Source organism: Lampris incognitus, chromosome 5 (genome assembly GCF_029633865.1).
Source record: "Lampris incognitus isolate fLamInc1 chromosome 5, fLamInc1.hap2, whole genome shotgun sequence".
Lineage (NCBI taxonomy): Eukaryota > Metazoa > Chordata > Actinopteri > Lampriformes > Lampridae > Lampris > Lampris incognitus.
In genome coordinates, this window is record NC_079215.1 from 21,654,148 (window position 1) to 21,726,236 (window position 72,089).

Below are 72,089 nucleotides of genomic sequence, written 5' to 3' on the forward strand. Positions count from 1 at the left end.
AAGCTATACGAGGCGAATTACACAAAATTAAACCAGGAAATTTAGAAGAGACTTGGAGAGATGGTCAATTACTAATTTGGACTTCAGCGCTAGGATAGAGACAATCAAGATGAATATATTACCAAGGTTTCTATATTTGTATCAATCCTTGCCGGTGATGATCCCACAAAAACAATTTGTAGAATGGGATAAGTGGATATCGAGGTTTATATGGTGTGGGAAGAAACCTCACATTAGATATGAGACTCTGCAGCCCCCCAAAGACCGAGGAGGTTTGGCTTTACCAAGCCTTAAGGAATGTTTCTTTGCTGCACAAATTAGACCTTTGACATACTGGTGTAATGAAGAGTACATTGCTAAATGGAAGGGTATAAAAATAGGGATGAAAGACTACAAAATCTAATAGCACACAAAGAACTATACAACAAATTAAAAAAAAACAATTGGATCCGATCACCAAAACTACAGTTGAAACATGGAACATGATAGTTCAAAAATATAAACTGGAAAAAGAAAAGATTCTGAGTTGGTTTGCAGTTGATCCAAGGTTCACACCCAGAACTAATGATAAGGGATTTAAGCAATGGATGAACAAGGGCATTACTGCAGTGTGTACAAGGTCGAAAAGGGGGGGGGGGATGCAGAGTTTTGAAAAGTTAAGGAATAAATTTGGTTTGGATGAATATGAAAAATATCGGTATCTACAAAAGGATTATTACGAGAAGGAGGTAAAAACAGACACAACAAATGAAGTTACTGAGGTATTTACGAATGCCTACAGAAGAAAAACATGTAGGGTAATTTCAGCCCTGTGCAAAGGTCTGATGTCATGTAAAAAGAACTCTTCTTTGTATATCAAAGACAAGTGGGAAAGAGAGCTCAGGGAAAAAAATAACTGACAAGGAATGGTACAATATGTGTAAAACAGTGCACGGCCACTAGCTCCAGGATCTGGAGAATATTTTGCTGGAAGAACATAATTAGATTTTTCATAACGCCAAAGATTAGAGGGAAATTGGTATCTAGCCAGCAACAGTGCTGGAGGTTTTGTGGACACATGGATGTAGACCATTCACATATATTTTGGTCTTTTCAAAAGATGGAAGGATACTGGGATAAAATATGGTTGGGGCTGAATAGGCTATGAGATACCCAAATCAGGCAATATACTTTATTTAGGAAATCTGACACAGAACACTGTAAACAAAGAAGATGAGTATCTTGTCAAAGTACTGCTATCAGCTAGCAAAAAAGCTATAACAAGATTATGGTACAAAGCGGAACCTCCGACCGTGGAGCAGTGGATGTTCATTGTGGAAGAAGAGTTCCTAATGGAAAGACTTACATATATATTAAGGGTACAAGAGGCACAATTCAACGAAAAGTGGGAAAAATGGAACTGACTTCAGGATGCAAGAAGATGACACCACCAACAACACTGGACTACAAGGACACCGATACAATGAGAATCGTAAAATAAATGTTATACCGTGACACTGTAACGGCAAAAAGAAAATCTTAATAAAATATAAGTTTAAAAAAAACTGCCAACCACAGAACAGGAAGCCTGCACCAACCACAACATCAGTTCAATGTCAAGCTGCATCCTCAATTTCTCCATATAAAACCTCAAAGCAATTCATGAAACATTCACCGCAGAATGTAATTCTCCAATTCCGTTGACTCACATAACACACAAAAATATGAGGTGGGTAAATTTTCAGAGTTAAAATGGAAATAAGTCCACGATTTCACTCTAGCCATAATCTTACATCATAACATTATTCACCCACATTTATACCTAGCAACTTGGCACCTTTACACATTGGCTCTAAAAGCCAATTTACAGGTAGGTGTGAATCACAAAAATTCAGTGTTCTGGAAAAGTTATTAATCACTGGTAATCCAATACGGGAGAAAACCTCAATTTAGCTGTATAACTCCTTTCATAACTTACATGTTCTCGTAAATAATTCCAACTCACAATATCATGTTATGTTTGGAATTTTAATGAAATTAATTTACAAAAAAAAAAAAAGTAAATCAGAAAAGAAAATCAGAGTGCAGTCTATCCATCCATCCATTCATTATCCAAACCACTTATCCTGCGGTCAGGATCACGGGATGCTGGAGCCTATCCTAGCAGTCACTGGGCGGCAGGCGGGGAGATACCCTGGACAGGCCACCAGGCTATCACAGGGCCCACAAACACACACACACACACACACACACACACACACACACACACACACACACACACACACACACACACACACACACACACACACACACACACACACACACACACACACACACCTAGGGACAATTTAGTACGGCCGAGTGCAGATCATAAATAGCTCTTTATCTTCTAGCTCTGGCAATGCCATAACAGGAGGAAAGACATCAGGAGATGTGGCATAGTGTCAGACGGAAGTACGAGGGTCTCAATTGGAAAGAGATGATCAGCCTCTGTGCCACCTGCCCCTTCTGAAATGGTGTCAGGAAGGTTAACTTTGCCACAGCCCTGAGGCAGGAATGTCATCGGGCGGTGGCATGTCCCTGTCTAACGACTCTTCCACCACTTATGCATTGTGTGACACCGTGGGAGGCATGAGCCAATGATGGAGAGAATGGAGAGGCTGTCAAAATTGCGCAGCACAAATCTGACGTAGCAAAAATAGCCAAATCTTCAGACATAACTAAAGCATTTTGTAATCACACTCTCAACGTTTGAATTTATGATTGAAGATTGTTTTCTGAAAAGAAAAGAAAAAAAACCCAAATTCCAGTAATAACGTGCTGATGTTTTTCAATACCTGCTCACTTTTTTTGGCACACAGCAACGGATGAATTCCACATCATCAACATTGTGTAGTACTTGTCTGTATTTGCCCTCCGTCTGTCCTCTTAAGTCAGAGGTTCTCAAACTTTTTGGGGCCTGGGACCCCATGCAGGGGAGATTTTCCAAGGACTCCCCTCATAATCGTAAACATATGCTTACTACCATTTGTACTCTTAGATGCCATTGAAACTATTTGTATTCTGAAACTTCCCAAATACTTCAGACCTGTTTCGTAGTGATAAACAGAAACACATTTCAATCGGGCTCCACTGCGATTCTAAAAATAGATCAGGCTTGAGCGCGCATTGAATCATGGGATTGATTTACGGACAAACTGCTCTTAGTTTCGTAGTGATGCGAAAGTGATCTTGCAGAAGATTTGTGTTTACGATGGCTGGTAACATTGTCATAGAAGGAGCCAAACAATCTAGAAAAGGTGCCACAAAGCATTGCTGCTGGGGAACTTGTAGATCGGATTCACGATATAAAGAAAGGCTGCCTGAAGGAACAGAATTTTCTAGCTTCACAAAGCCAGGAACCGTGAAAGATGACCCTCCCGGGGGGGGGGCAGAAAAAGCAAAGAGGTGGCTTTATGCATGTGGAAGGAAAGACTTCTGTCGTCTTTCGGACACTAAGAAGGACACTTACATATGCAGTTTACATTTTTTCGGGGACAAGGGTTCTAGGGAGGACCATCCTGACCCTATTCTTGCCACTCTTACCCAGAAAGAAATGGAGGGTCGTGCTCTCCGTGCAACAAAACGATTAAGAACGAAGCAAGCCAGAGAAAGCCGCATTGTGGCCCTTCTAGAGTCAAAAGGAGCGAATTGAGCCTGAAGTAAGTGCTACTGGCCGTGTTTCAACAGAAGGATTGCAAATTGAGGAATCTAATTCCATGTTAGTCGGGGCTGACGATGGTGAGGACGATGCCTTCTATCCCTTTCAGGATTTAAGTCTACACAGGCCATCTATTGCAAGTATACTCTTCAAGCCAAAGTTGAAAGTATGGTATACAGAAATCAGTTCATAACAGAAGGAACAAACGCGAAATCCTCTAGTTCCAGCAGAGATAATTTGATGTCGTGTGATCGCATAAATTGCAGATGTCAAGAAATGTAAATATTTTACTGGACTTGATTCCTTACAATTTCATGCACTGTTCAGTTTCCTTGGACAGGCCAAGTATGAACTGAATTACCGGAATGGAAAAGAAAATGGCGACAAAGACAGGGAAGGATTTGGTGCCCCACAAAATATATCAGCTAAGGAGCAGCTATTCATCACCCTGATAAGGCTGCGGAGGGGCTTCAACGTTAAAACCATTGCCTGCATGTATGACTTAAGTGAGAGCTCTTGTATTTATAGAAAACTTCCAATTTGCTAAAATAAACCACTCACGGGATTAAAACGACGAAAATCTCCTAGTTCCTCAATTCTTGTGTTGAAACTGTGAAAGCAACGCGTGTTGCGCGTGGTTGTTTGTCCGCTTTTCAATCCCAAACTGCATTGCGCAAAAATTTCGTGACGTAGCTAGCTAGGTGGGATTAGTGGACACAGCATGCTTGTTTTATTGACGCAAATGCTGTACATAGATAGATAGATAGATAGATAGATAGATAGATAGATAGATAGATAGTTTTATTAGCCACTCGACCAAGGCCGGTTGATTGTTTTTTGGTACAATAATAATAATAGTAATAGATTACATTTATATAGCGCTTTATCTAGACACTCAAAGTGCTTCACTTCAACCACGACCAATGTGTAGCACCCACCTGGGTGATGCACGGCAGCCATTTTGCACCAGAACGCTCACCACACATCAGTTTGAGGTGGAGAGGGAGGAATTATAGAGCCAATTACATGGGGGGGGGGGGTGATTAGGTGGCCAGATGGAGAGAGCCAGATTGGAAATTTTGCCCGGACACCGGGGAACCCCCTACTCTTTGCGATAAGTGCCATGATCTTTAATGACCACAGTGAGTCAGGACCTCGGTTAAACATCTCATCCGAAGGACGGCATCTCCTAAAGCACTGTGCCCCCCTCACTACACTGGGGCATTGGGATTTTTTTCCTTTTTAAATTAGGGTCAGTGGGATGACTGCCCCCTGCTGGCCCACTAACATCACTTCCAGCAGCAACTCAGTTTTCCCAGGAGGTCTGCAATCCAAGTACTAGCCAAACCCATACCTGCTTAGCTTTTGTCATGCAGCAGAGCCAGGGTACATGTTGGTATGGCTGCACTTCTTTAATGATGCAGCACAATTTTATAGTTTATAGCAAATTATTTTGGAGACCACCTGGCTATGGACTGCAGGCCCTCCACCTTGAGAACCACTACTCTATGCATGGATGACAGTGGCATGACCAGTAACAGCAATGAAGTGTATTTCCTTTTATGATGCTCACTGCTCCCAACACACGCCTTATACAATACAAAACATTGTTTTGAGCCCACAATGAAAAAGGCATCTTGCTTGACATTTTTGTCGTCATCTCAGCTCACCTCTGCAACTCCATGGTCGCTGGCAAATGCCGTGTGTTCTTCTAACAAAGCAACTCCCAATGATGTGTGGAATTAGAAAGGTCATAAATAGCATTATCAAGAGCTGACCAGCCGATACAGTTGCCCCTTTGCACAATTAGAAACACCACGAAGCCAACTCGAGTTTGTTCCAGTGTTTTATTGCGTGTTCCTCAAAACAAGTAGCTGGGAGACACAGACAGATAATCTCTATATAGCTGTTGTAGCATTGGTTTACCAGGCATGGTTCTTCGGGGTAATCCAACCACATACACTGTACATCAAGTCTGGACAATTGCAACATCCTATAGCATCTTAGAAGATGCTTGCAGACCTCCACCATAACAAAACCCATTAATTAGTACTCAGGATCAATTTCACAGTCTTTTTTGGTACAGATAAACTTCACTATAAATACTGGGGATCTCGCCGATGATATTCAAGTTGTAATTGCTAATTAATTGAAGGCCCTGTGTGTGTTTTTTTTCAATGTGCAAAGAAAGAAATGAAAACTGAATAATGCATCAAAAGAGGACAGCAAAAAAACGAAACAAAAACAAAACTGAGAGGTTCAGAGACAAAGTGGACATTTTTAGATATGAGTGACTTATATTGTAAAATATTTATCATTGCGTGAAAGGAGAGCAGGGCAGTTTGCATACATTTCTGTGTCAAACTGTCCACACCGTCCTAAAGAGTGCTCGCCTTGAATAAATTTGCATGTGGGGTCTGTATGTAGTGTCAAAATTATTTTCTGTCTAAATTTATGAAAAGCAAAACAAAATGTCAACCCTCTAGACACTTGGTACATAGTTGTCACCGATTTTTGTTTAAAAAATAATTTCCCAGTGTATGGATTGGCTCCATTGTGATTAAAGTACACATTGAGTCAATGAATTATGTTGTAACAGGCACTTTTTAAATATATTCCTTCAAAAAGCAGGATGAGGGAGAAAGTCAAGAAATTATAAACCAGCTAAACACTGAATAAAGGTCATATTATTGTCTAACTGACATTATTAGATCTGCACCAGGGATCCCAATGAGCAGTTCTTAGATATCCTTACATTAAATATCATATAGAGAGTTTATGATGTAGAGTTACCGTTATGTTTCCACACACACAGCTTTGAGATAAATCGGCCATCAACGAGAAGAAGCTGATGTACTGCCAGCTGGGACAAGTATTTGTAGAAACAGTTTCAAGGGCGACAAAATGATGAATATAACTCAGATAACTAGAGAAGATTCTGCAACGTAGGAGATTACAGATACTCCCCTGTTATGACGGCGTTATTACATGTTAATACCACTCACTACCACTGGGTGGGAGTAATGGACACAACATGCTTGTTTTATTGACGCAAATGCTGTACATATAATAATAATAATAATAATAATGATGATGATGATTACACATACTATACACACATCAATTAAAAACTTTATTGGTTGCCACTGGAGTAACGTACAATGTTGATTTACTCTTAGGGTTTCCATATACAGGTATACAGGTCTACTTGTTACTAAACGAGCTGGCTGACTGAATGAGCAAAGTAATCTTGAACTCTTAACTCTAACCAACTAATATATATACTTCTTGTTTAATTCTGTGATCTAACTGTATGACGCCCTTATGATTACTGATAATATGGATGAGCCCCCTACTTCACGTCTTTGCTGATACTAAGAACTACATGTTGGCTAATACAACGAGGTGCAGGTACATAGCTGGGATGGATGTGCAATTAGACACTAGAAGGCGGTAATATCTATATATATATGTGTGTGTGTGTGTGTGTGTGAATACAGAGGAGAGGCTAGGCAGGGAGACACATGGACACGCACACACGCACGCATACATATACAAGGAGAGCAGCACAGTCTTTCACATCTCCATCTTGCTGAAACACGTTCACTCATCTTTCTGTCACACACCTCAAAAAGGTGGCCGAGGCTAATGAGCACCAGCCGGCTGATCCACAGATTGACTGTCAGCCTGTGTCTCCAGCGAGCCTTGTGCCGTGTTGTTTGAGAGGCTGATGTCAGCCTGGGGGTCCAGGGCGGGGTTCACAGAGACAGGATCTGTGGAGTTTGATGAGGGGTCCGCCAAACTCGGGGTAGAGGTGGAGGAATTGCTAAAAGAGGCTTCAGATGGTAAGTGGGATGGAGTGCTGGAGGGCAGGTTGGATGGAGCGAGAGAGGGCACGTGGGACGGAGGCTGAGAGGGGGCATCTGATGGTGGTTGTGGGGAAGAACTGGTCAGCGTATATGCGGACAGCTTGGAGGTTGTGAGATCGGGAGAGTTGGAAAGCGTGTGCGCGGAAAAGTTGGCTGGTGTGTCGGTGGGTGAGTGAGACAGTGTCTGTGTGGGTGTGGGTGTAGGTGTGTGCACGGGGGTGGGTTCCTGTGGATCCGTGCACACGGGCTCCCCTTCGGCCACGTACCAAACCTCGTTGTGCCTGTTCAACAGTTTTAGGGGACTAAACAGAAATACACAAGCATGCATGCATACACATACACACACACACGCACACACACACAGCAAGTCAAATCAATCTTTGCCCTTTTTTATGTGTGTATGTGTGATCATTTCATCTATAAAAATCATGATGTAATTCTAAATTTTAAAATATCTTTTGGTATATTGAGAACTTCGAGTGGTTCATGTTGATTGTTTGTCTGAAAAAGTTGAGCATCTAATGTCCGTATGTATGTAGGTGTCTGTGCTGTGTGTCTGTGAGAATGTGTATGACGTGCATGTATTTTGTATGTACGTGCGTCTGCTTTTATATGCGTACCTGTCATAGCCGACACCATAGTGGTAGGTGTGGTTATAGAGAGCCTTTACTCTGTCCAGTTCTTTAGTCAGCAGGTGGGCGTGTAGCCTGGAGGTGACGGACAGCATCCAGCCTCCATAACTCCTCACATACACATCCATATCTGGCATCTCTGTGAAATACAGCTGTGTAGGAGAGACGGACGGTGCATTAGGAGTTAAACAGTCATATCCTGCACCATAATAGCCACTGCAGAGAGAAACATCAAATCCAGAAAATGGGCATCCTCCGTCTGGTTGCATAAAAAAAATCTGGCACTGGACTACTTTACTGGTAAATTGATAGTTAGCCAGAATTTATTGTCACATAGCATTTGAGTCTGGATTTAAATAAAAATGTGCGGCCAGAGGAGTAATGAGAGTGATCTTCATAATGCCAACATTTATCTCAGCAGGCCTTATGCTGACTGCAAAGCTGCTGAGTATGGGTACCAATGGCATGAGCTGCACTATGTAATGTATACCTGTCAGTGCTCTTGATTGACCGAAAGCACTAAGCGAGGATTAAATGACTAAACTTCCAATAATAATTCACCTTGACATCTGCAGCCCAAAGTATGTGACCTTGTGACGAGTGGAAAAAGACACCCCTCCAACTCGATCAAATTTTCAGCTGAATCACCCTCAACCCACTCATTCTCCAACTCAATATCTCTCTGTCCTTCATTTCTCTCTTGTAGCCCCCGTCTATCCTTTCTCCTCGCTCTGCCGCAGCCTGGTGGGACTGTGCTGAGGACAGGGCAGGGCTCACCTTGTCATTGGTGGGTGTGGGTGGTTTGTCCTGATAAGCTGCTGGGAGAGGGAAGTTCAGAGTGTAAATGGCGGGCTCCCACATTTTGGTCTCCTCTGGGATCTTGACCAGGACGGGGGCAGTCATCTCCATTTGGATGCCTACCAAAAGCCCGTGAACACAGATGCACAGGAATGAACAGGTGCATGTGCGCACACACACACACGCACACACACACCACACTGAGTAGTACAGTGCGGTCCACAAATGTTTAATCGTTCGTCACAAAACAAATCTGCTTGACTGATCCTGTATCCACCCACCCATCCTGCCCCCATCTCCACCCTTACCTGCTTCATTGGCACCAGTGATGTACTGGAAGAGTCTCCTGAATGCCATGGCTGCACCTACCCCCATAAAGTAGGCTTCAGCATCTGTTGACACCCAGCGGGTAGGACTGTAGTGTCGCACCTGGACACACACACACACACACACATTAGAGGACAATGGATGAAAGTTTTGATTAGTGGCCATTCATGTAGTGTGTTGGGAAGGTTTACTTAGAGTGATAACTCACCTCATATTCATCTGTTTTGCAGATCAGCTCATACTCCAAACACTCCTTTGACTCGGAACAAAAGCTGCTGTTGGTACTTGGTCTGAAACAGTGTTGATAAAATTACCTTTCCTATTCAAATTCACCCTCTATGAATTCCTCATATCCTGTGGCAAATGCAAAGACGAACTTACCCTACGCTACCTTCAGTTGAAACCATCAGGGCTAGCCCCACCAAGACTGGGAAAAACTCCCTGAGAGGATAGAGGCACACATGCTGTAAGTTATATATATATATATCACACAGTAATCTTAGCCAATAGATTAGTCAGGGCTGACCGCTCAAATGTTATTTGTGTGCATTCACAGAGAAGGAGGGAGTAGTCAATACAGCTGGGAGAGGTGCAGGAGCATCTTGCATCTGTATCTCTCCCCTCAGATGAGATCAGCTCCATTTATACAAAGTAACACAATAGCGCATTCATGCAGGGGGAAGGGTGACTGAAGGGTGCATGGAAAAGTACCAGAACGAACAACCTACAAAATCCTGTATATTAGAAGTTCCAGTATTGGTTGATTTATTAGTAGTTGATTTGCTTGGAAATCCTGTCCTTTAAGATTTGATCAGCAGCTATCGCTCTCTCCTTGCATGACAACAGGTCACTCGAGGCGAGGAATCATTGAGACCCATATCTGCCCGAGCACACAGCTTCCTCATATAACCCAGCTTTAACACATGTCATGTAGTTCACCTGGTGATGACGCACACCTCCTGACATGAGGAGAGGAATGGGGGGGACACATGAAGGAAAAGAGGGCCATTATAGGGTCTGGCCATATGCACCGATCTAAACACACGCATATGCACACTGCTTCATTTAAAGGGTGTGTAAAGGTGTTGAGCGAAAACAACGAAGAACAAATAGCAGCGGATAAAAGGAAACAGAAACAAGACGCATCGTGGATTTTTAAACCTGATTCTGATCCCGGTGGTTTTTCGTCTCATGTGAGAGGAAGATGCTGTTCTAAATCTGACAGTGTGGCTTAACCGGCCAGGAAACTGGTTCAGGAGAGACGGGGTCTGGATGTTTAAGTGTGATGAACACAGATTGGAGACGAAGCCCTCAGATCAGTTTTACATACAAGTAGCGCATCGAACGCTTCTAAAGGGCGCGCGACGGCAGGCTCTTCTCATTTCTAATACAGCATCAACCGCAGTGTCCCGTGACATGGCGCGTGCCCGCACAGTTTAGACAGATCGGACGATTCGCAGATTTTAAATGCGCACCTGCGTTGCGCATCCAAGCGTGCCACTGCTGCGGTGGGGTGAGACAGGTTATCGCATCCCTCCCGTTATAACGTCGGGAGGGATAAGCGACATTTTGCTGCATCGTCATCGCGCTTTACCTTAACGCAAAGCAAAGGCGTTTTAAGGTCACGAAGAAACAGCCGTCCACAGCAACTAACAGCCAACCACGCCGTTTACTTTTCACCACGGTCACCCACCTTTCCGCGCCCGAAGCAAACCCGCTGCCCGACTTCGGCCCAAATGTGAAATGAATTAGGACCAGAAGGGTCGTTTACAAATACAACATTTTAACCTCAAATCTGTCAAAACACGCTAAAGCGCCCGATGCACGGACATCGTCGCCAAAGCCATCAACTAATTATCGTGGGTCCCATGCAGAATAGTCGCCTCTAACAGCCAATCCAGAAAAGAAGAAAACGACTTACGCACCGTGATGTTATCTCAGATAACTACAGCAGCAGTCGTGTATAGAGCAAGTTTCGCAGTGAGACAAGCGCATACTCACATCGTCGTCCCGCGTTTGTGTCCGTATGCAACGTGCAAAGCGACCTCAGGCTGGACAGACAGGCTGGACAGACTGCAGTGTGCTCGCTGCAGACCGGTGGATTTGCTGCAGACTGCAGAGGGGTAGGGAGGGGGCAGAGAGGGAGGGAGAGAGAGAGAGAGAGAGAGAGAGAGAGAGAGAGAGAGAGAGAGAGAGAGAGAGAGAGAGAGAGAGAGAGAGAGAGAGAGAGAGAGAGAGAGAGAGAGAGAGAGAGTGAGAGAGAGAGAGAGCACGTAACTCTTATTAAGGGGTGTGGCTGCATGCTGCGACCAGAGGTACATGTATACGCAGCGTATGGTCTTTATTCTGCGGGATTCGTTAAGGACAGCCGTGTTGAACAAGCCCTACATCTCAGAATACAAGCGGAGGGATGGCAGGCATCACTGTAGACAGATGTTAGAACAGATAGTTGCACGGCTTATATACCTGTGTGTGTGTGTGTGTGTGTGTATATTAGAGCGAAACTGACCTACAATATTCATAGTTCGATATGAAAATGTGCCACCATGTCTTCGTAATAAGTCTCAGCAACGGTCTTCAAATTAGATTGTTTCTCTCTGTATACGGCTTCAACTCATTAACAAGCACATCAAGACAAACTGAATGACGGCCTTAAACCAACTGCGGAATCTGCAGCACAGTGTGAGGCCTTCATCCACTGGGTAAAAGAAGCTTTAAAGGGCCAATCGGTTTTTTTTTAAAAAAACATGAAATTGGGCATATTTACATTCATAATTGAGGAATTTTGATTATAGACTGAAGGTAAACAGTTCCCGTCTTTCTCAATCCACCAGAGCTGAAAATACGGGCCTGGCCGATGTAAACGCACAAGTTATTTTTTTGTCTCCACAAGTTTCCAAAATTGGCAAGCACATCCTCACAGACGTCGCACTTTCCTCGAGAACCTTGGCATGCAGCTGCTGAGACCACATCTGGAGAAAAGAAAGCAGGTGTCAACACTTCCGAAAGCAACGCAGGGGTGCCCTCAAAAATCCGCGGCCTTGCCAGAGAAAGACCCGCCGAAGAAGCAGAACGACCCCGAAAGGGCCGAAGAAGTCACATGTGCCCATCCACGCTTGGCCGCAGAACAGTGGCTCGCTGCGCGCAGCACCGTGCTGCAATGACCACAACACACCGACTGTGATTTGTGATTACTGTGCTGCTGACTAATTTGGGGTCCATCTGTGTTTGGTAAGCACCCAATGAGACGTCATTGAACAAATATAGCCTACATGTAATTTGTGTAAATTAACAATTGACGCAAAGGGTTTCGTTAATGATTCAGTGTAGCTTTTTTGAATAATAAATAACATCTCGCTAGGCCTATTTGTATTTTTTTAAGACACTGGGCAGGGGTTAGCCAGGGGGATTGTGGGTACAGATACGACGTCGAGGTTTTAATATTGTGAACTGTTTAGTTAGTTGGAGGAAATAAACGACCCCCACGGCTGTGTGGTCAAAAAGGAGAAGTGGTCTCGTCTCCTTTTTTTCATCCTCCACAAGGTCATATTCATGCAGAAATATAGACATTTCTAAAGAGTTCACAAACTTTCAAGCACCACTGTAGGTTATAGCAGCCTCCAACCCCGAGTCTTGTATTTTGGTAGCGGGGCTATCCTTTGAATTCAGGATTGTACCTTTAAAAAAACAACCTAAGAGGTCGTAAGGCATTTAGGGACGAGGGCTAGGTTTCAGTGGTTCCTTTGTTGCTGGCAACAGGCTGGATGAACATGACCATCTCTTCGTTACCTAGGCTAGGCACTTATTAACTAGAACTGACCAAATACGGCAAAGAACAGACAACAGTTTCATCTCAGACCCTTTCAAAACGGTTTTTATTGGAGGAGTTCAAACAGACAAAACAAACCAACCCTCTAACATGCGACTCATCTCCACTTCTTGACCAGACGTCTACCTGAGCCCTGTGGGCTGCAGGAAAACCCCACAGAGATCATCATATCATGCCCTGTGGACACCGCTCATACCTGCAGAGGGGGGTCTGTGATTACAATCTCAGTAGTCGTTTCTTGGTTCCTCCCCTTCCCTAGAAACCAAGTTGGATTTCATGTTGGGAGGAGGGAAGCAACCAGGAAAACATAACTGAAATTGAAGCTGTGTCACACCTTCTAAAGCACTTTATAAAATCTCTATGCAATGCTCAAAGTACTGTTAGCCCCGCGTTTATCATGTCTGTTTTAATTATTTACAAATGCTTGTCTGCCTGGTTGCACACCTTGCAACATTTCATAACCACTGAATCATTAATAATGAATAAAATAGGTTTAACATCAACAGCAAAAGGTAAAACAAACCAGAAAAGTGTAAATATTATCAGTTAGATCAGTTCATTTCTGAAACAACTTAGCAGACCAGGGCTAAATAGCCATCATTGGCAACACCTCCATTAAGGGCTACACCATCACTCTGATGACTCAGATTGATCCAACTTTTTCACTCCATTGCTCATAAGAGGCCCACACAACAGTCTGAACTGAAGTACACAATTCTGATCCAAATTCAAAAGGATGAAGGTGACCTCGACCACAAAAAGCGCTAAATAAATTACAGCAGTGGTTCTTGTGACAGGCTGGAAGGAACGCTTGTGCATCTGACACACATATCATTAATACTGAAATTTCACATTTCAATATGGAAATGAATGAATTGAAATATGTAACTTCAAACATATTTCAATTTACAAGTCAACTATGTAAGAAATAGAGCAAAAGAATATGTGACAATGTGGTCATATAAATAAGATAAACACTGGGGTCATTATTTACCTATGAAGGGGAAACAATGAACAAGACTGTTGTTTTGATCCCACATAAAAAGTGATTAGCCTGTTAACTGAATTATCGGCTATTTTTTGACCACTCCTTGGGAAAACAGTTGGTCAAATCTTGAGTCGTCTCCCTGTCAAAAAAACAAAACAAAACACAAACATATATTCACACCACACTCAAAAAGTTACAGCTAAGTAGCATGAAGAGGTACCGTTTAAATAGCCAATATACACACCCAAAGTAACTCGTCTAAAATCATTATCATCTTTGGAAGGAAGGGAAAGGGAGAAAGAGAAGAGAGAGATCAAAATGAGATATATCAAGAACAAGAGATTTCCCCTCCATTCTATTCCTGGAGTGTTCCATTTATCCATGCAGTGGGAGTCTCTCTCTTCCTGAAATAAACCCTTCAGTGTCTCTGGATTAAGTTTTCCAAAAACCTGACCGCATCCGACAAGTCCTTTTTTTTGCATAGCCGGACAGTGAGTGCCACCATGGCAACCACTTACAGAGTTTTTCAAAGGCAATCTATTACTGGAGGGGAGCATTGGTCCGTTTTCCCCCCATTAGACCAGTTGGTCTGGGGATTTACAGTGGGTCCCTCCCAAAAGATACCGCTTCATGTTCACAAGGTGGATTCTCTCTGACGCTCGCGCCCATTAGAAGTCTTCTTCACTTTAGATATCCCCTCCAAAGCACCTGACTCAGTCACCCTGAACCGCATGAGATGGGAACGGAAAGCAAAAGTGAAATGGTAGGTTTGTTTTGATATAACAGAAAACTGCAGACACAAAATACAATGTGTGCTTACACTTCATCCATCTCTACATCCTCCTCATCCAGGGGGAGTTGCAAGTAGGGGTTGTTGGATGCTGGGCGAAACTTGTAGCCCGTTAGCACAAAGAAGATCAGAGTGGACACCTCCACTAGAAACTGAAGAGGAAGAGAGAATTGTAGGTTAAATTGGGTAAAGCTGGAATGAGGGGAGAAAAATGGGGCATTTGCATCAATAACCAAAGTGAATGGCACTTAGAATACGCATTACTGGCTCTTAGCAACTGTGTCACCATTAATGAACATGAACTGCCTGCTACAGAATAGAAATCTGGGGGAACAAACACTCCCATCTCTGATGTCAGGAAATATGACCTGATGGTACCGAACTTAACCCGGTCATCTGCAAGAGACTCATGCTGTTCATTCATAGAATGACTGACTTAAGATTTATATGCAAATAAGTCACATGTTAGCGCTAACAGCTTCAGAAATAAATTGAAATATATCTCTAAAAAATAATCCTAGATTCATGTGCTGGTTCAACTTCTCAATTAAATGCAAGTAATAAAAATAAATAAATAAAAACAAAATTTGGAACAACTCGAAATAGGGATCAAATCTTTAGTGTCACTGATAAACTACTGCTTATGGAATACAAGCACAGAACCCGATTTCATCAAAAAGTACTAAAACCCTTCCACGATGGTGTTATAACCTTGCTATAACCTTCTTGAAACTTGCTCTGATTTAGATTTAAAGGCAATGGAGGTAAAATCTTTCAAACTCACTTTACCATAGTAGACAGTGAAATTTCCACACCGTGCATCATCATTGTTGAAAAATACTTGATTATTCTGTCACAGTTGTGTTGGTCGTATACCATAATCTTCCCTTTTCATAAAGTTGCATTGACGTTCTAAAATCAGTATGTTATGTCCCAACATTAGCTGACATCTTACCTCATAGCACCACTGCCACTGGAAGGGCATAGTCACCTTGAGCAGAATCACTATAATCCTCGTAAAGTAGATATAACACACAATCTGTAAGAATGAAGAAAACAAACAAACAACAAAAAAAAAAAGCAAAAGGTTACAATACCATCAGTTGGATGCATGAAGCAATACTAGAGGAGTGCACTCAGTAAAGATCGCCAGGTGTATGCATCTCCCCTTCCCCGGTGTTTGAACTTGGCGACAAACCACCCCTTTTTCCGTCTATCAGGAGAAGGGAAATACACACACACACGGACAGAAAACCCAGTGTTTTTCCTGCCATTCTAAGACTTTTGCGCAGCGCCCAAGTCGATTAATCGGGGGGGGGGGGGGTTGTTAATAGGCAGCACTCAAATTAAAAAAAAATGTAAGTAATAAAAACGTTTTGTCTGTTCAGTCTGTGGCTGTGCAGCTTCCTAGGCAGACCCTCGCACAAAAGCAACCAAGTCTGTAATGACAGAGATCAGACTATCATAATTTCAAAGCACTTATTAAAAGACTTCAAATGTGTTTAACCTTTGCAGTTTTCATGATATAAAAAGAATGAAGGTGAATGGCTGTCCTGCTGATTGACTTTCATTCATTGTAAAGCAATAAAACAACGGTAAGAAAAGACTTTGAATGTGTTTAACCATCACAGTTTTCATGATATGAAATGAATCAAAGCGAATGGCTGCTCTGCTGATTGACTTATATTCATAAAACAACGGTAAGAAAACATAGCTAGGCCATGAGAACTGTTTTCTTGAAGCTACTGGGATGTTTTCCAGCTGTGACTGATTAATCCTACTGTTGAAATTTGTATTTTTGTGGCAGTTTTAACATTGCACACTGTGGCACTTCCTCATGGTGGCGGGGTGAATAAGGCAAACTATTTTTGGTTCATCCAGTGTTCCTCTAGTTCTCCTCTGCGGAGATCAGCAGTGAATGATTTGGTGGCTTGCGAAATACGATCGACTTCTCGTTTACTTTCAAGATGCCTACCCGAATACATAACGTTTCTGTTTTGACACAGTCACTGCCCAATCTTACCCAATCGTAGATGTGAGTCGTGCATGCGCATGGTTGACTTAGTTGGTTGACTTAGTAGCATGGTTGACATTGGGCAGCAATGACGAGCAGCATTGGTTGAGTGAGCTCGAGAGTGAAGAGTCTGTGAATGTTCTCATTCATCCAGGTCATGGTTATCCAAAGGAGTTGAATCAAGTGTATATACCAAGTCCAGTTGCACTTGATTCAACTCCTTTGGATACTCGAGAGTGAACGAAGAGGAGTGGTGATAGTGAGAACAAACATTTTTCGAAGGTTTTGAATCACCAAAACCAAAAGGTTCTTCATGATACAATTTACAATTTAATTCATCCAGCCTCCCCCCTGAACAGACGCTTCGACCGACCAGAGGAGGCGCTAGTGCAGCGACCAGGACACATACATCCGGCTTCCCACACGCAGACAAAGCCAATTGTGTCTGTAGGGACACCCGACCAAGCTGGAGGTAACATGGGGATTCGAACTAGCAATCCCAGTGTTAGTAGGCAACGGAATAGACTGCTATGCTACCCGAGCGCCCCCATATAGTCAAGTTCTGTCTAGATTCAGCCTTTCTCACAATACCCAGAATTCATTGTGAACGTTGCAGCCTTATGATACACTCACAGCTACACAACATTTTGTTTAGGCTGATAGGCCCAGTAGTTTGCGAGATCTGCCGCAGAAACCCACACACGCGAGTGACCAAATGCATAAGCCCCTCCAGGCTATGGCCTAGCGGAGATAATAATGTTTTGTCCAGGATAAATCTGTGCCTTATTTTTGAGGCTGACAAGGCTAACCAGCACTGGCCTGCTGAATCCTACCACTGTTGAAATGCCAAATGTTGCATGAGATTAAATCCTCCCTTTGATCACAATAACATCAGAATAAAAGTGTGCAAACATAAAAGAATAAATATTCTAGTTTTGAAAAATGATTTTGCAGTCATAATTATGCACTCAATCCAAAATGGTCAGTGAAGCAATTCTGTAAAAATGTGGCAGGTATTGTTTGAATAGAGGAATTTTGCTGTCTTTATTGTGTGTTGTATATGTTGTATATACCTCAAATGTTACTTGACTGTATAAAAGCATAAATAACTAAATAAATAAAAATAAAACACCCTATGTTGACCGAAATTTTATTTTTTCTGCTCATAGTGAAGTTCTGACTAGAGTCAGCCTTTCCCACAATACCCAGAATTCATTGTGAATGCTGCAGCTTTATGTATGGCTGAAAAAAAAAAGTGGCTGATAGATTACTTAAATTTCACATAATCATTAATGCAAAACATAAATGATCCTAATACAAATCACATAATTACACCCAAATATGCATTAAAAAGCAAATGAAAACTTTTCCTTTCTTGATCATGAACTACAAATTTTGCCATTTTTGTTCCTCTTTTTCTTAGTGATGTTATCGGTGCTCAGGTCGTATAAACTTGAGTTATGAAATGATACCCGAATAGTTGACCTGTAATTTCAAGTGTGACCACCATTAATTTCAATTATAAGTAGGATATTGTTCATTTTTAGTTCAGAGTTGTCTTGAGCACAGTATGAGAGCCAAATCCCTGTCGCTACTTTTCACATTACTCTTCTTCAGTGTACTCCTGGTCATATAAGTATGGTTGTACAGTGGACTCTGCAAAAATATCATGCAATATATCTTCATCCTTTATCATGTCCTCTATAGTTACATCTTGTTTGGCTATTTCTTGCTTTTCGTATTCTACTTTTTAACATTACGACAACCTAAATGAAGGAGTCTGTAGGCAAATGTGTATTGTTAAATCTTCCTAGTTAAGTTGGACTCTTGCATGCTGTACCTTGATCCCTTCCTGTGGAAGCAGGAAGGGAAGGGGCTTGCATTTCTCAAGAGTCTGAAATTCCCACTGACAACATTATCGGCAAGCAAAATTCTAACCTATCCACAATGCCTCCCAGGGATGCAGTGTAGACAGAAATGGTGCCATCCTATAATAAGCATTACTGAGGATGGATGTGTGGAAATAAAGTTGAAAAACGGCAAATTTTCCCCTTAACTTAGAGTGTAAATGGCACAATAGGGATCAGATACTGTGGATAGATGGATGCATAGGTGGATAGATGGGTGGGTTTAGGCTCAACCAAAGAACAACAGTTGAACCCATCATTGTCTCACCATAACATAGTAATGCCGGAAGAGCTTGAGTTTCTCCAGGTTCATGGCAGCTGAAAGAGACAATACCAAAGGAAAAACATAAAAAAAAAAAAAATCAACAACCATAGCCTTTGTATATTATAAAACTTGATGGTGATGATATTCTACTCCAGGCTTCCCACCTTTACCATCAGTGCTGGAGGCCTCTTGTAGGTGACGGATAGACCTACAAACACACACATACACACATTTAAGAACTACTACATGTGCGAAGACATGTGCATGCAAAAGCTTTCATAAAACTGTGTGTGTGTGCATGTTACTGACCAGACAACAGGGAAAAGGATGGCTCCACAGCAGATGAGGTCCACCAAAAACAGGATCTCCTTCCAGAGAGCATATTCACTGGAACCCTCCTCCGTAGACTCAATGATAATATAGGCTACATTAGCCAGCACCTGGGGGGGTGGGTAACAGGGTATAAAGAGGTTAAAATGTAACTTCTCCTGGTCTGAGCTTAACTCCACCCACTGCATAATTTTGGAAAATGCTAAAAAGTGGGCAAGGAGCTGAGAGGGGGGCAGAAGTACCAATGACGTTCGCGACGTGTAAGATGTAACGTGACGTCACTGGACTGCTGCCATTACTGTTCGAGGGAGCTAAAATCAAAATACTGCGAATTTTGCGTGTTTTCACTTTTTTCATGGATTGTCAGTCATAATGAGTTGCGAAAATGCTGTTGTCGTTTGTAAAGGGGCTAATTACTGCCATGGCATCCACTGCAGTAGTAACAGCAAAGACACCATCGAGCCGAGGACGGGTACAATCGTCTGATTCCATCGGTGAATTTTGCGTCTTTTTATTGCATCACAGTACAAAATATTCTCTCGAAATTTATGTAACACTTGGGTCACTATCTCATACTGGAGCAGATCTAGGCTCTTAAGGAGTGGCTGAGCAACAAAATAGCAGACCAGAGACTGGGGTAACAAAATGAAAAAGCTGTCAATTTAATGACAAAATTCACTTGAACATAAAAACTATTCACAGCTATGTGTCACACATTCATACAATTAGATATACTGAAATCCATGGTTTGAATCCCTTTTTTGATACCAATTAGGTTGTTTAGGTTCAGGTTTCTAATTAGTTTAGTCAATTATCTATTTTATATTTTCCAATTAAGATGAAAGCGGTCTATATTTTTCCTAGGATAACAGTCTACTTTATCAAGCTAGACCTATTTTGTGTCAGTTATTTTATCCTCTGAGTTAACTATTTTTAGTTTCAGGTGAATCAGGTAAGTCTACACTCTAAAATCCCTTTTTCAGGTAAGTTGACCCTTTGAGATTAAACCTTGCAGGAAAAACCATTCAAATTCACCATTCAACTCAAAACACCAATATACAGTCAGTAACATTAACAATTTAACCTTAATAAATGCAATGTTACACTTAACAGGGTATCCCTTTCTTTTCAGTTCAGTGTCAACAGTTCAGTTAAAGTCTCACTCTGAGTGAGGTCCGATGGTGTTCATATATTTTAAATGAGCACGGTTTCAGACTTACATTCAAGGGCGGGGGCTGGGGGAGGTGGGTCTCTTGAGGGCATTAACATTCTTTCCCCCCCCTTTTTTAAAAAAAGATTTCGTAACGTAGATAAGTCCCAACTGGTTGACTCTACGTCAGCATTGGCTTTGCAAGGTTCAGGGCTGATTTAAAACAATAGATGGCATATTGGGCCATTTTCAACCCATGAAATGCTGATTTTTACAAATTTGCTAAGAAATGTCAATATTAACACCAGCATTGATGTGTTTCATCGCTGAACAGTCATATCATTCTGTTAACAACTGAAAAAACACATTTGAATCTTATACCTCTTTACCAATACAAATCCAATGGCAACAAATTCATAGTTAGACATTTTTGTTCTCTCTTCCTCACCAACATCCGCCCACACACACCTGTAGAGGGATGACAATCATGAAGATCTTCTTTTCCTTGTCAGAAAGGATATACTTAACAAAAGCCCAGCCAGTGCCAATCAGCGCCAACGTAATGAACAGGAGGGCACCTTTAAGCCTGGAAAGCATAAACAAAGGCTGAGGATATAAAACTTATTTTAAATGGTAACCACTCTACTTAAGGGCAAACCCCCACTCCACACGCAGTCTCACTTACAGGTGTGTGATGTAGTACATGACGGCCCAGCCTTCAATAGGATGCCCCTCAGTGTTGATAAAGTGATAGTTGATCTGTGAAGCACCAACAAAAAAGATTTGCACACACAATTAATCGGGGACTGAGGTTGTAAGCAACCCTTAATGAGTGCAATATTCAGTAAACAAAAAGCAAGAAAATAGATATGGGATAATTCATCCTTGCGAGAGGCTAGAGGTTGACAAACAGCATAGAAAAGACAAACATCAACGGCAACTCAGAGACCAAATCACTGTGACAACAGAAGAATGGAGACTGGACATAAACGTGAACAAAACATAGGCAAACATAACCGCAACAAAACAAAACCAGGGGATTACAGTCATAATTATGAAATTATAAATGGATGAGGAATGATGCTGTAGCTTGCCCTGTTTTTGGGATATTAATGCACTTACACTATGGAAGACCAAAGAGATGGATTTGGTGAAGGCCAGCGCTGCCATCAGCCAGTGGATCTTGAAGACACTGTACCTGCAAACAAAAATGACATGAGAGTTGTTTCATAGGGAATACAATGGCCCGATGTAAGCGACTGTATTAAGGAGATTAGTAACATAAAAAAAGGATATTTTTAAAAGGATATCATCTTTGGTTTCAGTTTATTTTCACACCAGAGTACGAGTTTGACTTTTTCTCTACTTTTTTCTTCCTCTGCTTCATAAAGTCAGCATTTTCCAATTAAATTTTTTGACCTGAAATGAGGGTGGTATTTCAACAGAGTAGTAAAACTGACTATCCAGGCGGTGGGGGGGGGCCAAGACTGTATTACATGACTATTTTGAGGGAGAAAATCTATAAAGTATTTTTCTTTCTTTTTTTTGGGGGGGGGGCATATCACATCCACCCTGCATTGTCATTAAAGACAGGAAGAGCTTACGTACATTGTATTTCTAACACATGTGGGGATCAGCGCATTAAACCAATAAAATATGATCTGAGTAGAAAGGGAAGGCATGGCGTTCTGTAACAGCACTGCCCCCTTAACCCCCCTCATTCTGTCCTCTCGATTTCCACCTCTTCAACCAAAACCGAGTGGGTGGAAACAGGCTAAAAACAAGTGTTTATTACTCTTTAATCAACTGCATGAAAAATCTTTCAACACCAATATCCAAAATTTCAACCGCTGAGTTGAAGATGATGCAAGTCCTAATCACAGCACTCTAAAATCTGGTGTTGACATTTGCCCCTCCCCCTCCATCAAAAACAAAATTGTGCTGATTTAAAACCAAACTTATAGCACAACAAATACTTCGGAAACCTCTGACCTGATTCAGGATTTACTGTATGAGATGTGTTGATGAAGTATTGGTCTGCAACACAGCTTTACATGGCATTTTTGAACAATTCTGAAAATGTTTTAAAAATGCGACAAAATGTACAATGTTGTAATTATATACTGCGTGTTAAATTTGTTATTTTTACAAACAACTTGCCTGGAGTAGCATAAGGTTTTAGATTCAAGAGATGTAAGATATTATACTCGCATTCTGGTGTGAAAATAAACTGAAACCAGAATTTGGACGATGCTGGTCTCTCTTCCTCGGCAATCCAGGCAGAAGATATTGGACATTTTATGATCTGAGTTGACCATCATGTTAAACTGATCATTAGTGTAGTACAGACAGTTGTTGAAGAAGTTATTTTTTGGGTCAATATCATTTTCCATATCCTGTGATTTGTGTTCGGAATATCCAAACGTCATTAATTTCCCTTTTTCATGTTCTCTAATCCTTGCTGTTAGCTGATCATCAATGTCTCCAGCCGGAGAAGAAAGATTACTGTCTGGTCTGGTCATGGTTGTGTGTAATGTTTTTAAGCGCTCTGAGTGGCTGTTGCAGCTAGAAAAGCGCAATAAAAATGCAAGTTGATTGACTGATTGATACTCTGGCCATGCCTCTATGTGCAGCATTCATCCTAGACTCACCCTGCACTTGAAACTGATACCCCTTTCCCACTGGCCAAAAAACCCGCTAACATCCGCCTTTGGTGGTCAATGTTACATTGACCAAAGGCGGATGTTAGCGGGTTTTTTGGCCAGTGGGAAAATGCCAAAAGTGAAAAGTTCCCTCGGGGTTCGAGTTTGAAAATACTGAAGTGTACTATGTATAACCTGAGAAAAACCAACATCCCCCAAAAGGCTTTGACAATAGTTGTGGGCAAAATTTCACCTCATTATGGTTAAGGAAAAAATACTAGAAACTCAAAAATAATCAAAATCCCTACAATTTGTGAAGGTGAGGGTTCTCAAATTAACTCTCCTTGCTGAACTGAAGGAATTTAATGAATGGGCCGCTAACGTGTATGCATAAGTACCTGTGCTTCATGAGAGTGTAAACCCAGACCATGGCTGCAGTGAAGAAGATTCCAGCCATACAAATATAAAGGCGAGACAGGGGAATTTCTGCTGCAGACAGATAGCCACCTGGATTCTTTTCCGTTACCTCTACCTGCAGGGTGCATGTATACATTAGCACACATATGCATGTATGTGCACAAAAGAGAATCACGCAAAAAATAGAGAAGACCTCAACTTACATTGAGAGAGTAGGGCAGGTCAACCCCGGGCAACCTGTTTTGACAGTAGTGAAAGTTGAGGTTGTACAGACCCTCAGCCACCAACCCAACCATCATGTGAAACTATGGAAGAGGATGAGACCAGAAAAAGTTTAATGTTATACTCAAAAGGAACTGTGAGAGTGTTTCATTGCCCTCTTCAAAATCAATGCAATTAGATTACTAATCCAAAAGTAGGAGGCAATTTTTGCTAGTTTGTGCCTTACGAAATAGATTAATTTGGGTGAAAGGATTTGTCATTTGATCTCCTTAAACATTAAAGCTGGGTTTGGCAACTTTCTTTCAGTGTTATTTGTGAAAAATGTAATATCCTTCTTACAGCTACGAGTAATTCAACTGGTCTGAGAGAAAGCCAAGCATCTGGGCTCTGTTTTTGTGAAACTGGGCACATGCACAAGTGCAGGTGCACATTAGCATGCCAAATATATTTTTGGTAATTCGGTGATTGCAGCCCTGGCACAATGTAGCACAGTTGATAAAGAGTTTGGATTAGGTTGAATGCATTAGGGGCGTTGGGACAGGCTTCGCCTTGGCCAATCAAATCAGCTCCTCTCATACTCTTTAAATGCGCACTGGTGCAGCATATTATCATTTTCCCGATGGATGAAGAAGTAAGCTTATTAGAACCACTTTGCGTCGATTAACCTGGAAGTATAAAATCCAGAGGCAATAAATTCTTTCCCCATACCGCTGCTGTCTTCCAATTATATACATCATCCTTATAGATGGTGACAAAAAATATACATTTGAAGCAGCATGCAAGAAGATCATTATTAAACAACATGCCTTAACTCACAAATAGACTATAGTGTTGCCACGTAGTGCACAAACCATAGAGATTGACAATGGACACACTAGTATAATTCAGAGCAACGTTTCCCAACCCAGTCCTCAAGGAACCCCTATCCTGCAGATTTTCATGTAACCCTGCATAGGTAGCCCTGCTTGTACTTACTCAACCAATCATCTCACAGCACTTATTTATGCAAGGTGTGCAAGATCTGACATAATTCATTGCCGATTGGTTGAATAACTACAAACAGGTACCTATTCAGGGTTGCAAACAAAATCTGCAGGATAGGGGTTCCTTGAGGACTGGGTTGGGAAACACTGATCTAGAGCAGGGGTCGACAACCTTTTGGATGTCCTGTGCCACTTTAAAGTAAAAAAAATAAAATATTACAGACCCGAATGCCAGTTCATTTTCACAATGAGCATTTACGTATTTGCTTATTTACTGCTGCTGCTCGTCTCCCTGTCTAGATTCTGCATGCCAAAAGATTTGATGATCTGTTCATCAACAAAACAAGCTTGTGAAATTGGTACCATTACATTGCTAAAACATCGAGCAGAACAAGGTCACAAAGGTCAGTAAGAAAAAGTCACCTTTCTAGGGCACAAGATCTCTAAAAAAATTAAAAATTAAAAAAAGTAAACATTGAGCTCAAAACGAGAAGCCATCCTCCAAATTTGAAAACCTTACACTAAGAAACAACTGATGTCATTTTTTGGGATGACACGCTATTGTATACAGGGGATCTGTGATTACGTGATTACATGTAGATGTGTGTGTGTGTGTGTGTGTGTGTGTGTGTGTGTATGTGTGGAGGCTCCACTATTGACTATCATGTATGGCCATGGACTAACACCAACTGACAATGTGACGTAGATAGAGGCTGCTGATGCAGCTCTCATTCAATTGAAACCGACTTTGACTACCACGCCCATGTTGGGACTGCCCGACCCTGACAGAACATTCACACGGAATGTGGATGAAAAGGCGGGCTTTATGACTTCTGTTCTGTTACAAGAACATGGGGGAAAGCAGCGACCCGTGGCATATTTTTCCTCAAAACTAGATATTGTAGCATTGGACCTGTCTCTCTGTGTCAGAGTAATAGTGGCAGCAGGAAAAGCCATATTTGCGTCATAGGATACAGTCGGGTATCAGAAAGTCACACTATTAGTACCTTATTCAGTGGCCTCTCAGCATACAGAAAATTTGCTATATATGTACAGTGGGGAAAATAATTATTTGATCCCTTGCTGATTTTGTAAGTTTGCCCACTTACAAAGAGTGCAACAGCCTATAATTTTAAGCGTAGGTTCATTTTAACAGTGAGAGACAGAATATGACCAAAAAAAGTGGAATAAGACGTTGTATGAATTTTATGAATTTATTTGCATATTTTTGGTCCAAAATAAATATTTGAACCCCTGGACAAACACTATGTTAATATTTAGTAAAAAAGCCATTATTGGCCAGCACAGATGTCAAACGGTTTTTATAGTTTCTGACAAGGTTTGTGCACATTTCGGCAGGGATGTTGACCCACTCCTCCCTGCAGACAAGCTCCAAATCATTCAGGTTTCGAGGTTGTCGCATGGCAACCCGAATTTTAAGCTCCCTCCAAAGATTTTCGATTGGATTCAGGTCTGGAGACTGGCTAGGCCATTCCAGAAGCTTGATGTGCTTCTTCTTCAGCCACTCTTTGGTTGCTTTGGCAGTGTGCTTTGGGTCGTTGTCGTGTTGGAACACCCATCCACGACCCATCTTCAGCGCTCTCACTGAGGGAAGGAGGTGTTGGTCCAGAATTCCACGGTACATGGCCCCGTCCATCCTCCCCTCAATGTGATGGAGTTGTCCTGTCCCCTTGGCTGAAAATCACCCCCAAAGCATGATGTTGCCACCCCCATGCTTGACGGTGGGGATGGTGTTCTTTGGGTTGTAATCCGTGTTCTTCACCCTCCAACCACGGCGAGTTGAGTTGAGCCCGACAAGTTCTATTTTGGTCTCATCCGACCACATCACCTTCTTCCAGGCCTCTTCTGAGTCGTCCAGGTGTTCATTGGCGAACTTAAGACGGGCCTGTACATGTGCCTTCTTGAGCAGTGGGACCTTGCGTGCACTGCAGGATTTTAATCCATGACGGCGTAGTGTGTTACTAACAGTTTGCTTTGTAACTGTGGTCCCAGATGCCTTCAGGTCATTAACCAGTTCCCCCCTTGTGGTTCTGGGATGATTCCTCACCGTTCGCATGATCAGGGACACCCCAAGAGGCGAGATCTTGCGTGGAGCCCCAGACCAAGGGAGGTTGGCGGTGGTGTGGTGTTCCTTCCATTTCCTGATAACTGCACCGACAGTTGTTACTTTCTCTCGAAGATGCTTTCCAATTCTCTTGTAGCCCATCCCAGCCTTGTGCAGGTCTACAATCTTGTCCCTGGTGTCCTTAGACAGCTCTTTGGTCTTGCCCATGATAGAGATGTGGAAATCTGATTGATTGGGTGTGGACAGGTATCTTTTGTACAGGTAACGAGGTGATGCAGGTGTATTTTATGTGGGTAATTAGTTGGGATCGGGGGTGCATCTTAAACAAAAACTAACTGGTGTGTGGGAGCCAGAATACTTGCTGTTTGGTAGGGGATCAAATACTTATTTTTCTAAATCAGGTGGTTATTAATTTTTATAAATTCATATGATGTGATTTTCTGGAATTTTCTTTGGGATTCCATCTCTCACTGTTAAAATGTATATATGATTAAAATTATAGACTGTTGCATTCTTTGTAAGTGGGCAAACCTACAAAATCAGCAAAGGGTCAAATAATTATTTTCCACACTATCATTATCAGGATGTGAAATTACTTATATAGTGATATGAGATTTTGGTCATATCACAAAACCCTATTCACCTGTAAATAAAAAAGTGCTTCGCAACATAAATGCTGGGGTAACTAAGATTCACTGAATTTTTTTTTTACATGCACAGATTATCAACTGTGATACAAGTTGTCAATTACAATAGCCAAACCCAGGCATGCATGTGAATCTGGTGTACAGGCAGTGCTGCCCGTGGACTACAATACCCATAACTGCTCAACCTCACAGGTGATCTCTTACCAACCATCTCAACTCTCACTGTAGTATTATTGGTTGCAGTAATACTGTATCTGTTGATGCACTTTCACCCATAAAACCACAGCAGATTTGAAATTCGCTCTCACTGTGGGTTGTGCACATCACAAGCACTGTAAGAGAGTCCCTTTCTGCAGAAGAACAAAGGGCCACGTGTCTTCACATTACCGCTAGTCATAGTTTTATTGGAAGTTAACCTAGTCTTGTCCATCTGCTAATCAACTGTTATAACCGTCCATCCATTATCCAAACCGCTTATCCTTCTCTCAGGGTTATAGGGATGCTGGAGCCTATCCCAGCAGTAATTTGGCAGCAGGCGGGGAGACACCCTGGACTTGCTGCCAGGCCATCACAGCCCCCCCCCCCCACACACACACACATTCACACCTTAGGACAATTTAGTATGGCCAATTCACCTGACCTACATGTCTTTGGAATGTGGGAGGAAACCGGAGCAGACACGGGAAGAACATGCAAACTGCACACAGAGGACGACTCGGGACGACCCCCAAGGTTGGACTACCCCGGGACTCAAACCCAGCACCTTCTTGCTGTGAGGCAACCACACTAACCACTGCACCACTGCTGTTATAACCGGTCAAGTTTTCCTGCAAGACATGTAGTATCGAGAGACAGAGCGCTGTGGTTTTTCAGTTGCTCAAAGAAAAGAGACTTCATTTTTCTTGAAGCCCGCTTTTCGACGCCGGATAGCCCAAAAAAGAAACTGTCTTCCCGAACCCGTGCTGTTTGTCAGACAACGGGGACTGATCATCGCAAGAATGGTCAAGTAAGGCTTTGCATTAGTTTTAGCAATTGGTCTGATTATCTCATGTGAGAAAAGTCTTTGTTAGTTGAAATCATTCATTATCTAGAAACACACTGTGATTCTAGTAGAAAGTGTTACATAGGCTGATCATTAGTTTTATTTTTTTCCCCCTTCAATCTTTCTTTTGTTTTAATCTCCCCTTGTCACTTGAGAAAAATACTATGGTTGAATTCATTTGCTATTCAGTTACGCACACTGATCCATATAGATTTTGCTAGACAGACCATCTTCTTTCTATTGTTAATTTGTTACTTTCATTTTGGGTTCTTTTATTTGCTACCTTGGCAGATAGAGAGAGAGAGATTGTGTGCATAATCTCCCTCTCTTTCACGGATTTTCTTTTTGTCTTAACCTTACCACATTCTTTGCTGTGTGCCATCTTGCCTACAAGGCATGCGCAGCCTTCCTTCCTCTCTCTCTCACACACACACACACACACACACACAATGTGCACAGCCTCAATATCTCATATCACCCTTTGCGCCTTGATCATTACATTGCTGCTCATATCGATTGTACCTGATCAGTATTAGTTAGATCACTGGACAAAGATTTTGCTTCCTGAACACTTTTGGGTGTTTTTTATGGATTTTGGGCTGCTGATCACGAAAATCACCTTAAAGTTTTTCCATCACATACCGTTTTGGAGATATAACCTATTTTTGTGATTTCCCGTCACATTTTAAGTCTACTAGTATATTGCCCACAAAGCAAGCTGTTTTGGTAAGTCCAAGCGTGCCTGGGCATGCACTGAGTGTAGGTGCTATGCAAATATTGTCTTAGGCATGCTTGGGCATGCTTAGTCAGGTTAGATGCTGGCAGATAGGTTATAAAAGCTGCTCACATTTACAGATGCTGTTTGGACACATGTTGATGCACATGTTCTTCAGGCAATAGCATAGTGAGTATACTGAACAAAAGGATTTATTGTCTTCAGGAAGATTTAATACGCAGAAATGTCTTGTCAATTCTGCAACAGCCGCGATACATCCTGTTACAACTGTGGCAAGTATACATACACGTAAAGCTGAAAGACGCACGATGACTGCACTTATTAAGCAAGGGAGGTAAAATTGGTGACAAAGAGAAACCCTGGGCTCTTTGTTGTGCAACATGTGCAGTCAACCTGAGAGCTTGGCTCAGTGGTACTGCCATTTGCAGTCCCAATGATAATGGCGAGAACAGAAGGATCATGTGACTGACTGTTACTTCTGTCTGACTAATGTATCTGGCTTCTCTACTAAAAATAAGAACTCTACTGAATACCCAAATGTACCTTCAGCCATGAGACCGGTGCCACATGATGACAGTTTGCCAGTACTGAAGCCACCAGAGACATGGAGCCTAGATGAGGCAGATGAAGATGCCACAATGCATGAACCAGATGTGGAAAATGACACTGATCCAGATGCTGAACCCTTTATGCCTGGTTATCTTCATCTGACAACACAGTCAGAATTGCATGACCTGGTCAGGGACTTAGATCTGTCAAAAGCTAAAGCAGAACTACTTGGTTCAAGATTGCAAGGACGGGGTTTCCTGCCACCAGGTACAAACATTTCTATCTTTCGGAAGCATCAAGAGCTTTTAACAAACTTCTTTACACATGCTGACAACCTCTTTCTGCACTGACACTGATGGATTTTTCATGGCTTTGGGTTGTGTGCATGACCCACAACAATGGCGTCTTTTTATAGATTTGTCAAAGTTAAGTCTGAACACTGTCCTGTAACACAATGGCAACGTCCACCCTTCAGTACCCACTGGCTATGCAGTACACATGAAAGAAACCTACAATAACATGGAACTGTTGTTGAAACACATTCAGTACAACAATTACAACTGGAACATCTGTGGTGATCTAAAAGTATTGGCACTGCTACTAGGAATGCAGCTTGGATATACAAAGTACTGTTGTTTCCTTAGTGAATGGGATAGCCATGCTAAAGAGTCACATTACATTTAAAAGAACTGGCCCCTCCATAAGCATTTCATTCCAGGGCAGAAAAGTGTGGCGCATAAACCACTTGACGACCCAACAAATATATTTCTGCCTCCTCTTCATATAAAACTCTGAACAAAGAAGGTGATATATTTTGCTATTTGAGACAGATGTTTCCAAGAATAACTGATGCCAAGATTAAGGAAGGCGTTTTTGTTGGTCCACAAACCAGACAGGTCATCAATGACAGGGAGACAGAAGATCTGCTAGTGGGGCCAGAGAAAATAGCATGGAAGGCATTTAAGCATGTTGTTGAGGACTTTCCTGGCAACAACAGAGCACCAAACTACATTGAGCCGCTTCACAACATGCTTAAAGCATACAAAACCATGCAGTGCAACATGTCATTGAAAATTCATTTTCGGCATTCACACTTGGACTTTTTCCCTGCTGATCTTGGTGCAGTCAGTGACAAACATGGTGAAAGATTCACCAGGACATTGCGACCATGGAAAAGAGATATCAGGGCAACTGGAATCCATCAATGCTGGCCGACTATTGTTGGACACTGACATGAGAGGCACCAGATGCCGAGTACAAACGAAAATCAGCTGCTAAACATTCTTTTTTTTTTTTATAAATTTATTTCTGATTTTTCCCTTTTTTCTCCCAATTTAGTGGCCAATCGATCCCTATTTTAATTCAAACACCCACCCTCGCATTGTATGCGTTCGCCAACTGCATCTCTCCGGCCGGCAGTCTCGAAGGAGACCGCCTCGCCACTTTCGTGACAAGGCGACTCCAAGCCGAACCACTGTTTCTTCCGACACACACAGAGACGCATTCACGTGACGAACACAAGCCGACTCCGCCCCCCTCCCGAAGACAGCGTTGCCAATGATCGCTGCTTCGTCGAGTCCGGCCATAGTCGGATCTGACGAGACCGGGGCGCGAACCCCGGTCCCCAGTGGGCAACTGCATCGACACAGAGCCGATGCTTAGACCGCTACACCACCGCGGACCCCTGCTGCTAAACATTCTAAGCTCAGTTGAACTAACACAATGTGTCAGTATCATTATGCAATTAAACATGTTAAATTCAATAAAAGTTATTTTAACGTTTCTCCAAATTCCTACATGAGACAGCAAATCAGAAATGATTTTTGTGTTCAGCTTGACATTGTCTACCATAATCTCTTGGGTTTTTTTTTCAGGAAGCAAAATGTTTGAAAAAACTTGTTGTCCAGTGAATTAGTGTTGATTAGCATTAGTCTTTGATTGTTCTAACTGTTTTCATTGAAGCAAGTTGTTGTCCTGCCTGTTTTGTGACAATATTTATTGATGCCTTCCCCTGCCAAAGTACTCTAATCCATGCAACACTGATTATTCCATCAACTTCAGTAGTTTAATTATAAAATATTAAACACCAAACGTAATGCTTAATAAATATGAGACTGATTCCTGAGACCAATTTTATTAAACTGATTTTATGGAATGATTTAATTATTCTATCAATTTTATTAGTTTAATTATAAAATATTAAACACTTAAATTAGTGATAGATACATTTTTGAGACTGATTTGATGACCCTGTTGTACCCACACTGGTTTGGAGGAAGGGGTTACTGGAAGGAAGGAAGAAGCAGAGCAAGGGGAGGGGGGATGGATTTTTGGGGGGTGTAGTGTTAAAATTGGTAACTTCTCCAAAGTTGCCAGCCCCAGCTTTCATAGTATTACAAAACGTTTTGTTCAACCGGGGTCTCGAACATATATTTTTCAAGTTCAAATCTCCTTGTATACATAAAGTATGAACATGTATGTTAAGATTGTTTGAAGGTTGGCATACTCACACTGAAGTTGTAGGAGCCATTAACGTTGTCCAGAGCTAAGGTCATTTGGTTGGTCTTTCCCAGCTGGAGACAAGTGGAGGTTAGACATTATTTTCATGAGTACAGCTATTACTCTCAGCACATGCAAGCACGTGCACACACCCAAACACGTTCATCTTTATTGTCACGTGTATCTGTATACAATGAAACCTCACCTCGAACACAGTTTCCTCTCCTTTTCTCAAAACTTCTAAAGCAGGTTTGGGTTTATCTTGTTGGCTTTCCACAAGCCTTTTAACCTTCTTAGTGTTCTGTCCTTCTTCATTCACCTTTGTCCCTATGTTAGTTTTATTATTTTCTGGTATTTTGTCATCTCCAGGGTTTGGGTTGCCAGCATGAGCAGGAAGACTCTCTCTCAGACCTAAAGGACACAAGCATCCAAATTACCATCAGGTCCCTTAGCACCATCTAATTAAATGGCCAAGTGATTGACTTTGGAGCAAAAATTCAGGTTCCAGCACAATTAGTTTTGGAGACTGAAAGTATGTTGGATTTTGCCATTATACAGCCATTCAGCATTCAAGATGGTTCCTTAGGAACTACAAAATTTTTATCAGATGGAAATTATAAATTACAAAATGATCTCACTGATTCTTTCTTGCTCTGGTTATGTGAGCAATGTGGCTGTGCTGGGGAGTAACGTGCAGGCTCATTAGCTCTAATAATTTCTGTAACATCAAGAGAAACTGACCTTCGTCTTTGGCAGGCAGCATGTCTGACTTAACTTTGGCTGTCAAGTGGTTGTCTTGGTCACCCAAACATCTCACATTGACACTGCACAAATGCACACATGTAAAAACCAAGAACTGGACTGTAAAATCTACTTTTGTATTGTACAATTCAACAGTGGCACTCGAGATACATACCTGAGTTTATTAACATCAATGATGAAGAGGATGAGGGGCTCATTGTTGGTTGACTTTGAGAGAGAGAGTGGGCATGTCTCTGTTTCCTCTGCCTGAAGGAAAATAAATTTCAAAACAAAAAATATTACACAATGTCAAAGGTTTTGTGCCCAGCATATAGCTCACTAGACACCAATATAATGGCATTCACTGTCAGCATCCTGCATTGTCTAGTAAGTCATAATTATCTTGTCTTGATCTATCAGAATCGCTTTTATTTATATTTTACACATTTTGACTTTATCTTCTTTCCAGGTTTGCACTGTACATCACTTGGCTTTTCTATAAATACAAAACATTTGGACATTCATATAAAATACACCTGCCTTAAAATGGCCCCCAGAAATTAGTGTCCCCCCATGTAATCTCAAGACTATTTCAGATATTTTGAGCTTGATGTACATACAGTGTAAGTAAGAACTCCAGTTACACGAGACTTGGACAGACTGAATCCAACCTAGAAAGGGAAACATGAGTTTGTACCAGCGTCACAAAAAGGCATCATATCAGATGCTCATTAGCAAATAAAGAAATAAACAAATACATGAATAAATAGGAGAATACCCAGGTTCAGTCTGAACAGTGTAATGTGTAAAAGTTTAACATAATGTAACAGTAATAGGCAAAAGAAAAATATAAGTTACCCTATCAACTGACTCAACCATCTAGCTAGCGTAGTAATTAAGAATAAGGCTGTATGGTCTGGAGAAGAGTTAATATTCACTATGTTTGGAGTCACGTTTAGTTTGCTAAAAAATTTAAAGGATATTTCCTTCTTTCTTTTTTGTTACAATCTGGGACTTATTTTTACAGCTTTTCCCATTGTGCAATCTAGGTTATGATGTCATTTTACACACAGACTTCATTTTAGAGATCTGGGACATGGAACCACAGCTGTTCACAGTTTTACAACGGTGTCTTATGGTACCACAGATTACAAGTGTCAGACATGTTTCAACAAGTACAATTAAACCCAACTGTTTAAAATACACATTTGGAAGTGACAGTTAAAAGCTATGACTTGAAATTTCCAATCTTATCAAAGGTCGATTGCACTGCTGAGCTACTTCCTTTTCAACTTCCAGCAATGACCAGCCTACACTTAACCGTAGATTGCAGTATTCATCAACTAACTACCCGGCCAGCACCATTGGGAAGTCACAGATAATGGACAATTCTGTATACAGTCTTGACTAAGCCACTGTTGTTTAAAGGACAGGTGAAAGGATCATATTCTGTTACCCCATAAAACACCAATATAACAGTGAGTATGGTCCATTTTTTATGTATGCTCAATAATCCAGTTAAGGAAATACCAGAAAGTTGAATCAGCTCATCTGGACACAGTGTTTCTTGAGAAACGTTTTATCACTCATCTAAGTGACCTCTTCAGTCTCAACTGACTGCAGGTATCCCTACCCTTATAAACAATACAGGAATCAGGAACAATGTATTTGTCATTTCATCTTATGTACTACAGCCTGGCGGCCTGTCCAAGGTGTCTCCCCGCCTGCCACCCAATGATTGCTGGGATAGGCTCCAGCATCCCCATGACCCCAATTGGGATAAGCAGCTTGGATAATGGATGGATGGATGGATCTTATGTACTACATACACAAAAGAAACGAAATTCCGTTTCCCTCAGCCCACAGCTGTGCAACACAAAAGACAAAAACACATATCCAAAAACCTCCAAAAACAACATCACTAAAAACATACAGAACACAGCCTTGAGGGGCACCTGTGCTGAGAGTCAGGGTGGAGGAGGTGTGGTCTGTTGGTCAGGAAGGCCAGGGTCCAGTTACAAAGGGAGGGGTTGAGGCCAAGAGGGAAGAGTTTGGTGGTTAGTTTGGTGGGGATGATAGTATTAAAAGTAGAGCTGTAATCTATGAACAGCATCCGGATGTATGTGCTGTTAATGTTAAGTTCAAGGTGGGTCAGAATGCAGGGCAGTGGCGCCCTGTGTAGACCCTTTGGGATGGTAGGTGAACTGATGTGGGTCGAATGTGTGTGTGTGGGGGTAGTGTTTTTGATGTGAGCAAGAACCAGTCTCTCAAAGGACTTCATGGCAATGGGGGTGAGTGCTGTGGGTCAGTAGTCATTCAGACATGTGGGTGTTGATTTCTTCGGTTTTTTTTATTTTTATAGATTTGTTGATTTCTTCAAGACCACCTCTATCAGGAATGATAGAGGTGGTCTTGAAGCTGTTGTCAAAACAGTCCTGGAGTTCAGAGACTGCTCCTTCTGGCCAGACATTAATTGTCTTCAATGCTGGCTTGATCCGTTCTATGAGGGGTTTGTATGCTGGGACCAGGAACAGGCAGAGGTGGTCAGACTGCCCTAGGTGGGGGCAGGGACTAGCCTTGTACGAGTCCTTAATATTAGTATAAAGATGGTCCAGGGTGTTTTGTCCCCTAGTGGGGGACAGCGAGAGAGGTGGAGGGGATTAAGTGGTTGGATTTCACTTTTTTTGTTACTCGCCATGTGGCGGGTAGGCTTCTGAGCTTTACTCGCCAATCAGAAAATCTACTCGCATTTGGCGGGTGGCGAGTGTTAATTTCGGACCCTGCGAGGAAGGGTTGGACGCCATTGGTTTTCTGAGCAAAAACTTGCTGAAGTGGATACCTTCATTGGGAGAATGGGTTATCTGCAGACAGAGCCCACAGACTTTACAGCAGAGTTAGCACAGATGCTAACCGGCCTTGCAAGCTGACCTTCAATCTGCTGGACTACTCTGACTGTCAAGCCATTTTGAAGGGAGCTAGAGCTCAACCCATTAGGCATAACAAGTAAACCTTACTGTTCTTCCCGGATTACAGCAGAGAAACGATGAACAAATGGAAGGAGTTCACCCCGGTCCACAAGAGGATGATCTCGCTTGGGCTCCAGTCGTTCCTGCTTTACCCGGCCCAGCTGAAAATCACCTATCGTGGGCACACCATCAACCTTGGGATGCCACACGAAGCCAAGAAGTTTCTTCAAAACACCTTTCAACCTCCACCAGCCCTGCAATATCAAGAAATGGCTGCTTTGCTCCAAGAGCTGGACAACAGCAACAAGATGGACGCCTTGTCACCGCCACCGTGAGTTAATGTTGCCCGCAGCTAAACGATCTTGTGACATTATGCTGTACACCGTGACTACCTGCTAAAATTTAGCTATTCAATAGTGATGGGACTTGGACTGACGTTGCTATTGCTCACTCTTTAGGGCTGTTTATTCCTCACATTGCTTAACAAAGCTTGTTGAAGTTAATGCCGTTCTGCTGTGCTGATACTTTAGTTCTGATAGTTTATGTTATAGGGTCTGAATTGTTCACATCACGCATTGTTCACTCTTGAGGGGGGTCAATCTTCCTAATGTTTAGATAAGTTGGTTGATATTTATGATGTTCTGTTATGTGTTTTACATCGTGTTTTTTTTCATGGACTGAAGAGCCCAGTGCTGAAGCTATTTGTGTACTTTGTGTATTATGCCAATTTCAACATCTCTTCTGTGGGTTTTTTTTTCTGTTTGTTTTCTGTTGTTTATTGAACATCATGAGACATAGGAGGGGAGAGGGGTGGTGAGGAGTGGCCTTGCAGTACGCGTGCCATAGGAATGAGGAATGACTAGTGCATGTTCCATGCAAACCTTAGGTGTTACAAGGACCTGGTGATTTGCCCGTTTGTATATACAGTGCATCCGGAAAGTATTCACACCCCTTCACTTTCCCCACATTTTGTTATGTTACAGCCTTATTCCAAAATGGATTAAATTCCTTTTTTTTCCTCATCAATCACACACAATACCCCATAATGACAAAGTGAAAAAGGTTTTGTAGAATTTTTTGCAAATTTATTAAAAATAAAAAACTGAAATATTGCATGTACATAAGTATTCACACCCTTTGCTATGACACTCAAAATTGAGCTCAGGTTCATCCTGTTTCCACTGATCATCCTTGAGATGTTTCTACATCTTGATTGGAGTCCACCTGTAGTAAATTCAATTGATTGGACATGATTTGGAAAGGCACACACCTGTCTATATAAGGTCCCACTGTCGACAGTGCATGTCTGAGCAGAAACCAAGCCATGAGGTCAAAGGAATTGTCTGTGGACCTCCGAGACAGAATTGTATCGAGGCACAGATCTGGGGAAGGGTACAAAAAATTTCTACAGCTTTGAAGGTCCCGAAGAGCACAGTGGTCTCCATCATTCGTAAATGGAAGAAGTTTGAATCCACCAGGACTCTTCCTAGAGCTGGCTGCCCAGCCAAACTGAGCAATCGGGGGAGAAGGGCCTTGGTCAGGGAGGTGACCAAGAACCCGATGGTCACTCTGACAGAGCTCCAGCGTTGCTCTGTGGAGATGGGAGAACCTTCCAGAAGGACAACCATCTCTGCAGCACTCCACCAATCAGGCCTTTATGGTAGAGTAGCCAGACGGAAGCCTCTGCTCAGTAAAAGGCACATGACAGCCCGCTTGGAGTTTGCCAGAAAGCACCTAAAGGACTCTCAGACCATGAGAAACAAGATTCTCTGGTCTGATGAAACCAAGATTGAACTCTTTGGCCTGAATGCCAAACGTCACGTCTGGAGGAAACCAGGCACCTCTCATCATCTTGCTAATACCATCCCTACAGTGAAGCATGGTGGTGGCAGCATCATGCTGTGGGGATGTTTTTCAGTGGCAGGAACTGGGAGACTAGTCAGGATCGAGGGAAAGATGAATGGAGCAAAGTACAGAGAGATCCTTGATGAAAACCTGCCCCAGAGCGCTCAGGACGGTTTACCTTTCAACATGACAACGACCCTAAGCACACAGCCAAGACAACGAAGGAGTGGCTTCGGGAGAAGTCTGTGAATGTCCTTGAGTGGCCCAGCCAGAGCCCAGACTTGAAACCCCATTGAACATCTCTGGAAAGACCTGAAAATAGCTGTGCAGCGACGCTCCCCATCTAACCTTACAGAGCTCAAGAAGATCTGCAGAGAAGAATGGGAGAAATACCCTAAATATAGGTGTGCCAAGCTTGTAGCTTCATACCCAAGAAGACTTGAGGCTGTAATCGCTGCCAAGGGTGCCTCAACCAAGTACTGAGTAAAGGGTGTGAATACTTATGTACATGCAATATTTCAGTTTTTATTTTTAATAAATTTGCAAAAATTTCTACAAAACCTTTTTCGCTTTGACATTATGGGGTATTGTATGTAGATTAATGAGAAAAAAAAGGAATTTAATCCATTTTGGAATAAGGCTGTAACATAACAGAATGTGGGGAAAGTGAAGGGGTGTGAATACTTTCCGGATGCACTGTAGTTCTGTTGTTAAACTTTCAATTTGTCTATGCTAAATGTACTGTGTGGCCATTAGCTATTAAGAGACATATTTTCAATTTAAGTCTTTTCTTTACTACTCATACAAAGTGGACTGTTTGCATGTTATTTTGCTACACCACCATTTAAATGGCCAACTTAAATATCTTAAGCTGGAACGTTCGACGTCTGAACTCACCCATTAAGCGCACTCGTTGCCTGAAATTTTTACACTGTAAACGTGTTTCTATAACTCTGATTCAAGAGACACACCTGACAGCGAAGGACATGCAGCGGTTCCAAAACAAGCACTATAAAATTATAGCTCATTCATGCATGCCAACTAAAGCTAGAGGTGTCCTGATTATAGCAGAAAGGAAATTACAGCTTGTGGTTATGGAGAATGGTAATGACAATGACAGTAGATTTGTCTATGTGCTGCTCTCTATTAATTATATAAAACTTCTATTAGCGTGTATCTACGCACTTAATGTTTTTGATGAAAAATGTTTGCTCTCCATCAGTGCAACTCTTACGTTATCGAGATCCTCATTGCATTGTCTCTGGTGACTACAATACCACAGTCTCTCCAGAGCTTGACAGATCTACAGGCGCACTTAACGCAGCTAAATGTGCCTGTAGATCATCATAGTCTTCATATATTTTATAATTCCATTATAATTCTGTTATCCTCTTTCAATGTTGTATTCTGTAAATTGTGTACACACAACATCCATTGCACGTCTGTCCGTCTTGGGAGAGATCACTCCTCTGTTGCTCTCCCTGAGGTTTCTTCCTATTTTTTCTCCCTGTTAAAGGTTTTTTTTAGGGAGTTGTTCCTTATCCAATGCGAGGGTCTAACAAGATGTTGTGTTGCTATAATGCCCACTGAGGCAAATTTGTAATTTGTGATAATGGGCTATACAAATAAAATTGACTTAACTGTCAACCTTTCAACTGGCAGGAACATTTTCAATGTCTTGAAACATTGACAGAGGAAGGTGGCAATTTTATGGGTGGGGGTGATCATAAACTGCTTGTTTAAACAGCACTCCTGCACGGTTGCGGATTTGTTGCATGTAGCCTGGATCCCTGCACCAAGGCTCACAATGTCCTTTCAGCCTGCGGTGTCACAACAGGACTGTGTTGATTGTGGGTAGCGGTCACCCACCATATTTTCGGATGTATCTTTAAAGGGGGACAAGAACTCTCCAACTGTGTTGAGGACCTCCACTTGGATCCCCTCCATGCACTGTTCCCCCCTCTTGTCCTGAAGCAGCTCCTGGATCTCCCTGTACTGCTTGGTGATGGATCTCAGCATCATTGCCTTGCTGTTCCATCTAGTCTAGCTTTCTTGTAGAACAGCACGCGGAAGGCTTCTCCAAGTATGCGACCAGGTTTTTGCACTTGACCATTTGGTCAGTCACCCCCCCGCATGAAGTCTGGTGCATCCCTTTCCTCAAATGTATGCTTCAAGATGTTACTGATTACATGCACTGTGCATGGTATCCACAAATAGATCTTAAGTGCAGCTTTAATATTGGGACCCTGATCACAAACAACTTTTGACAGGCCTCCAGCTGATATGCAAACTTCTAAAAGTTCCTTACTGATTTGTTCATGTATGTTTGTGGCAGTTTTCTTTATTGTCCTGTCGAATTACAAAGTGGAAATCACTCAACAGTTTCCAGTCTGCTGTGATGAAGTCACATGCCAGAACTGTATATGATCTCATATTGAAGCTAATGCCAATTCTGTATTCCAGTGCTTTGTCAATAGACTGACAGAGACTGGCTTTTTCTTTTTTTGCCAGCTCTTTCGCTCTGTCACAGATGGTCTACCTGTGAGGGATGACATGGTCTGCATCCACTGACCCAAAATGTGCACCTATATTTATTAGCCCTAGTGCCACACCAGTAAACCCCTTACCGGGCACAATATCAAATGGGCACAAGTCAGAGCAGCAGAACTCCACAAAATCATCCACAAGGTTAGATTTTGATGCAAGTAGCCCCTTGTTCTTCATGAATGCTGACATCAAGGGCTGATTTGATGAAGCTTGTTGATTGGGCTTGCTAGGCTGTGGGGCAGTGGGCCCACGACATGAATGACTTTCTTATGGCCATCATATTTGTACAATGCCTCACAACTCGAGCAGATAACGCACATAGGCTGTAATGGTGTCATCGGACAGGACAACTTACTCAACTCTATCCCACACCTTACTTTTTTAGCTCTTTGCATGCAACCTTAGCATCGCCCGCTTTAAACTTTTCTCTGATTAAGTCTGCCATATTGTCAGTGGTAGCCTCTTCTTTCGAATGAAAAATGAGTTTTGGTGCTGTAAACAAAAAGCTACGGATACCACTTAGGGAAAAATCTCACACAGAAGCCTCAACACTCTAAAACACATGCATTGACCAAAACTACAGTCACACACTGATAAAGCTGCTTGCGTGTGTGCATGTGTGTGTTTGAGAGAGACAGACAGAGAGAGTAAGAGAAGGTGGACCTGTAATGCACAGCCTATCCTATTGCACACAATATTTCTGTAAGTTATTTATAAGTTACTCAGAACACTGCTTTGTGACTTCTTGACCCGACCCCCCCCCCAACCCATGATATTTTCTAATAAGCTGAACCGGCAGGACCCGCAAGTTGTGGGTCGACCCACGCATCACTATGGTCCACTGTCCAAGATCTCCACTATGAAGCTGGTGAGCATAATGACATCAAGACTGCCAAACTATGAAAATAAAACGTAGGTTATAAAAAAAAAATTCTTTTATGCCATCTTGACATCGTTTTGTTACCACTGGAAACACTCACCAAAAAACTAGTTTACTACCTTGGCAAACATTGACATTTTAATACAAGACTAAGCCAATATTTCAGGGCCATTCTTTTCTCTCCATGTGGAGCAAAAATGCATCATAGTAACTGGACTTGCTATTGCATTCTTTACTTTGCATTCCTGTTCATGTCCCTTTTGCCTGACACTTCTTTAGAAATATACCAAAGCTTTTACAATACAGTGAGCAACACATGCATTCTGTGATATAAATTCTCCAGAGATAGACAATGAATGAATACATTTTCAATGCACGACTTTGTACCAACATCAGGCAAAATTTGAATTTAAACGTTATCCTATACAATTTACAATTAATAATTTGAAGAACATAATTTGAAAACATTTGACAACTGACCTTTCGCAATGTATTGCCCCAGAATGGTTCTTGATCAATCCTACCTTAGCAACGGTTTCTATGTGAGGGAGGTCTGTCAATCTTTCAACAGACAGCAAAACGCTGAAAAGGTATGCCTATGGGACCTGCAAATCGGATGCTAGATATCCAAAAAGTTTAGAGGGGGCTGTAATTTTCTTTCCTTTCCCGAAATCCAAACCGCAAGAATAGCGATGTCGGCAATGGATTAAGCAGTATGGCAGACCCCATAGTCAGCTTAATTCATCAAAATTCAACAAAAATACCTTCATCTGCTCTAAGATAAGCTTGTTAACTAGCTATTACCAATAGCTAATATAGTCAATGTATTATTATTGTTACTTTTACCCACGCAATCGACAAATCAACGTATGACCGACTAACAAAATAGCATTATCAAGCTACCTGATGAACATAACCAGCTTTGTCTGTGGCTAGATACCTAACTTAGCATATTTAACTTAGCGATAGCTAGCCCACTAAAATAATTTTGTTATCCTAGTCGCAGGTTAGCCAGGTTGCAATTCTCATTTGAGAACATAAAGACCCATGGGGAGGGTCAGTTGGGCCCTGGGACAGTCTCTGGCCAGTCTGCCCTCCCCATATCCAGTTATTTGTAACCTTTCCTCCCCTTCACGAGCTCCACGCGGGGACTGTCTGTTCGGCAAATTCAACCCACCCGCGGTTGACTTTAAGGCCTCCCATTGGCCTCATTTTGTTGAAAATCCTAGTCCCAGTACGGAGGAAAAAACAAAAAAACAAAAACATAAATAATAATAAAAAAATCACAGGGCGGTACCCCTGGGCTCATGGTGTGTCCCTGGCTGCCCCCAGGAGCCTATATAGAACCCCCAGAATAGCCTGGATAAAAGAACATCGTGGTGTATCCTGGTCAAAATCAACACTATAATACGATGACATTGACAATGGATTATGAAAAAGATCCAATAATAACTTCAATATATTAAACTTACCCCTTACCCTGCAGTGCAAGAACACGATTGGTCCACAATGTTAGTCTGGGTGTGTTTCAGAATTAGCTGATGGATTTCTCATTCTTTGATTGCAACCTTCTTTACCTTCAATTGCAGTCGCATCCAGCAGCCTGGACTCAACGGATAAGCGATTTGGATGGCTGGATGAATACCCCTCCACCACATACTGTTAACACCTTCTGCCTTGCACGGGATGATATTAAGGGTGAATTACTCCAAAATACATCACTTATTTTCTCTGGGAATACACTGAATTCTGCCTTCTTGTTTTGGTCTTTTACGGCTACTTCCTGGATGGTTCTGAAAAGCTTGACGGGCATAGCAACAGTAACTAAGGGGGCCAGAACTTTGTGAAAGGTCAGTTGAACCCAGCTAGCTATAGAGCCAACTGAGAACATCAACATCAGCCAACACTTCCCACGTGTATTCAACCCTCCGAAACACATATGCAGGAGGACATGTAAGCACATGCGCATGCACACACACACACACACACACACACATTTACTCCCTACAGGGTACTTGTTGTAGTCCACCCATTGTTTTGGGAGGCGCAGGGACAGCAGGTTAACATCCAGAGTTCCATTGGCGTAGAAACCAAAAGTGTTGAGGTGGATGACAAACCGTGTTTCATTCTGGGAAGAAAAGGGGAGTAAAGAACCGGAGGCATGAACACTGGAGAAAAGGGCAAGACACTGAAAGTTGATGACAGTTAACTGTTCGTTCTGAGTGAGCTATATCAACTTTACCTATTGGTAATTGTTGCTTACGCTATTATCTGACACTTGACCCGTGCCCCGCCAAATGGAGAAACCCGGTTAGAAACACTACGTATGACAGTTTGGTTTTAATGTTGTCACATGCTCCACCATTTTAAGTCTTACTACCGACACATACGTCGGCTGTTTAAGGATGACCCCGAAAGATATCACACAGCAAAAGGAAAAAGCTAGCTAAGTAAAATGTAGCACATCTTTAATAACTTACCTTTAGAGATAGTTTGTGTATCCTTGCGTTACAGCAATTCAGCAAGAGTACAAGTAAAAATCCAGCTATGAGAAAGTCTCTATGTGTCATAGCTATGATCGACGCCTAACTCACTAACAAGGAAAATTTGTCAACGTTTGCCTCCGACACAACTGCTAAACGTTAGCTAAAAAGCTAGCCAACGTTAGCCAACTATTTCTCCCTAGGCCACGAGTTAAGGTGTTGCCGTTACTCTTGGAATTCAGTACGACTGCCTTTTAATCTGTTTCTAAACGTGGATTTAGATGACACCGTACGACGGTATCAGAGAAATTAATGTTTTCAAGTTATTTTGAGCATCCACAATGCTCGAAAGCAGGCTCACAGACAGCCAGAGGGGGGGTTCGTACTCCCTCGTCTCGTTTCACGGTGTCCACCGTGCTAGGTGTTGACAATTGGCCGTCCACGAAAACGCCGACTGCCTGAATTTGAGTACGAACTACGCAAGTTACCTCATTTAAACACAGACATCGTACAATAGAGCGAAAAGCATGACGTTTGTAACCGTAAAAAAAAGGACCTTGTTAGCGAACAGTGGAGATGTTTACTTCCGCAAAACTTGACTGGACCTTGAATTCATCATTCTACATGACGCCGCGTTGTTTAACGTTTGCGTATGCATTTCCGGCTTAAACGTTTCACGTGATTATTATGAACCTCCACGTCTTCGTCGTCTACGTCTTCGTCGTCGGCACCTTCTCCCCCCCAGTTTCTTTTTCTTCTTCTTCGTCGATTTTTCGGCAGATTAGGCACGGTTAAGTGCATTGCTGTCTCCAGCTGGTTTAGTAACGTCATTGCTACTTTTGCACTCAGGTTTTGAAGAAGTAATTTTTTATTTATGAGTGATTCAATTCAATTCAGTTCAATTCAATTCAATTCAATTCAAAACTTTATTGCAGACTCAAGGCCCATAACAGACAAAGACAAATAGGTAAAAAAAAAACCCAGACAATACACAGAGTAAAACACAATGAAATGGAACAAATCAGTGTCTTATAAGAAGGCAGCTATATCAGTGGTCCCACTGCCGGGATTGGTAGCGTGTGGCACTGAATCTTATATTAGTTAAACTCATGATGATTACATTATCAGAGTCATTGAGTCGGCAAATAAATTTATACATGAGATTTCTTAGAAGAGCCTGAAAGGTATGGACTCCTGCAGCCACAAACATTTCACTTGCACTACACCATCTAGGTATTTTTTTTTTAGCAATATTAGGGACATATTACAGTCACACACTGATGATAAAGCTGCTTGCGTGTGTGCATGTGTGTGTTTGAGAGAGACAGACAGAGAGAGTAAGAGAAGGTGGACTAGTAAGGGACAAGTATATTAGAAGGACAGCTCAAGTTGGACGGTTTGGAGACAAAGCAAGAGAGGCAAGATTGAGATGGCTTGGACATGTGTGGAGGAGAGATACTGGGTATATTGGGAGAAGGATGCTGAATATGGAGCTAACAGGGAAGAGGAAAAGAGGAAGGCCAAAGAGGAGGTTTATGGATGTGGTGAGAGAGGACATGCAGGTGGCTAGTGTAACAGAGGAAGACGCAGAGGACAGGGAGAGATGGAAACGGATGATCCACTGTGGCGACCCCTAACGGGAGCAGCCGAAAGTAGTAGTAGTAGTAGATAGTTTTAGTCCAGATACATGTTTTGTATCAATGACTCATGTTTCACGTCTTAACTGAAGCAGCAAAAAATACCTGTCATTAAGGCCATTTCTGGGTTTTCATGACGCTTTCCATGCCTGCATGTAATAAATTAAATGAGACACACGCTGCTCTATAATGCTTGACTGTAGGACCCACATCTAGAAAATACCAGTCTTCAGGTTTGTTTCTGGGTGCTGAGGACACTCTCCATACCTGCACGTAAGAAATCAAATGAGGAAAACACTAAAATACTCTATAATGCTCCACAGTAGGGCCCACATCTAGAAACATTTAAAGCAGTGGTTTTCATAGTGTGAGGCCCGTCTCCCCTGGGGGGCAAAGAGTTTCAGGAGAGGCGCGGGGAAAAAAGCAGGGAAATACAAGAAAATGTCTGAACCCAGCAAAAAGTATGACGAAGTATATTTAAAGTTGAGATTTTGTTGGACTGGTCCCACCAATGCTCCAAGCAACCCATGGTAAGGTTAAAAAGAGTAAACAATATGTGTTTTTCCCAGAGCGCATTTTAAACTGTACTTGACAGATCAGGTTAAGCCCTTAAGCATGATGTCGGATAGCAGCATTGTGCACCAACAGGTTGTGTACATTTTCATGTTCTCTCTTCTGTTTGTTAAGAGGAGACAGATATGCGTTCAATTTTCTTTCCTTTTCTTTTTTTAACTTCAGAAACACGCACAAATAGACATTAACCTATATACTAATTCTTAACCACTTTTATTGTTTTGTTTTGTTTTGTTTTGTTTTGTTTTGGTTTTTTTGGTGGTAGATTAGTACTGAGTGTTCAAAATAAATATTTTCAAACCCTTTATGGTTGCAACCTTTTATTTTAAAACTGAGTGGATTCTTATTATTACTATTGTAACGTGCAAGAACAAGTAGACACGTTAGCGCTTGGCTAACGGATCGGACCCTTTAGTCGACTGGTTAACGTTGTCGCCAGCGGTGCAGGGAATAAGGGTTCGCGTCCCGGCTGTGGCGGTTCCCGAGCTGCCCCCTAATTCGCTGCATTGGTGTCAGAAGTGGGATGGTGAGACTGTGAGGTCACCGGAAGCGCGTGCGCCCGGAGGCGTGAATGAGCTGATATGCTGAAGAGCGGGGACGCGCCTTCGAAAAAAAGGGGGGAGGGGGGGTAATGTAAGTTGCACGTTAGCTCTTGACTAAGAAGTCAGACCTTTTAGTCGACTGGTTAACGTTGTCGCACGCGCTGCGGGAAATCCGAGTTCGCGTCCCGGCTGTAACGGTCCGGCCGAGCTGCCCCCCGAATTCGTTACACTATCCCCCCCGCTTTTCTCCCCAATTGTACTTGGCCAATTACCCCACTCTTCCGAGCCGTCCCGGTCGCTGCTCCAAACTCTGTGCTGATCCGGGGAGGGCTGCAGACTACCATGTGCCTCTTCCGATACATGTGGAGTCGCCAGCCGCTTCTTTTCACCTGACAGTGAGGAGTTTCGCCAGGGGGACGTAGCGCGTGGGAGGATCACGTTATTCCCCCCAGCCCCCCAACAGGCGACAGGCGCCCCGAACGACCAGAGGAGGCGCCAGTGCAGCGACCAGGACATATACCCACATCCGGCTTTCCACCCGCAGAAACGGCCAATTGTGTTTGTAGGGACGTCCGACCAAGCCAGAGGTAACACGGGGATTCGAACCGGCGATCCCCGTGTTGGCAGGCAACGGAATAGACCGCTACGCTACCCGGACGTATTATTATTATTATTATTATTATTATTATTATTATTAAGCATTTTATTAAAATGGGGGCGGCCCCGGTGACGTGATGTTCTCTGAAGGGAGGCTCCGGCTTAACTTTGAAAATCCATGATTTAGAATACCTGTGGAACTGGCCCTGACTATATCCATCCATCCATCCATCCATTATCCAAGCCGCTTATCCTGCTCAGGGTCGCGGGATGCTGGAGCCTATCCCAGCAGTCATTGGGTGGCAGGCGGGGAGACACCCTGGACAGGCCGCCAGTCCATCACAGGGTCCATCCCTGACTATATCTCAGAATATAAAGCGGAACTGCTCCAGCTATATTTCTGCTGTGGTGACTTATTCACAGTGCGTTACAAATTAGGTGACTTATTCTCTATGTCTCTGTGGTTACTAAACTCTCTCATAAACAGGCTACTGTTTAATTATAATGTAATTATGTATCGCCCAGACTATAACTGTCCAAGATATACACCACACGTATGTTAGAATACTATGTTAGAATACTTTTAATTGATTTTGTTTTAGTAGTGGCTATTTAGTTCAACATTTGGATTAGATGTCTACTAGATTTCCAATTACAATTAAATTAAGACCGGTTTTAGAGACTGGGCTAAATTTGGTTGAAAAGTGACCATTTTATATCCAGAATATAAAGTGGAATTTGTGCATTCCGGCTATATTTCTGCTGTGGTGATTTATTCACATTGCATTACAAATTAAGTGACTTATTCTTGATGACTGTGGTTGATAAACACAAACATGCTATCGTAAATACTTGGCCCCAGCCAAGCCTTAATTTGATACATCATATGAGATTTCGTTGACATATACCATGAGTAGGAAAAAATAACTGAACTAGAAGACAGTTGAGTGGAAGGCTTTATTTCATTCCCCGAGACTGTTAGGAAGAAGGTACTGGATTTACAAAACCTCATCCAAACAATACAAATGTGTGCCAATGTTTTACAAAATGTCTTGACATTTAAGAAAATAAATCAATAAAAAAAATCTCCATATAAAAGTTTGTGAAGTCTGTACCAGTCTGCTGAAGTAAACCAAAGAAGGTACATCACTGTAGGTTTATTTTGTGATGTTGATATTAAGTTGTCCACCATCAATAATGGTACCCTTGACAATAGGAGCAATGATGACACTTTCATTCCGCGCGCTGAGTGAGACACTGGAAGAATCTGGCACAACAGATGAGGAATCAGCCTTTTTTTGGCATGAAACAGCTGCGAAATAGAAAAAAAGTACAGAAATTGATTATATATATATATATATTTAAAAAAAGACAACTTTGACTCTTGCTATCCATCTAAGTGGAGAGCAGCTGTACTTGTTCCAACCCTTTTCAAAAGGATTTGTACGACTAAGGTCTCTCATTAACTGCACCTGCACATGTTGCCATCAACTTCTCAGCAGCACTGTTGTGGGACATCTTCCTCAGGATTTTTTCAGTGATGGTCATGGCTTCTGAGCAATAGGTGTTTACCATCTTATCAACTGTGTCCTGCCTGTGCGGGCTCTGAAGGTAGGACTTTGGAATTGGTTTAAGTCCCTCCACTACCGGCTGAGAGAGATGCCACTTAAACTTTCTGAATCCATTATCATCTAGATCCTCTAGGGCAGACAGCAGCTGTTCAGGAACCAGCATCAAAGACGATGAATGGGGAATGTCCATCTTCAGGGTCGAAATTGGTCTGGCAAAAATCAGAACATTATACAGTGAATAACAATTATATGAAAACACAGCTGTCATTTTCCACCCTGTGTTCCCTCCCCTTGTCCCATCCCTCTCAACTGATTACAGACATAAAAAACAAAAAACAAAACAAAAAAACCCCAAAATAAATATTTACAAATGTCAAACCAAATGTTAATCATGTTCAATACAATAGGGTTGTCTGTATGTTTTCTAAAGTATTTGCGATCTGATGAATACAAATACAAGTGCATTGGTAAGCTTGGCGAAATAGAACTGGATTCCAAATCCATCCAAGAAGCAAGAGGGCTTTCAGATGAAAAATAAAACATTATGGACCGCGGTTAAGCTGCCCAGTAATACCATTGGATGTTTGGGCATTTAAGGCCTTTTGAAACTGACAAAGCATTTGATACTCAGCAAATAAAGATGTTGGTCCTACAGATGTGCCTTTGACTCATTTGAGTTTTTTTTCCCCACTGCTGTGCAGACATCAAGGATGTGCAGAAGGCTGGGCTAAAGTTGTCCAAGTAACAGCCCATTTGCCCTGTTTGACTGGGCTGCCCCTCGAGGAAAAAAAAAGTCATAATAATTGATTTATTTTTGCTGTTGTGGCTGCATAAATACGAGAGTCCATTCTAAAGTTAGACTCAATTAAACCACCATATCATACAAACTTTTATTACTTTTTGATAGGCATGCTTCTGTGGGACACAGAGAAATGTGACTGTAACATACCACCAACAGCTACTGGAAATGTTATATTCAATCCATTTATTCAGGAGCTCTCCCACACCAAATGAATCTCCCGCTCCTAACTACTTCGTCTATACAACTCCTAGCCAGTAGATGATGCCAACACCACATCCCTCCTCTTCTTGGATTAATACTTTCATAACAAATAGAACTTAACTAATGCAGAACTGTGTTTAACTTATTTCTACTTTGTATTGTCTTAATACAACAACGTGTGCCCATACATTTCATTTCACTTATGAAACATAAAACTCAAATGCTTCAATAATATTTTCACTTATTAAACATAACAATATAAAACTCAAATGCTTCAATAACAGAGCAAAACAACCCTCGATGGCTAGGGGTAGACTGCCCTGCCACCGAGACAGTGTTGGAGGTTTATTCTGTTCCCTTTAGACCGCTGTCTGTCTATCTAGTATCTAATATAGTCCTGAAACCTCACAGGCTCTCTTCTAGACAGTGATGATCTGGTCTGGTCGATGCTGATTCGCCAGCTTGCTTGCTTTCAGTCAAAACATCAGGTCCAGTCCATGAATCTGCATCTTCTTCTGTGCTTTGTGTGAACTGTGTGCCCTCTGAAAGGATCCATGCTTCAACAAATGAGACGTGTCTCCTGATTTGTCTGCCGTCTCTTTCAAGGACAACGGAGGATCCTTTTCTGTCCACCACTCGGTAAGGCTCTGACACAAAAGTGGTTGACAACTTGTTGTGTTTTGGTTGTTGTAGTAGGACCAAGTCACCATGCTGGATCATGCTTTTGCTGGCATGTCTGCTTTTGTCAGCGTACCGTCTTCTTTTTCCTTTCGGACGGCATCAGCGAGCCGAAAAGCACTGTCCCGAGCCTAGCTTCCCTGTTGTGTGGTGGACGGCAACTGAGGGAGTTCGGTGCGGATCTGGCAGTTGAAGGGAAGTTCTGCTGGACTCTGGCCTGTGACAGGAGTGTAGGCCAGAAGAAATGTGTAGAACTTTTTACGCCAGTTTTTACCTTCAGCATGAGCTGTGTGATTTGCTTTGCAAAGTGTCCTGCTTTGCAGCTCCACTTTACCATTCGCCTGCAGCCAGTATGGTATGATTCATTGGTGACTGATTCCACTAACCTGCAGGAATTCTTTGAATTCACTTGATGTGAACTGTGTCCCATTCATTGTCTGACACGACTGTCTCTGTGTAGTCCATGTGTGGTGAATGTCTCTGTCATACACTTTATGACATTAGCAGTAGTAATGGTGTTCAACACACTAACTTCTACCCACCTTGAGTAGTAATCTGTGCTCTCCTGATGGGAACAGCCCACACATGTCGACAGCTACGACTTGCCATGGTTTTGCTGGTAATTCTTCTGTTCACACAGTAGGAATGGTTCTTGAGGGTGCAGCAGTCAGTTAGCATGCAGAACAAGATCTGACTAACTGCTCTGTTTTGCTATCTTTGCCCGGCCACCATATTTTTGTGCGCAAACGCTGTTTTGTTTTTACTATACCTTGATGCCCTTTATGAGCTAATATCAGGATTCTTAGATATGCAGCCTGCGGTATGACGATAAGAGTCCCCCTTAGAATCACATGTCCAATGCAGGATAGCCCCTCCTTTACTCGTATGAATTCAGAGCTGCACGACTTGCAGTCACCACTCTTGATGTACCTCCTCAACACAGCCAAGGTGGTGTCTGCTGCAGACATCTCCTCCAGCTCAAGTGGTGTGAATGCCTGCGGCACAGCATGTTTAGCGACATAATAAATGTGTTCCTCACCGACCACTGGAGATGGTGGGGGGTTAACTGTCAACTGAGACAGTGAATTGGCCGCATTCTGTGACACAGGTTTGTACATCACCTTGAATTTGTAAGGCTGCATCCTCAGGGCCCACCTTTCGATCCTGGCTGGAGGTTTTGATTTTGGCGAGTATATTGTTTCCCGCAACTTGTGGTCAGTGACCATCACAAACTCCTTTCCATAGAGAAATACATGGAATTTCTCACAAGCCTACACTATCGCCAAAGCTTCCTTCTCCGCCTAGGAGTACCCTCTTTTGACATCAGACAATGCACGACTGGCACAGTACACCAATTTGAATGACCCATCAATCTGGCTTTGGCCCATAATGGCGCTGAGGCCCACTGGACTGGCGTCTACAATGACACGTGTCTCTGCAGTCTGGTCGAAATAGGCCACCACGTGTTAGAGCCATTTCTGTAAGGTCATTTAATATGCATATTTGTTATTTTGTGTTATACCTTTGATATAATTTTATATTTGGTGGACATGTTTAAATGGAAGTGAAATCTGTAGGCTCACATATGAAAAGATTTAGCGTGATGCATTTTGATTGGCTGCTGAAGTTACTATAAATAGGTGAGCCCGGAAACATAACTGTTTTGACCATTACAAGCATTGGACCAGAGAGCATCAGTCTTTTGACCATCACGTTATGTCATTTCTGTTGGAAAGCCTAGAATTCATCATTTTAATTTTTACTGAAGTTTAATTTTGTAGTAAAAACAAAAAAAGAAAGAAACTACGGATTCAAAACTTTTATTTTCTGATTTGTGTCAAATGTGAAAGTGGCTTGAGGTCCTGAGCTAGTGAGTCAGCACGGCTGCACTCATAGTATGTCAGTATGCCTTTGAGTGCCATAAACGCTGTCTCCTGTTCTTCACCCCAACACCTCACACATGAAGCTTTTGTGATTCATCGCAATGGCTCTGCTGTGGTTGCTAGGTTGGGAATGAACCATGTGCAGTAATTGACAAGGCCCAGAAAACTTCTCACCTCAGCAGCATTTGTGGGTCACCATATGTCCTGGACGGCCTTCACCTTGGACTGTGCTGCACCGATTCCATGCTTAGAGAGAATATGGCCCATGAACTCCATCTCAGCCATTCTGAACACACATTTTTCACTGCTCAATGTCAGACGCTTCTCCTGCAGTCGCTGTAACACTTTGTGCAGTCTTGCATCATGCTCCTGCATCGTCCACCCAAAAATGATGACGTTGTCTGAAATGTTGTTAATTCCCTGAATACCCTGAAGGACTTGGCAGATGATATGCTGGTATGTCTCAGGAGCCGATGAAATATCAAACATAAGTCTCTTGCACCTCCACAGACCTGTGTGAGTCACAAAAGTTGTCAGAGAGCACGACTCGGGTTTCAGTTCGATCTGGTGGTATCCCCATTTTAGATCCAACTTGGAGAACACTTCTGCCCCCGACATGTCTTCTAGAATCTCATCAATAATGGGAATGGGTGTTGCTCACACACTACTGCTTAACTGGTGTGTGTGTGTGTACATACACACAGGGTGTTGTGATGCGTCTAGTGCAGCAGTGTGTAGTTGGAGGGAAGGTGCATGTGTTCTTCCAACCCGCTTGTGTCCTTCCTGCCCTTAGCTTGCTGCTGCTGGCTAGCCTTTGTGGCGAATAGGGAAGCAACCTAGCATGTAAGCCTTCCCTTGCCAGTACATAGCCTCTCCTTCACCAAGACTCCTGCCAGGCCTCCCCGTGGCCACACGTGGTAACTGGGGTCTTGCGGCCCCAGGCTAACTTGGCAGGGGATCTCGGAGCAGCAGTGGGCCCCAGAGACATGGTGTGTAGGCCCACCCTGGTGGACATGCCCTGGCACCTATCAACCACTGCCCCGCTGCCTTGTGGGTGAGTCTGGGAGGACATAAGGCTAAAGGAGCTTACCCCAACAGAAAAGCAAGCTGTGGCGGTATGCTTCGAGGCGGTTTCCGAAAAACTGGATTTCCGGCAGCCCCCTGCAGTTGTGTGGAGGTGCCGGTCGTCTAGGGACCCCCTTGCCATCGGAACCATCTCCTCTACAATCAAGTCATGTGGCGTTGGGAGAAGCGCACCCCCCATGCCACTTTAAAAACCATCTCTGCGCAGGTATCTTCTGCTATCTGAGTCCTCAAAGGACCCACAAATAGAAGAAGATGGTCATCATCGGGCACGATGGACAACCAGCAAGCAACTGCTTAACTGACTGCCTTTGCGCATATCCACACAGATCCTAATGTCCCCACTTTTCTTGTGCACTACAACTAATAGTGAAACCCATGGAGTTGGCCCATTCACTCTTTCAATGACATCCATCTCCCCCAGCTGCCTTAATTTAGCCTCCACAAGCTTCCTCACACTGAATGGCACTCTTCGGGTTGGCTGTGCGACTGGGGTGATGCTTTCATCCACATGCATCTCTAGTTAATAATCTGTCAGCTTACCCAGCCCCTTAAAACATGGCGTGCATTTCTCTTTCAGCGCAGCTGTAAACGTCTTTGCTTGGACGGCATTGATGTGGGCTTTAAGCCCTATGTGCAGAAGGCCCAGTGCAGTGGTTGTCACTCGCCCCAACACGGAGGTCCGTGTGCCTTTTACAACTAGAATGTCTGCAGTGAGACTCTTTGACCCATCCAATGTGCTTACGGCAGCACAGAACGAGCCCTCAACTGCGAGTGGTATTTTTGAACAATAGGCATACAATTTTTTGGATGTAGGTTTAACTGCACAGTGGTTTTCTATTGCAATAATTCAAACAGATTAGTGCCAATGATACTGCAGCTAGCTCCAGAGTCTACGAGTAACGATACGGATTGATCATTACTTTTGAGTGACATTACTGCATCCTCTGATGCACCTGGCACAACGAATACGTATTCATCATCTTCGTCTGCAACTTTGACTGAAGCTACATGTGCACTGACATTGTCACTCACTGTGTTCACCTTCGGTCTCGACTTTGTTCTGCACACAGCCGCAAAGTGTCCCTCCTTTCTGCCATGTACCGGTTTGGCATGTAAGGACACCCGTATGTATGTGACGTCACCTGTTGACGTGGGGAGAAGCGCGAGGAATATTATTCGGGCAGTCTTGCAATACGGTGGAATAAAGCAAGCCACGTTAGGCATTGTGTAATAACGGTGTGCCTAATCATTTATAATCAATGACACCTAAATAAGCATATAGGTGGGAATAACGGATCAGAACAATGGCGACGAGTGATGTACCGAGCCTAAGCTAAGTGATGAGCTAAAGTTCGTAACGTTTAGTTAGATCTGAAGTGTAGCTAACAGTTGTAGCTAGCTAGCGCGGCAGCATGGAAAAGACAGCATGCGTACCGGCGTTTGATTGCTACTCCGACCCGGCGACTTTGGGGCCGCGGTGGACAAGATGGCTAATGTCATTTGAACTGTTTGCTGATGGGAAAGGTCTGATCATCGATGATAACACCGAGGATGCAGTGAAGCAGCGCCGGAGAGCACTTCTTTTGCATCACGCAGGTCCAGACACACAGGACATCTTTTCAACTTTGGACGCCACCGGAGAGGTGACTGATTATGATGCCGCTGTTGCAGCTTTGAACAGATATTTCGTGCCTCAAGTAAATGCTACATTCGCCCGCCAGACATTTCAGAAAATCTCCCAGAATCAGGGGGAGACAGTACAACAATTCGCTACACGCTTGAGACGTGCGGCAAAAGACTGCGGTTTTGGTGGAGACACAGACGATCAGATTAGAGACGCAATTGTAAGCAAATGCACGTCAAGTTATACTCGCCGTAGACTCCTTGAGGAGCGTGGTTTGGTGCTTGCTCGCGCTCTCGAGTTGGCGGCACAGTGTGAACAAATTGCAGAACAAATGGCGGAGATGTCTGTGAGGGAGGGGAAAACAGAGGCGACTGTGAGTCGTGTCTCACAGAAAGGAGGGAAATATCAGAAGAGAGGACAAGGGAGACCGGGCGCGGATAGAGGAAAAACGGACAAAACGTGTTTTAGATGTGGACATTCAGACCACTTTGGGAAAGACCCCAATTGTCCCGCGCGCGGCCAAACGTGTCGCAAATGCAATGGTAGAGACCATTTCGCAAAGCAATGCAAAACAAAAGGTGCAACAGGAAAGGAAAAAGTGCATAAAATAGAGATAGAAGAACATGATTATGCCTTTGTATTGAGTGATACAAACAAGTCAGATAGGCTCAACATAAATGTGGGAGGAGTTAGCTTGAAGATGCTTGTCGACTCCGGGGCTACTTGCAATGTGATAGACGAAAAGACCTGGGAGGGTTTAAAGTCAGAGAAAATTAGGTGCCACTCATGTGTCCCAAAGCCGGAAAGGAAACTATTTTCTTATTCATCTAACCAACCTCTACCCATTAAAGGGGCGTTCACATGCAAAGTAAAAATAGGAGAACGCTGTGAACAAGCAGAATTCATAGTAATCAGAGGTGATGGAGAACCACTACTAGGAAAAGAGTTGGCCATGAAACTAGGGGTACTGAAAATAGGTGCCAACATATCAGCCGTCAGAGACATGAACCAATCACTTCAGCAGCAGTACCCGACTGTATTTCAGGGGGTAGGGAAGCTGAAAACAAAACAGATAAAGCTACACATAGACCCAGAGGTGACACCAGTAGCACAGCCACTCAGGCGTATACCCTTCAACCTACGGGCGCCTGTGGAGGCCAAGATAAAAGAGCTCCTAGATCTAGACATAATAGAACCGGTCGATGGACCAACACCATGGGTAAATCCAGTGGTCATCGTGCCCAAGGCAAACTCAGAAATAAGACTGTGTTTAGACATGCGACAGGCAAACCTTGCCATCATCAGAGAGAGGTATCCAATACCCACTGTGGATGAGCTACTACAAGGGATGAATGGATCGGTGGTGTTTAGTAAACTGGACTTAAAGTGGGGCTACCACCAACTTGAAATGACCCCAGAATCACGCGGAATCACCACATTCGCCATCCACAACGGAGTCTACAGATACAAGAGACTCATCTTCGGCGTGTTTTCCGCCAGCGAACAGTACCAGCATGAAATCGCCGCTGCACTGGCTGGTATAGAAGGTGTGGAGAACATCTCAGATGATATCATAGTCCACGCTAAGGATGAGGAGACACACAACGAGCGACTACACACAGTCATGAGGAGACTGGAGGAGTGCGGACTGACGCTAAACCCTGCCAAGTGTCAGTTCAACATGGATCGACTGATTTTCATGGGAATCCTGCTGTCTGAAAAAGGAATCGGTCCTACAGCGGAGAGAGTGAGAGCCGTGAGCGAGGCGAGAGAGCCGGAAAACGCATCGGAGGTGAGAAGCTTCCTCGGGCTCGTAAATTACAGCAGCAGATTCATTCCACAGTTTGCAACAGTGTCAGAGCCGCTGCGACGCCTGACAAGAAAGGACACTCCGTTTGAATTCGGTCCAGAACAGAAACAAGCGTTTGAGGCGCTGAAAGAGGGCTTAGCCAAAGCAGGGACACTAGCCTACTTTAACAAAGACGCACCGACCAAAATCATTGCAGATGCTAGTCCAGTGGGATTAGGAGCAGTGTTAGTACAGACCCAGAATGGAGAAAATGTTCCCATTTGTTATGTCAGTCGTGGTCTAACCGACTGTGAACGCAGGTATTCTCAGACAGAGAAAGAGGCCTTAGGTCTGGTATGGGCGTGTGAAAGGTTACACCCATACATCTATGGTAGACGATTTGACTTGGTTACAGACCACAAACCTCTTGAATCTATGTACAGCCCACGCTCGAAACCATGCGCTCGTATAGAGCGATGGGTCCTAAGGTTACAGCCTTATGATTTTAAAGTAGTACATATCTCGGGCAAAAAGAACATAGCAGACCCACTATCACGTCTGCTGGGGAACAGCGCACTGAAACAGAAACATGCACACGGATCCGACGAGTATGTGAGATTTGTTGCAGTGAGTGCCACACCCAGAGCATTGACAACCCGCGAGGTGGAGGAGGCATCAGCCCACGATGAGGAGCTGATCGAAGTGCGTAAAGCTATTGAGAGTGGACACTTTGAGAAGTGCGCAGCATATGCCGCAGTGGCTAGTGAGTTATGTGTAATAGGACAGTTGGTTCTACGTGGAACGCGTATTGTGCTGCCACAAGTACTGCGGGCACGCGCTCTCTGACTAGCACACGAAGGACACTTAGGAATTGTCGGAACTAAACAGCACCTCAGGAGCAAAGTCTGGTGGCCAACAATGGACAGAGCAGCCGAGAGACATTGTAGGTCATGCCACGGATGCCAAGTTGTTGCTCGGCCAGACGCACCGGAACCGTTAAGACCAACAGAGTTACCAGAGGGGCCCTGGCAAGATATTGCCATTGACTTACTCGGACCCCTGCCGACAGGTGACTCGATTCTAGTTGTAGTTGATTACTACAGCCGCTACTATGAGTATGACGTGTTAAAGTCCACAACCACGTCAACAGTGATAGACAGTCTAGAGACAATCTTCAGTCGACATGGACTTCCCGTCACACTGAGGTCGGACCAGGGTCTTCAGTTCAAATTAGAGGAGTTCAGTGAGTACTGTGACACCAACGGAATCAAGCATGTGAAAACAACGCCACGATGGGCGCAGGCGAACGGCGAGGTAGAACATCAAAACGCCTCGCTGATGAAGAGGATTCGCATCGCTGTTTCAGATGGACTCAATTGGAAGCGAGAACTTAGAAAGTATGTGACAGTATACCGGAGCATCGATCACGCGACCACAGGGAAGAGTCCCGCGGAGCTGCTCTTCAAAAGAAAGATGAGGGGGAAGCTGCCAAGCATCACAGCAGCACACGCTGATCTGGAGGTAAGAGACAGAGACGCAGAACAGAAAGGACAATCAAAGATCTAAGCAGACGAACGGCGTCACGCCAGGTACTCGGATGTCAATGTCGGTGACACGGTCCTGGTGAGACAAGAAAAGACTGATAAACTGACAACACAATTCAACACAACGCCACACAAGGTGGTGAGCAAATCAGAAAACCAAGTTGTCGTCGAATCTCCAACCGGAGCCAGATACACACGGAACACGACATTCGTGAAGCGATACACCAGTACTCAGGAGACACCTGCCGGAACAGAAGCATCACAGGATGCCGAGGACTGCACATCAAACAGAGAGACACTGGGTGCTCAAAACGCAGAGCGGAGCAACACCAGCAATGACACCCCGGGGGCAGACAGGCCTCCAAGAGAGAGACGCTTGCCCTCGAGGCTGGCAGATTATGATTTGACATAGACTGGAGAAATGAAAAAAAAAACTGTTGGGTCAAGTTCAGTGACGATTGTTGTTTGATGATGCAAATGTGAAATTAACATGTTAAAAGGTCTTATATGTTTACGGACTGTTCATAAGTGAATATGTGTTAATGGAGAATTAATACATGGTTCTAATTAAGGTGAAAGCATACAGAATATGCGGTATGTGTTTTGGTTAGGAATGTTTTGATACTGTCATTATATGGGTTCATATTTTTTAATTGAAAATAACCTGAAGTTTATTTCCCAGAAAAGGAGGGATGTCATGTACCGGTTTGGCATGTAAGGGCACCCGTATGTATGTGACGTCACCTGTTGACGTGGGGAGAAGCGCGAGGAATATTATTCGGGCAGTCTTGCAATACGGTGGAATAAAGCAAGCCACGTTAGGCATTGTGTAATAACGTTGTGCCTAATCATTTATAATCAATGACACCTAAATAAGCATATAGGTGGGAATAACGGATCAGAACACTTTCCACAGGAATGGCACTGTTTCCCCTTTTTGACAGTGCACGCCCGCCCGGAATGTCCCGTCTTGGCCACGTCTCAAGCATGTGAAATAGCGTGGCTCTCTGGACATTGCCTTTTGTTGAAAAAGATTACTGTTTCGACTGTTTATGCTGCTGCTTGCTAATTTCATGAACTCTCAGTCTCTCCATTTTAGCTGCTTGGTGGTCTGAAACTTCCATCGACCTTGCAATGTCTTCCAAACTGGCGAGCGTGAGATCTTTCTCACGCAGCAATCGACGGCGCAATGCATGTGAGCTACACTTGTCTATCGCTTGATCTCGAATTAACTCTTCCTTACGGTTACCGAATTCACAGCATACCGCTAGCTTCTTCAATCCACATACGAACGCGTCAATCGTTTCCCCTTGTTCTTGCTCAGCCCGGCGATATATATGCTGCTCGTAGGTCGGGACGTTCCTCTGCGGGCTGAAAGACCCCTCTCATTTCTTCAACGCAACATCATAATCGTCGTCCTCACCCGTGTTGTCTAATGTGGCGAATGTATCCTGTACATCCGACCCACTTATATGCAGCAACATTGCACGTTTCTGCGGGCTGTCCCCGAAGCCGTGAGATAAAGTTTGAAGCTGCTCACTCACTTTTCCTGACGCACCCTGATGCTAGCAGAGTCCGCCTGAACATCAAACGGATCTAGGGGAGGGAAATTTGGCGCGGTCGCAATTGCTCTGGACGATTCGTGGTGATTTCGGCAACGCTACATTACAAACTCACAAATCCACGAACACTTTTCCAACACGCGTCCAGCCTCTTGAGTGGACATGGCTTACGATCCTCGCCGCCAATGTAACATACCACCAACAGCCGTTGGATATGTTATATTCAATCCATTTATTCAGGAGCTCTCCCACACCAAACGACTCTGCCGCTCCTAACTACTTCCTGTCTCGTCTACTCCCAGCCCGTAGATGACGCAAACACCACAGTGACGCAATGCGACGCCCTGTGCCCCTGTCATGTGACACTGTGAGGGCTCCGGGTAAGTCTTTTGAAGTTAAAACTGTGTGATCACCACCATACAGGTACACACGTCTTTTACAGTCAGATTGATAGCAGTGGCGCCCCCAAGGGGTGGCCAGGGGTGGCCGTACTATCCCTGCCTCCCCCCCGCTGCCCCCCCCAGCCACGAGTCGCATATGCAGAAAATTGTAACGTGCATGGATAAGAAGACACGCTGGCCGCTGGCTCGCGAATATGATCCTTTAGTCGAGCGGTTAGCGATGCCTCCTGCGGTGCGGGCGATACGGGTTCGCTTCCCGGCCGCGGGAGTTCCCGTGGTTGCGTTGTCCCCCGAATTCGCTACAATATGCTTCTGATTATGCATAATATGCTTCTATCTGATATCTTACATTAGGTGCTGTTCATTTAAATCAATAATGTATATTTTTCTTAACTCTCATATTGACAGTTTTCAACTAGCCTGTACAGTTTACTACAACAGCAGCATAGAATTCCCGAAATTCAGTCATGGCTTTTGGTTTTGGTGTGCCACCCCAAGATTTTCAGTGGCCCCATTTGGCCACCCCGATGAAAAATTTCTGGGGGCGCCACTGATTGATAGATGGCAGTGTTAAGCTCAAGATGTAAAATCATACTGCTGCTAGTTTACAACTAACTATAGCTGTAATAATGTCTTAACTTACACTAACAGTGTGCAGTTTTTTTTTAATTTCATTAATCTTTAAATTTTAAAACAATTTACAAATTTAAAATTGATTTGCTGTTAGTTAAATGACCATAATTTACACCATTCATGTACATGCTAATGAGTGACACCTAAAATCGGGAGGGGGGGTGCCTTTTTTCAGGCTGGAGCTACAGCCCCTCAAAACGTCTGTACACGACACGTCCCTGGTTGACACTTTGGTTTGCGAGAAACACGGCGCCCTACGACTATCTGACAACCAGCACAACCAAGATTTAGAAGATATCAAGTGACAACATCAGCCGATGTGGCATAAAACGCCCCTGTTGTGTAGGCTATCTCAACACACGTACAATGAAAAGCGATGTCTTGCGCCATCACACTGATATAAACTACATGGCAGTGAAAGTTCGTTTTACACAAGTCCATCGCGTTAAAGGTAGCGGAATAATAACCCGATGCATGTGACATTAGTCTGTTGGTAGACTAATTTCAGTAATCTCACCTTGACTGCAGTGACGGGGAGTTAGGGGAATTTCTCCATTTACTTTCGATTTTAGCTTTCCGTTTCCTCCTCATGACTCGTTTACGAGGCTCCGTCCGAGGACCGTCGATTCAAACGTTGCAATGCACGTCTCACTTCCGAATGTTTATTGCCATTGCCTGCGCATCCACATGCTATATTAACTATGTGAGTAATGTGCTACACTTCACCGATTGTCAAGATGGGACATATTTTCCTCAGTGGGCTAATGTGACTGTTGTGGCATTCCTTTTGGACGTCAAGTTAAGCCACTAATGAGCTGTAGGCATGGTACAGTCTGACGCGAACGACAGGAGATGTAATCCAGTTTAAAAACGTTTACTGAACAAAAGGTTTCAATTACATCGTGTCACACAGTAGAAACATTTTATGCTCACGTGACTAACGCAGCTTTTCTTTTTTTCCTTGTTAATGAACATTTATTCCGGCAGTACAATGGTGCAAGCCCGCCTTCAACATGGCATACTTTTTTTTCTCCATTCTTTATTGAACACATTTATTAAACACGCAGCTTTTGTCAGTACTGAACCACAAGCTTGGACTCAAAACGCAGACTCAGTTCACAAAAATCAGTCCTTTTAATAAAAATCAGGTCGGTACACAGGTGATCAGATAACAAGGCAACAGTGTCCAAATCGGCAGGTGAAAGGCGAGGTCAAAAAAGTCAAAAACGGGTCAGGAAACTATAAGACTCAAGAAACTCACACAAGGGGAAAAATGCTGGAACGCTGTCACAAGGAACAAGACGAACTGGCACAGAAGGAAGGGAACACTAAGACTATATACTCTGGAGGAGGGGAGACAATGAGACACAGGTGCAACACATTAGGGCAGGGCAGGTAATCACACAAGAGGGAGACACGTGAGGGCAGGAAGTAAAGGACCTGAAACGAGACAAGAGGTAAGTAACAAAATAAAACAGGAAGTACAAGACAAAGAAAACTGGGAGAAACAAAAGATAACTATCAAAACGGGGCGTGACAGTACCCCCCCCCCCTATGGCCGGCTCCAGACAGCCCAGGGCCACCAGGGTGGGCCCGATGGAAGTCCCGCACGAGGGAGGGGTCCAGGATGTTGCTGGCCGAGACCCAGGAACGTTCCTCAGGGCCGTATCCCTCCCAGTCGAGCAGGTATTGGGAGTCCCGGCCCCAACGCCGGGAGCTTGCAGACAGTGTAAACAGGGCCACCATCGAAGAACCGGGGGGGAGGAGGGGGCCTGGAGGCAAGGACCAGTGGGCTTTCTATGGCCAGTTTAATCTGACTCATGTGGAAGGATGGGTGGACTCTCATGGCTCTGGGGAGTTTGAGCTTGACAGCAACTGGGTTAATGACCTTGGAAATAGGGAATGGCCCCACAAACTTGGGAGCGAGTTTCCGGGACTCCACTCAGAGGCAGGTCTTTAGTGGATAGCCATACCCTCTGGCCGCTCCTTTAAGTGGGGGCAGGGATCCGCCGTCGGTCAGCCGCCTTCTTGTAACGCTCGGAATTGCGGAGCAGGGTGCGTCGGGCCCGGGCCCAGGTGTGGCAACAGCGGCACACCAGAGCCAGCGCAGAGGGCACACTGACTTCCCTCTCCAGGGCAGGGAAGAGAGGAGGTTGATATCCATAGGCACACTGAAAGGGGGAGAGACCAGATGAGGAACATGGGAGAGAGTTGTGTGCATACTCAACCCAGGTGAGCTGACTGCTCCACGTGTTGGGGCTCTGGGAGGTGAGGCAACGCAGGCTTGTCTCCAGCTCCTCGTTCAGCTGCTCCGTCTGACCGTTGGTTTGGGGATGGTGGCCAGATGAGAGACTGACGGATGCTCCCAGGATTGAACAGAAAGCCCGCCAGAACTGTGCCACAAACTGCGGGCCCCGGTCAGACACAATGTCCCTGGGGAAGCCATGGAGGCAAAAAACATGAAGCAGCATCAGCTCGGCTGTCTCCTTGGCCGAGGGCAACTTGGGCAAGGGAACAAAATGAACCATCTTTGAAAATCTATCCACCACTGTGAGGATGGTGGTGTTACCTTCGGAAGGGGGGAGACCAGTCACAAAGTCCACAGAGATGTCTGACCAGGGTCGATGTGGCACAGGGAGTGGGCAAAGCTGACCAGAAGTTGGGCGTCGGGAGATCTTACTGTGAGCACACGCCGGACAGGCTGCCACGTACTCTGTCACCCTCTTCTCCATGACCGGCCACCAGAACCGCTGTTGTATGACAAACAAGGTCCTGCGTACTCCAGGGTAACAGGATAACTGGGAAGAGTGGGCGCAGTGGATGACCTGTGAATGCAAGACAGGAGGCACAAACAGCCGGTTCGGCGGGCAGCCGGCCGGAGGTTGACAGTTCACATTGGCCTCATTGACCCTTCTCTCAATGTCCCAAGTGACGGAACCCACAACACACGAGGGAGGAAGAATGAGAGTAGGATCTTTACAAGAGTGCTTGGAGGGAAACAAACGGGAGGGAGCATCAGGCTTTAAGTTCTTGGAGCCAGGGCGATAAGACAGGGTGAAATGGAACTGGTTGAAAAGGAGAGCCCACCTTGCCTGCCGAGAGTTGAGCCTCTTTGCCGTACTCAAGGTTTGTATGATCCGTCCAGACGAGAAAAGGCTGTTCGGCCCCCTCCAACAAGTGCCTCCCCTTCTCCAATGCCACCTTGATGACAAGCAGCTCACGAACGACCAGAGGAGGCACCAGTGCAGCGACCAGGACATATACCCACATCCGGCTTTCCACCCGCAGAAACGGCCAATTGTGTTTGTAGGGACGTCCGACCAAGCCAGAGGTAACACGGGGATTCGAACCGGCGATCCCCGTGTTGGCAGGCAACGGAATAGACCGCTACGCTACCCGGACGTATTATTAGTATTATTATTATTATTATTAAGCATTTTATTAAAATGGGGGCGGCCCCGGTGACGTGATGTTCTCTGAAGGGAGGCTCCGGCTTAACTTTGAAAATCCATGATTTAGAATACCTGTGGAACTGGCCCTGACTATATCCATCCATCCATCCATCCATTATCCAAGCCGCTTATCCTGCTCAGGGTCGCGGGATGCTGGAGCCTATCCCAGCAGTCATTGGGTGGCAGGCGGGGAGACACCCTGGACAGGCCGCCAGTCCATCACAGGGTCCATCCCTGACTATATCTCAGAATATAAAGCGGAACTGCTCCAGCTATATTTCTGCTGTGGTGACTTATTCACAGTGCGTTACAAATTAGGTGACTTATTCTCTATGTCTCTGTGGTTACTAAACTCTCTCATAAACAGGCTACTGTTTAATTATAATGTAATTATGTATCGCCCAGACTATAACTGTCCAAGATATACACCACAAGTATTTTAGAATACTATGTTAGAATACTTTTAATACTATGTTAGAATACTTTTAATTGATTTTGTTTTAGTAGTGGCTATTTAGTTCAACATTTGGATTAGATGTCTACTAGATTTTCAATTACAATTAAATTAAGCCCGGTTTTAGAGACTGGGCTAAATTTGGTTGAAAAGTGACCATTTTATATCCAGAATATAAAGTGGAATTTGTGCATTCCGGCTATATTTCTGCTGTGGTGATTTATTCACATTGCATTACAAATTAAGTGACTTATTCTTGATGACTGTGGTTGATAAACACAAACATGCTATCGTAAATACTTGGCCCCAGTCAAGTCTTAATTTGATACATCATATGAGATTTCGTTGACACATATCATGAGTATGAAAAAATAACTGAACTAGAAGACAGTTGAGTGGAAGGCTTTATTTCATTCCCCGAGACTGTTAGGAAGAAGGTACTGGATTTACAAAACCTCATCCAAACAATACAAATGTGTGCCAATGTTTTACAAAATGTCTTGACATTTAAGAAAATAAATCAATAAAAAAAATCTCCATATAAAAGTTTGTGAAGTCTGTACCAGTCTGCTGAAGTAAACCAAAGAAGGTACATCACTGTAGGTTTATTTTGTGATGTTGATATTAAGTTGTCCACCATCAATAATGGTACCCTTGACAATAGGAGCAATGATGACACTTTCATTCCGCGCGCTGAGTGAGACACTGGAAGAATCTGGCACAACAGATGAGGAATCAGCCTTTTTTTGGCATGAAACAGCTGCGAAATAGAAAAAAAGTACAGAAATTGATTATATATATATATATATATATATATATATATATATATATATATATATATATATATATATATATATATAAAAAGACAACTTTGACTCTTGCTATCCATCTAAGTGGAGAGCAGCTGTACTTGTTCCAACCCTTTTCAAAAGGATTTGTACGACTAAGGTCTCTCATTAACTGCACCTGCACATGTTGCCATTAACTTCTCAGCAGCACTGTTGTGGGACATCTTCCTCAGGATTTTTTCAGTGATGGTCATGGCTTCTGAGCAATAGGTTTTTACCATCTTATCAACTGTGTCCTGCCTGTGCGGGCTCTGAAGGTAGGACTTTGGAATTGGTTTAAGTCCCTCCATTACCGGCTGAGAGAGATGCCACTTAAACTTTCTGAATCCATTATCATCTAGATCCTCTAGGGCAGACAGCAGCTGTTCAGGAACCAGCATCAAAGACGATGAATGGGGAATGTCCATCTTCAGGGTCGAAATTGGTCTGGCAAAAATCAGAACATTATACAGTGAATAACAATTATATGAAAACACAGCTGTCATTTTCCACCCTGTGTTCCCTCCCCTTGTCCCATCCCTCTCAACTGATTACAGACTTAAAAAACAAAAAACAAAACAAAAAAACCCCAAAACAAACAAAACAAAATGATAATAAAATCAAATAAAAAGGGTGCTTCTAAAATCAATGCACAACATCATACTACCACCCTACTCCCTCAGAGCTCGTTCCTGCTGGAGAAGGTTAACAACATTAACATCATGTCTTACGAAATACATAAAAGGTCTCCAGATATCGTCAAAAACACATTTCTATACGTCTAACACTATAAGTTATCTTTTCCATTGACATGTTTGACGCCATTTCTTTAATCCACATTCCAATTCTTGGCCCATCAACATTTTTCCAATTAAGAGCAATTATATGTTTAGCTTGTAGTATACATATGTCTACAATACTCAAGTCTTTCTTTGTAAGTGTGGGTTGGTCGGATATATACCCAGAATAAAAAGCTTTTGATCCAGTGGTAATTTCTTTGATAAAATTTGATTAATCATATTAATAATATCCTGCCAAAAGGATTTCACTTTTACTCATTCCCATATACAGTGGTACAGTGTCCCTCTTGCCTCATTACACTTGGTATAGGTATCAGGAATGTTATCATTAAACTTATGCAATTTAACAGGAGTTATGTATGTATGCATCAGCCATTTATACTGTGTAAGTTTCAGGCTACTGTCGACTGTCTGCCTCTGAGCCTTCATGCCTCACTCTAGTCTTCTATGGACATGTCCTCATCTATATCTTCCTTCCATGGTCTCAGTTTGGATTCTGAGGTTTCATCAGACCCAGATACAAACAAGTCATACAAAGATGAAATCAAACCTTTATCATAACAGTGTCCTATGACTGCTACCTCTATTGAGGAAATAGCAGGTATCTCTAATGCTTTTGAAATGCAGATATAAAGCTCCCAAGTTGTGTGTATCTGAAAAAATGATTCTTTGGGATGTCATATTTGCTTGATATTTCTACAAAGGACATAAGTACTTCATCTTCTCTGTACATATCTTGCACTTTCCTTAACCCTTTTTCAGCCCATATTTGAAAGCCTGGATCACTTTTTCCTGGTTTAAAGTTGGCATTACCCCAAATAGGACCGAAGCGTGACCAGGAAGGGTTAATATTTAAATATTTACAAATGTCAAACATTTAAATATTTACAAATGTCAAACCAAATGTTAATCATGTTCAATACAATATGGTTGTCTGTATGTTTTCTAAAGTATTTGCGATCTGATGAATACAAATACAAGTGCATTGGTAAGCTTGGCGAAATAGAACTGGATTCCAAATCCATCCAAGAAGCAGGGGGGCTTTCAGATGAAAAATAAAACATTATGGACCGCGGTTAAGCTGCCCAGTAATACCATTGGATGTTTGGGCATTTAAGGCCTTTTGAAACTGACAAAGCATTTGATACTCAGCAAATAAAGATGTTGGTCCTACAGATGTGCCTTTGACTCATTTGAGTTTTTTCCCCCACTGCTGTGCAGACATCAAGGATGTGCAGAAGGCTGGGCTAAAGTTGTCCAAGTAACAGCCCATTTGCCCTGTTTGACTGGGCTGCCCCTCGAGGAAAAAAAAGTCATAATAATTGATTTATTTTTGCTGTTGTGGCTGCATAAATACGAGAGTCCATTCTAAAGTTAGACCAAATTAAACCACCATATCATACAAACTTTTATTACTTTTTGATAGGCATGCTTCCGTGGGACACAGAGAAATGTGACTGTAACATGATACCACCAACAGCTACTGGAAATGTTATATTCAATCCATTTATTCAGGAGCTCTCCCACACCAAATGAATCTCCCACTCCTAACTACTTCGTCTATACAACTCCTAGCCAGTAGATGATGCCAACACCACACCCCTCCTCTTCTTGGATTAATACTTTCATAACAAATAGAACTTAACTAATGCAGAACTGTGTTTAACTTATTTCTACTTTGTATTGTCTTAATACAACAACGTGTGCCCATACATTTCATTTCACTTATGAAACATAAAACTCAAATGCTTCAATAATATTTTCACTTATTAAACATAACAATATAAAACTCAAATGCTTCAATAACAGAGCAAAACAACCCTCGATGGCTAGGGGTAGACTGCCCTGCCACCGAGACAGTGTTGGAGGTTTATTCTGTTCCCTTTAGACCGCTGTCTGTCTATCTAGTATCTAATATAGTCCTGAAACCTCACAGGCTCTCTTCTAGACAGTGATGATCTGGTCTGGTCGATGCTGATTCGCCAGCTTGCTTGCTTTCAGTCAAAACATCAGGTCCAGTCCATGAATCTGCATCTTCTTCTGTGCTTTGTGTGAACTGTGTGCCCTCTGAAAAGATCCATGCTTCAACAAATGAGACGTGTCTCCTGATTTGTCTGCCGTCTCTTTCAAGGACAACGGAGGATCCTTTTCTGTCCACCACTCGGTAAGGCTCTGACACAAAAGTGGTTGACAACTTGTTGTGTTTTGGTTGTTGTAGTAGGACCAAGTCACCATGCTGGATCATGCTTTTGCTGGCATGTCTGCTTTTGTCAGCGTACCGTCTTCCTTTTTCCTTTCGGACAGCATCAGTGAGCCGAAAAGCACTGTCCCGAGCCTAGCTTCCCTGTTGTGTGGTGGACGGCAACTGAGGGAGTTCGGTGCGGATCTCGCAGTTGAAGGGAAGTTCTGCTGGACTCTGGCCTGTGACAGGAGTGTAGGCCAGAAGAAATGTGTAGAACTTTTTACGCCAGTTTTTACCTTCAGCATGAGCTGTGTGACTTGCTTTGCAAAGTGTCCTGCTTTGCAGCTCCACTTTACCATTCGCCTGCAGCCAGTATGGTATGATTCATCGGTGACTGATTCCACTAACCTGCAGGAATTCTTTGAATTCACTTGATGTGAACTGTGTCCCATTCATTGTCTGACACGACTGTCTCTGTGTAGTCCATGTGTGGTGAATGTCTCTGTCATATATTTTATGACATTAGCAGTAGTAATGGTGTTCAACACACTAACTTCTACCCACCTTGAGTAGTAATCTGTGCTCTCCTGATGGGAACAGCCCACACATGTCGACAGCTACGACTTGCCATGGTTTTGCTGGTAATTCTTCTGTTCACACAGTAGGAATGGTTCTTGAGGGTGCAGCAGTCAGTTAGCATGCAGAACAAGATCTGACTAACTGCTCTGTTTTGCTATCTTTGCCCGGCCACCATATTTTTGTGCGCAAACGCTGTTTTGTTTTTACTATACCTTGATGCCCTTTATGAGCTAATATCAGGATTCTTAGATATGCAGCCTGCGGTATGACGATAAGAGTCCCCCTTAGAATCACATGTCCAATGCAGGATAGCCCCTCCTTTACTCGTATGAATTCAGAGCTGCACGACTTGCAGTCACCACTCTTGATGTACCTCCTCAACACAGCCAAGGTGGTGTCTGCTGCAGACATCTCCTCCAGCTCAAGTGGTGTGAATGCCTGCGGCACAGCATGTTTAGCGACATAATAAATGTGTTCCTCACCGACCACTGGAGATGGTGGGGGGTTAACTGTCAACTGAGACAGTGAATTGGCCGCATTCTGTGACCCAGGTTTGTACATCACCTTGAATTTGTAAGGCTGCATCCTCAGGGCCCACCTTTCGATCCTGGCTGGAGGTTTTGATTTTGGCGAGTATATTGTTTCCCGCAACTTGTGGTCAGTGACCATCACAAACTCCTTTCCATAGAGAAATACATGGAATTTCTCACAAGCCTACACTATCGCCAAAGCTTCCTTCTCCGCCTAGGAGTACCGTCTTTTGACATCAGACAATGCACGACTGGCACAGTACACCAATTTGAATGACCCATCACTTTGGCTTTGGCCCATAATGGCGCTGAGGCCCACTGGACTGGCGTCTACAATGACACGTGTCTCTGCAGTCTGGTCGAAATGGGCTAGGACAACAGCACGCGGAGTGAGACTGACCCAAATGACTTTGTTTACAATGATGAACCCAACCCAACGTCAGGCCCAGTGACCTCAGGCGCCCCTCGCTACCCAAGAAGGGTTGCCGTGAAGCGGCCAGAGTACCTTAATGATTTTGTGCCATAACATAACACCTTGGAATGTGTTGTAGTGGAGCATTAGTTTGGTTTTTGTATGCCGTTAATTAAAAAAAACAAAAATGTTCATGTTGTGATACCTCTAGTGGGATTTGTTACAAGGAGACTTCAACCCCTATCCTATAGCAGGAATGTAGTGTTTAAACTTCAACCCCTATCTTATAGCAGGAATGTAGTGTTTAAACTTCAACCCCTATTCTATAGCAGGAATGTAATGTTTACTTTCTTGGGAATGTTGGAGGGATGTGATGTTCAGTATTAGGGGAATACACCTTTAAGGACACAGGGAGTTATGAGATAGTAAACAGAGCAGCCACGGGAGCGGGAAGGTAGACGAGAGTCAGTCGGATTTTGTGCACATCATGCACCAAGCGAAATAAACATGCCGAAGTTCCACGGCTAATTCAGAAAGGGTGTTATAATCTGTGAGAGGGAAAAGTAGGTCATTACAGGTTCCTGAGCGTCTGAGGGCAGAATGCATGTCATCTGAGGTATTTCTACATACTAGGAGAGCTGCTACCACTATCCAAAGATTCACACCGTTAATATCCATGCTCTGCTAGAAAGATGGATTCGTCGTCAGAGTTGGAGAAAGTACAGGTAGAAGTAATAAGAGAATTATGTGTGCTGTCCAGAGATATTCTAGTGGAGTTGTGTGACTATCGAGCATGTTACTGGCAAGGGTCGAACAGCACTCATCACGCTAATTTCAAACTACCTAGAGAGAAGAGCTAGAAAAACTTGAGGATAAAGGAATGGCTCACTTGCTACATCTTAAAGACAACATCTCTGAGCTCCAGACAGCTTGTAAAACCGACACACTAAAACAAGTAGACGAGGAACCTAAAAAAAACAAGATGAAGAGAAGGAAAGAATACTGAGGGAAATTGAGGCTTTGCAGCTTCAGTTGAAACAGAATGAGAAAGACAAGCAGGAGAACAGGGAAATAAAAAACATGGCTGAATTTAATTTCTTCGTCCTCAAAAATACAACATTAAATGCATTTGATGGTGGCCAGCAAGGGGAACACAGATGCCACAAGGCAAGCTTTGTACTGATCACCATGCTTGCCGGTTGATTTCTGTATGACGGATTCATTTCTGATGCGTTTCCTACAGCTGCTGCTAAAATTGAATGGCTACCTACCAAGACATATCACTGCTGAACTGGTAATAAATACCATGCCTACTTTCTCTGGGCTGAAGTAAGCATACATCTGTCTGATATAACTTGGTCATTAGTAATGCTGTCAATGATGCTCGGGTACTGTTATAGCATCACAGCATCAATGCAGCTTTACAGCATTTCATTAAAAGTCTCCTTAAACACAAACTGTGCAACTTAATAAATTGTGTGAATAAGTGAAATCACTACATTTACTTCTTTGGGCATGTTTTCATTTAGGGGCTATGAGCCTATACGTTACTTTCAATTTGAAATTCAAAAAATAATACAGTCTTATTTGGTGAAAAATCAAAACTAAATGTAGTTTCCATGACATGATTTATCCTCACAGCCTTACTCATCAGTGTTTCTCTCTGTCACTTCTCCCTGCGTAGGTTACTTTTGTCTCTTGCGCACATCTGACACGCTGTTGACTTTGGCAGTGAAAGGAAAAGGCCATTGTGATATTTAACTGGTTGTGAGTCAGGAGGAAAACTGAAGTGATGTGTCTCAAAATTATAGCGTGTATTCTGTTCATGCCTAGTTGGCTGAGAAAGTCGATATGAAATAAACAGTAC

At 43.2% G+C, this 72,089-nt stretch overlaps 3 protein-coding genes across 4 annotated transcripts; all 3 read right to left on the reverse strand.

Annotated features, from left to right (window-relative positions):
• Nucleotides 1-7,324: 7,324 nt before the first annotated feature.
• On the reverse strand, nucleotides 7,325-10,889 carry soul5l (heme-binding protein soul5, like). Its single transcript, XM_056280425.1, has 8 exons — nucleotides 10,781-10,889; nucleotides 10,180-10,264; nucleotides 9,687-9,746; nucleotides 9,514-9,595; nucleotides 9,287-9,407; nucleotides 8,958-9,097; nucleotides 8,169-8,332; nucleotides 7,325-7,850 (listed from the first exon to the last, which is right to left on the reverse strand). The coding sequence occupies exons 1-8, from the start codon at nucleotides 10,887-10,889 to the stop codon at nucleotides 7,325-7,327; spliced, it is 1,287 nt and encodes a 428-aa protein (XP_056136400.1).
• A 2,275-nt stretch (nucleotides 10,890-13,164) lies between these two features.
• On the reverse strand, nucleotides 13,165-44,546 carry LOC130112554 (protein GPR108). Of its 2 annotated transcripts, none has more exons than XM_056279976.1 (18): nucleotides 43,861-44,546; nucleotides 43,389-43,508; nucleotides 33,763-33,813; nucleotides 33,318-33,409; nucleotides 33,143-33,225; nucleotides 32,607-32,812; nucleotides 32,413-32,475; nucleotides 23,841-23,942; nucleotides 23,619-23,752; nucleotides 21,701-21,776; nucleotides 21,264-21,337; nucleotides 21,047-21,164; nucleotides 19,408-19,538; nucleotides 19,269-19,306; nucleotides 19,102-19,151; nucleotides 15,868-15,951; nucleotides 14,943-15,064; nucleotides 13,165-14,844 (listed from the first exon to the last, which is right to left on the reverse strand). In XM_056279976.1, exons 1-18 carry the CDS (start codon nucleotides 43,948-43,950, stop codon nucleotides 14,757-14,759), a joined length of 1,722 nt encoding a protein of 573 aa, XP_056135951.1. In that variant the 5' UTR covers nucleotides 43,951-44,546; the 3' UTR covers nucleotides 13,165-14,756. The 2 variants fall into 2 exon arrangements, with proteins under 2 accessions (XP_056135951.1, XP_056135950.1); XM_056279975.1 differs by having other exon boundaries at nucleotides 19,263-19,306.
• Nucleotides 44,547-48,156: 3,610 nt separating this feature from the next.
• On the reverse strand, nucleotides 48,157-61,623 carry LOC130113323 (caspase b-like). Its single transcript, XM_056280909.1, has 3 exons — nucleotides 61,504-61,623; nucleotides 48,685-48,992; nucleotides 48,157-48,524 (listed from the first exon to the last, which is right to left on the reverse strand). The coding sequence occupies exons 1-3, from the start codon at nucleotides 61,575-61,577 to the stop codon at nucleotides 48,370-48,372; spliced, it is 537 nt and encodes a 178-aa protein (XP_056136884.1). The 5' UTR covers nucleotides 61,578-61,623; the 3' UTR covers nucleotides 48,157-48,369.
• Nucleotides 61,624-72,089: the final 10,466 nt, after the last annotated feature.

Coding starts and splice junctions, on each gene's coding strand:
- LOC130113323 (XM_056280909.1), bottom strand. CDS start 61,577: ATGAGGAGGAAACGGAAAGCTAAAATCGAAAGTAAATGGAGAAATTCC. Junction 48,993..61,503: donor TCCCCGTCACTGCAGTCAAG/GTGAGATTACTG, acceptor GATTTTTGCCAG/ACCAATTTCGACCCTGAAGA. Junction 48,525..48,684: donor GTTGATGGCAACATGTGCAG/GTGCAGTTAATG, acceptor TCTATTTCGCAG/CTGTTTCATGCCAAAAAAAG.
- soul5l (XM_056280425.1), bottom strand. CDS start 10,889: ATGACGATGCAGCAAAATGTCGCTTATCCCTCCCGACGTTATAACGGG. Junction 9,596..9,686: donor TCAACTGAAGGTAGCGTAGG/GTAAGTTCGTCT, acceptor ACACTGTTTCAG/ACCAAGTACCAACAGCAGCT. Junction 9,098..9,286: donor CACTGGTGCCAATGAAGCAG/GTAAGGGTGGAG, acceptor GGCTTTTGGTAG/GCATCCAAATGGAGATGACT.
- LOC130112554 (XM_056279975.1), bottom strand. CDS start 43,950: ATGACACATAGAGACTTTCTCATAGCTGGATTTTTACTTGTACTCTTG. Junction 32,476..32,606: donor GAGAGGAAACTGTGTTCGAG/GTGAGGTTTCAT, acceptor ACTTGTCTCCAG/CTGGGAAAGACCAACCAAAT. Junction 19,152..19,262: donor CTCCAGCACTGATGGTAAAG/GTGGGAAGCCTG, acceptor TGTCTCTTTCAG/CTGCCATGAACCTGGAGAAA.